Genomic DNA, 72,089 nt, shown 5'->3' with positions numbered 1-72,089 from the left:
TCATAAATATATATATATATACACACGCACGCGTAGACACACACACACACATATATATATATATATGCTTGTGTGTGTGTTATGCCACTGTGTGTGTATATATATGATGATGCAGTGGCCGATCACATTCTTCCGCCTCTACTAGAGCACCTATATGCACATATACGCACATCTTCGCATACACAGATATACATATACATAAATATATATATATATACACGCAATGCTTGCATACACACAAACATATCTATTCATAAATATATATATATATATACACACGCACGCGTAGACACACACACACATATATATATATATATGCTTGTGTGTGTGTGTGTTATGCCACTGTGTGTGTATATATATGATGATGCAGTGGCCGATCACATTCTTCCGCCTCTACTAGAGCACCTGTAATGGAGGTGGGGACTTGCTCCCCCGGTTGACCTCCGATGTTCAAGTCAGATTACCAGATCAAAGAAAAACTTAAGAAGAATCCGATGATTACTCTATTTTCAGAATTAAAGAGTTCGATCCCTACCTCCTTCTGGCCTTCTTCCTTTTATGCCATTGTCAAGATGAGGATTCTTTTGAAATCCCCGGGATCTCTATCCCGTTCTTCACAGAATCTTACCGATATGAGTTCTATAACCACAATCTCCCCTAAAGAGTTCAGGGTAGCTCCTATCTCCATAATCCTCGGCAGGATGGTCGATCTCGAAGAACTCGGAGAATCCTTGTCAAGCAATAAGCCAGCTGGCGTGGTGATATATACCTGCCACGTGTAACAGCTCGCCTTCTCGGGCGTGTTATGCCTTAGGAAATTTGGTCTATTTTTTTTTTTTTTTTAAATTTCCCAAGACCTATCTAGTGTTGGAAATAACACAATCATAAAATAAGCGAAAGCTGAATCGAACCTGCTCATGGCAATACATACATGAATAACTGGACATAATATTTATTACAAGGTTTATTACATAACTTCTGAAATTAAAACAATTGTACAAAATTTCTTGAACATAATATAACATGGCACATTCCCTCGTGTCTCACGTCACTACATATCTCCAGTCTCGGTGTCATCACTGCAAGTCCCAGCTAGAACGTTGAATGTTCCAGGGGCGAACCCAAGTTAGATGATGCATTATCTAAGTAAGGGTACATAATGCTATGTCATGTGTGTATACAATGTCTTACCTCGTAGGTGTCAACTACACCCTCAGGCTACCTACCATTTTAGCGGCCACCTCTATCGAAGCCGTGGTGTATGGGTGCACCCTTGGTAAGGCAGCGGTGCTAGTTCGTACTCCCTACGGCCTCATATGCGAGTGATCAATGACATCGACGTGTATTTATGCATTTCATAATCATGTCATGGATGCAGTCTACGTGTGGGGTACATATCATAGCATGTCAATATGATGTAGGCATTCAAAAGTAGACATCTATAATCGTACTAAGTTTGAAACGGTACACTTACTGTTAAATTGCCTCGAAGATGTGTCAATCTCAAAATTCGTGTCGAGCGACTACTTCTCACCCTTAAGGACTCCTAGACATTAAACTTATATCAATTTGCTATTTTTTCCATAATTTATTTCTAAATCTTATTTCTTCAAGAATTGCATAAAAATTATCTATTATTTCAAAAATCTAATTTATCTTCACCAATATCCCTCATATAATATTTCTATTATTCTGGAATTTTCATGGAATTTTCCAACTTAAATTCCTATTTTTCCTTTATTTCCTTAATAGCTAAATATATAATTATTAAATAATAATTATCTAATCTTTCATTTTATTCATTTTCTCTTCACTAATATTTTCTAAATAATACTTCTAACATTCTGAAATTTCCTTGGAATTTTCTGAATTAAAATCTTATTTTTTCTTTATTTCCATAATAGAAAAATCTACTTAAATAATTAATAAATTTAGCATTTCCAGAAAATTTCTTCACCAATAAATCATAAACAACATTTCAGATTTAATAATTTTTTTCAAAATTTTATTTCTTTTATTTACATTTTTCTTTTATTTCTTTTCTATTTTTTATTTTTTCTTATTTTCTGACGAGCGCGTGGGTTGCACGCGCCTTCTTCCTACTCGCGGGCGCGTGCAGCCCACGCGCCCGTGCTGGTTTCTTCTTTGGTGGCCCCTCCGGGCTTCAAATCTTCAAATGAAGCTTCCCTTCCTCTTCATTTCGACCTCTCGAACCCAAATATAGCATCAAATTTTTGAAAAAATGACCGGACATACCTCAATTTGTCGGTCGAAGCCTCGGCTCCGGCGAGCTATGTGTTTTTCGGCGAAGCTTGATTCGCCTCTTCCTCTGCTCCGTTGGCCACCAAAATGACCAGAAATGATGCCCACGACTCAAAGACCAAGAACCCACTCTCAAATCCCTCAAACCCTTCCCCAAACACTTGATCTAAGCTTCAAGTTTTCGGATGCATTGGCTTGTTTGAACTTGGCTATTTATAGCCAAAAACCCCGTCGAAAAAGTCAAATCAATACCCCCACGTGGCCGGGAAAGCCATACCACCGGTCAGTCGGCCATTAATGCCCCCCCTCCCCCTCTGAAATCCGATCACAGGCGCGGCCATCCTCTGGCCGCGCACTGCTCTGCAAAATCTGGATTTTTTGGATTTTTTTTTTTACATAAATATCTATATATATATGCATATCATATACAGATTTTGTAATGACGTACATACATACATACTTACATATACTATATAATTTCTAGCATAAACATACTTGAGCTAAATAAATTAGTCATATAAACATAATTTAATTTAAACCAAATTAATTACATAAACTTAATTTAATAAATTGTCTACATATCATGAGCATAATTTAACTTATTCAATGTGACTGAGGGTATTACACCATGTGCCCTCATTAGACCCAAGCAAGATGATGTCGATGAAGTATCTCTTTAGCGGACATGTGGCCCTGTTGTCAATGACTATATTTTCGGGGCACTAGGGTAATTATGGACCCAAAGGTATTCCCCTCATCAATATATATGTTGGTAGTGGAAATAGGTTGCAATCTTTTTCCTTATTTTCAGTTTAGTGGTTCCTATTTTTCTTCGAAGATTTGCTGTATTTAAACTATGAAAGTCGTTGAATAAAAGGAGAGAAAAAATTGCATCTTGCTCAAATTGAGTTTGGGAGGAATGTTGGACCCTCGTTTTTCTATTTTTGTGCTGGTTAAGTGTATATATATATATATGTATATACATGTGTATAAAAGAGGATTTGAGGATGTGTTTCAGGGATGGTTATGTGGTGATAGAAGAGGGTATTTTTGAAAAAAATTGGCTATAAAAAGTTATTAACGTGGTTGCAAAGAATAAAAGAAAAAAAAATTTAATGGCTGTGAAAAGCAAAAAAGTGGTAAAAGAAAGAAAATAGGTAAAAGATCTAAAATGGGCTTAAAAGCGCCTGCGGGGGGGGGGGGGGGGGGGGGTGTTGTGTAGAAAGGCAAATTGGGGAAGGCAAGAATGGGGTGGTTGGAGTTGGATGGCAGCCCATTTCCCTCCATTCTTTCTTACTTCCTTAACAATCTTCTTCTTCTCTCCTCTCCCTCTCGTTCATTTTTTCTTCTTCCTCTTCATTTTTTTATGTTTTTTTCTTCATTTTCTACACTGGGGTGAAGCTTCAAGACGAAGGATCACTATAAAAAAAAATTAATTTTAGTGATGGAAAAATCCATCACTAAAAAATTTGAAGTAACTAAAATGGCTAGCAGCTAATGCTTTAAACACCAAACCAAATGCTGGGATTAGCGCAGGTCTTGCAAGCAGGAACAGATGTTTTTCTTATATATATATGATGCTACATGTGTGTGTGTATGTATTCCAAGGAGATCTGGAAGTGGAGAAATGCCATATAGATTAACCAAAGTAATGCTTTTAATTAATAAGTTCAGCACCACATAATTTTCTTTTTGAAAAATATAACACCATACTCAAATAAGTTACTTTTAGGGTAAAATCAACTAAAAGCACGTAACTTGTATCATTTGGTCTGATTTGAAGATATTTTTACTAGTCTTTATGATTTAGTTTTTGGGCGAAACACCCTCCTTGTTACTTACTATATTAAATTAAATTAAGTTATTTTAGTTAAATATTAATTAAGTTAAAATAAGCTTTCATTAAATTAAAATAAAAACAAAAACCAATCAAAAATAAAATAAAATATTTGTCTGCTTGGAACTCATTGCCAAAGACGATTCCAACTGGTGGTGGCTTCTAACAGTGAGAGAGAAGAAGAAGGAGAAATAAGCTCGACGAATATGGCATAGCAGTAAAGCACTAGGAGATTAATAAGAGTACCGGAGGTTTAAATTCTTGTAGAGGCAAGGTCATAGCACATATTGTCGCCCCTCCAGAGGTCCCAACTGCATGTCATAAAGGGAGGGTAGCTGCTTCCTTGAAAGTCTACTCCGAATGTGTATATATTGTGACTGAATATGAATTTATATGGGAGATGCATCAAGGGAAAACATCATCTATCTCTGGGAATTAGTCAGGCATAATCTCAAAAACTCTAGAATAATCAAAAAAAGAAAGGAGAAAGAAGAAGAAGGTGGAGGTTTTGGCAGAAATGGATAAAATATACCTTAATTTATGCCATCTCTACTTAAAATTAACGGAAGAGGTGTCTCGGCCATAAAAGTAAACTATAAAAACTTCCTAAAACATTTAAATTAATGAATTTTGCATTAGTGTCTTTTATCATTACCACAATTCCAACTCTTAAATCATTGACATTCATAAATAATAATTGTGTTGGTGAATTAGTCACATGACATTGTATTAAATTCATTTAATAATTTTTTACAATCATGTTGTGTAGCAAGCACTTTTATATTTTGCTATAATTTGACAACAATTTAGTACTAAAAATATTAAAAAGTTCACTAACTATATATTTGTTTATCATGAACACAATATTAGTTTTTGTTTATATACAAATATGAGAATAAAAGGCTAAATTTTACTAAATAAGCATATCAACGTTGTTGCGAATAAAACACTTAATACATTGCTTTTCATAGTATTCTGGCATTAAAACAACATTAATAAAGAGAATGAGAACTAGAGGAAGGAAACCAAAACAAAATACCTAGTTAATCAAAAGATTCAGGCCTCGTGCAAGGAAAACTGGCCAAGGGGCACTGCGCGCAAGAAGGGGCGAATGGCGGTGCTTGGCGGGCACTCTTGCGCGGACGGGCTTTCTCCTCCTCCTCCTTCTCTCTCTTTGTGCCATTATCCTTTGATTTGCTTTTCTTTTGATTGTCCCTGTCCTTGCTTTTTTCACCTTTACTATTTTTATTTTTGTGTTTATGCTTCTCTTTTAATTTTTTTTTTTTGAATGACGCTCCATTACGGATGTCCCCATCGCTCAAACCCTTGATTCTAACAAAGAAAATAAATCGCTAGAGACCGCACACCCAAAAAATTGAATCCGTGCACAACTAGTTGAGGGTGCTCAGCAAGTACTTAAGTTCCACCCTTAGTCACACGGCTCGGCCCAAGGCGACAACTTCTCTTTCTTATTGCTCTACTTATTTGTCGCCTAAGTACACTTTCTAAAAATAAGATATAATTTCATTACAATCAATAATATTTCAATCTAGATTTATTAATTGACTTGGGTAATTCCTAATCTAGGTAAAATAGAACACTTTTGAGATACTAGATCAGTCTAACTTTTTAAGGCTAGGGTTAATTCTGATCTTTAACACACACAAAATTTCATAATGTCCAACTTAACTAGAAAAAGAAAAGCATATGTAATAGCAGATAAATACAAGAACTTCCACTGCTACATGATACATCAATCTCTACTCTATGTATGAATTAATTAACCGTTTTGCTTCGCAACTTCCTGTCGAAGATGAGAGGGACTTTTAGGAGGAAGAGACTTTTTTAAGAGACAAGGGTGTTTAGGAGGAGGAATTGTAGAATTTTTCTTGATTAATCAAACTCAATACAATGAGGTACTTATAGGTACAACTTGACTCTCCTGAAGAGAAAGATGTATTTAAACTCTTTCAAACTGTTTTACAGGCCAGGGAAGATGTAGTTAAAGGTGGTCATTCTCCTTCAGTCACTTTGCGCTACAAAAGGTAGCATTTTAATCTTTTTTACATAATCTATTCCCTAGGACTCAGTCCTTTACTTTCCTTGGTGCTTTCTCTCCAACCCTCAAAACTAGATTCTTGCACCTACTTCCCTCAGTTTTTGAAGGATTAACGCTACTATTTATATGCTCAACAAATACATCCACAATATCACCATCTACACAGAAATTTATCATATCCTAATCTCCTTCAATTAAAGTATAATGTTGGACATCACCACCTATAACCCACCCATAGTAAATGTCCAATGGTTGGCGTAACTCAACTGTCTGACACATAAATTTGTAATTCAAAAAATGACAACTTATTTGGGTCCACAATGTCTATATTTTGAATGCCCCCAACACAACTTTTCATGCCATAATCAATTACAAAAGTTTTCCCATGATTCCACCTTAACCTCACAACTTTTTCAGTCATGTGCAATCACCTTCCACAATATTTAAATAATACAATAAACAAAATTAAATTTAATGAGATGCCCCCATCAATTAGTTATATGACATTGTATTAAATTCATTTAATAATTTCTTGGCATCATGTTGTGTACAATTTAGTACTAAAAATATTAAAAAGTTCACTAAAATACAGTGTGGCTTTACCTAGCAAAAAAAAAAAAAAAATACTTAATGACTTTTTTAGCTTGGACATTTGTTATTGGCTAATTATATATTTATTTATCATGAATACAGTATTAGTTATTGTTTATAAACGAAGATGAGAATAAAAGGCTAAATTTTACTAAATAAGCATATCAACTTTGTCGTGAATAAAACATTTATACATTGCTTTTTATAACATTCTGGCATTAAAATATTAATAAAAAGAATAAGAAGTAGAGGAAGAAAACCAACACATATGTATTAGATAATTCCAAATTTAGGTGAAAGAGTTCAAGAAACTAGGTAAGCCTAACCTTCCAAGGCTAGGGTTAATTATGATCTTAATTTAAAACACAAAAAATTCCTTAATATCCAACTTAACTAGAAAAAAAACACATATGTATTAGCTAATAAATACAAAAACTTCCACTGCTACATGATACCCTTAATCTCTACTCTATGTATGAATTAATTAACCATTTTGTTTCACAACCTAATTATTGTTAGAGAGGAGATGGATCTTTAGGAGGAAGAGACTTTTTTAAGAGAGAAGAGTGTTTAGGAGGAGGATTAATCAAGCTCAAATACAATGGGGTGCTTATAGGTACAAACATGATTCTTAATATATCTAAGTAATAAAGTGACATTGAACTTGCATACACACAGATAAACCAAGACACATACATGCATCTTGAAAATTCAAATTAATCTTCAACCAATTACTTTAGAGCTTAGATGCAATTCTCGCTGGGATGTGACCGTTCACATCTCTCAAAGCATCCTTGGTCATCTTCTTCAGTTCATCTTCGAACCTCTGCATGGCCGACCCCGGCAAGCATATCGCTGTCAGAATCCCATCTCCTCTTTCATTGTCCCTGAAACTCGAGAAGAAGCTTATTAGAGAGAGGGCCTCAGCCGGCCCGCCGTACACCGGCTTCCCCCACCCAAAGTCGACTTTGTCGAATCCAAGTTGAGCCGCATGAGAAATAATAAAGTTCCCTTTCCTTGTATACAACGGTCTTCCCCTAGTCACCATAAGATCAGCCACTGACATGAAATACTCGCCATCAATCGCTTGGCTCCTCGTCTTCTTCACCAGCTCCACAACATATTCCAGTGGGTATTTTGAAACCGTTTCGGCCTTCGAAACCGATGCTGGATAGACAAAAACGTTGCCGTAGTATCCATCCGGTATATCTAGCCCAGCCTTGCCACGACCATTGATAATGCATGAAATTCGAACGCTCTCATTCGGGCCAATGCCGAGCGCAATTGTGCGGCATTTCCAGATACAAGCTGTAATTATCTCGAACCTAGTGAATCTCGTTCGTTTCTGCGGGGGAAGATGGCTCCGAAGGGCACCTATCTCTTTAGTACCGAAGAAGAACCATCGACTGATCATAGTTTCATTACCATCACCGTTGGATTGGTCTTCGAGGTCGAGCTCTGGCTCGTAATATTCATTGTGCAAGCAAGTAACCCGAGGAGGGTTTCTCGCGAATAAAACCTCCCTTTGCCAAACGGGAGTAACAGAAGGGGAGCCTGATTTGCCTTGAGCAAACCCGGCAATGGCGTTCAGGAATTGGATTAGCCCAGAGCCGTCACTCATGGTGTGGTTCAGGCGAACTGCAAAGGCGAAGCCACCACATTGGAAACGAGTCACCTGTGTTGATCACAATCCAAATTAGAGGCTGTTTGGCTTACCCTTTTTTTTTTTTTTTTATAGCTTTTAAGCTATTTAGCTTTCAAGTTAAAAGTTATGTAGCATTTAAGTTAACAATGTGTTTAGATAAATGTGTTTTTAAGCGATCAATTAATATTTATGTGTTTGATTTGAAAGAGTTGATAAGTTATTAAAACTTGAGATCAAAATAAACATGATGTTGAGTGATGTAAAATTTTATTATTAAATATTAATAAATTATACATAATTATTAAAAATATATTAATACAATAATAATAATAATAATAATAATATATTATTTTGTGTTATATCTATATAGTAAAATAGAACAATTTTTGAATCGTCTCAAATGTATAGACACACTACAAAAAATCAGCGTTTTAGCGACGGAAAATTCCGTCTCTAAAACATCAAAATCTGTCGCTAAATTTTTTAGCGACGGATTTAGTGACGGGTACCTTTTCGTCACTAAAACTGACATCGCTGAAATTTAGTGACGGGATTAGCGACGGGTATTTTTTAGTGACAAAATCAGCAACGGGTGTTGTACCCATTGCTGATTAGCAATGGAATTAGCGATGGGGTTGACCCGTCGCTAAATTTGAATTATTTTTTTATTTTTTTTATTTTTTAGCGAAAGGGTTGAGCCCGTCGCTAAATTTTAATTAATTAATTTATTTATTTTTTATTTTTTAGCTACAGAGTATAGCCCGTCGCTGAATGTTAATTTTTTTATTTAATTTTATTTTTATTTTTTAGCGACGGCTATGACCCCATCGCTAATTTTGTTGCTAAATTCAACCCCAAAATTCAAAAGTCAACGTGCGCCAAGCCCCGACCTCCGATCTGCGCTACGTGGCTGCGCCTCTGCTCGCCACGTGGCAATGCTGGATTTTACTCCCCCGACTATTATTCTCAAGCTTTCTACCAGATTTGAACTCCCAACCTCTCATGATCAAGTTTAACACGTGCGCCACCCGATCTGAAAGCCTTCTTATTTATTGTTATACATAAAATATATTTATAGTATTCTCTTCCAAATATTTTAGAATTATATTTATACTTCAAAATTTCATAAACTTATTTAGTAATATTAATTTTAATATTCAATGTTAGTAAAGGGAAATGAATATTAATTTTAATTTTATTTCATTATTAATTCAAATAAAACTTTATTAACTATTATATTAGCAGTGAAAAATTATGTTTTTATTTTAATTTTAATTTGTAATATATTTAAAAATTATTAATTTAATTTTTACCAATATTAATGTTAGTAAAAATTATTATGATATGTTTAAATGTAAAATTTTTAATTTTTACTTATATTTTTATTTTTTAGAGACAGAATTGGCTCCATCGCTAAATTTTAATTAATTTATTTATTTTTATTTTTTAGCGATGGGGTTGAGCCCATCGCTAAATTTGAATTATTTTTGTTAATTTTTTTTAATTTTTTAGTGACGGGGTTGAGCCCGTCACTAAATTTGAATTATTTTATTTAATTTTATTTTTTTTTATTTTCTATCGACGAAGTTGAGTCGATCGCTAAATTTGAATTATTTTATTTATTTTTATTTTTTTTATTTTTTATTTTTTAGTAAATTTAATTTAGCGAATTTGAATTTTTTTTATTTAATTTTTTTTATTTTTTATTTAATTTTCTTAGTTTTTAGCGACGGGTCAACCCCGTCACTAAATTTTAATTTTTTTTATTTAATTTTTTTTTATTTTTTAACGACGAGATTGAATCCATCGCTAAATTTGAATTATTTTATTTAATTATTTTTATTTTTTAGCGACGGGTTGACCCCGTCGCTGAATTTTAATTTATTTATTTATTTATTTTTATTTTTTAGCAACGGGTGTGGCCCGTCGCTAAATTTTAATTTTTTTATTTAATTTTTTTATTTAATTTTAGCGAATTTAAAATTTTTTATTTAATTTTTTTTTTACTTTTTAGCGATGGGTCAACCCCGTCGCTAAAAAAATAAATAAATAAAAATAAATAAAATTTAGCAACGACTAACTCCCGTCACTAAAAAAATAAAAAAATTCAAATTTGTTAAAAAATAAAAAAAAATTAAATTTAGTGATAGGGTCAACCCCATCGCTAAAAACTAAAAAATAAAAAAAATTAAAATTTAGCGACAGGGCCAACCTCGTCGCTAAAAAATAAAAATAAATATATAAAAAATTTAAATTGGCTAAAAAAAATAAATAAAAAATTTTAAAATTTAGATATAAAAAATAAATAAAAAAATAAAATTTAGCAACGGGTTAGTCCCGTCACTAAAAATAAAAAAAAAAAAAAATTTAGCGACGGGTTACTCCTGTCCCTAAAAGTAAAAAAAATTAAATAAAAAATAAAATTTAGCGCTGGTTTATTCCCGTGGCTAAAAATAAAAAATAAATAAATAAAAAATCTAAATTAGCTAAAGAATATAAAATAAATAAAAAAAAATTAAATTTAGATATAAAAAAATGAAATAAAAAAAATAAAAGTTAGCGACAAGGTCATCCCCATCGCTAAAAAATAAAAAAAATTAAATAAAAAAATAAAATTTAGCGACGGGGTTAACCCCGTCACTAAAAAATAAAAAAAATTAAATTTTGGCGACGGAATTTCCGTCGCTAATTCTGTGGCTAAATTTAGTGACGGGTATTCCTTCTCTAATTCCATCGCTAAATTAAAAAAGAAAAGGAATAATTCCATCTCTAAATTCCGTCGCTAAATATGATTTTTCTTGTAGTGACATTTGATGGTTGAGATTAATTTCTGATACATTGATGGTTGAGATTAAAAGTTTTCCCGCCCAACAATCCCAAGCTCTGCCTTATTTTTACACACCTCTGCCACCCATTTAATACTAGCATATACTCGTGCCGGCTACATAATATGTATAAATTATAACTGTATTTTAATTTTAATATTATTTACACGTCTTTAGGCACGGGTATACGTTGGATTGTATCGCCCCGCTTTCCCAAGCGTGTTATAACTTGAGACAATTCTAGCATACTAATTTTTTTTTCTTTCAAATTTAAAGCTAAATCAGATCATTCCTCATATCTATCCCAAAATTTTTAACTATTTTTCTCGAAAGAGAATCATTATACACATCAAATGCGGAAACAAGGATCAAACCTAACATCTTACTTTAACATTAAATAGAGTTATACATCATCATGCACTTTGCTAAATGTTATTTCATGCCTAATTTATCCTCGTATCTGTTACAATCTCCATCTAGAATGTTTGAATATTTCAGGGACAAAACTCAAGTTAGATGATGAATCATCTAAGTAAGGGTATAGAAAACATATTTTGTGCATGAATGCAATGTCTTACTCATCGCAAGGTTCAACTGCACCCTTCATGCTACTCACCATTTTTGCAGTCACTTCTCTCGAAGCCGGGGTGTATGGGTGTACCCTTGGTAAAGCAGCAGTGCTAATTCGTACTCCCTACAACCACAATGCGCATGATCAATGATATCAACGTGTATTTATGTATTTCATAGTCATGTCATGCATGCAGTCTACGTGATGGATACATATCAGAGCATGTCAATATGATAAAAGCATCCTCGAGGATCGGGATTTAAAACATAAATCACCTACAAACCAAGGATTTTCCATAAAACTAAATTCAATTGGGAATTATCACTTACCTTTTCAAGCTTGTCGGGCTACCTCGATATTCGCGCATGTCTCGAAATTCATGCATCGCCTCGATTTGTGTGCCAGCCTTAAATTTTGCACAAATCAATTCAACTTTAGCCTCAAAGCATCCTAATCACCATATTTATTTAAATAAGTATTAAAACCTATTTTTTCATAATTTCTTGCATTTTCTTGATTTTTCTCTCTATTTCTTCCTATTTTTCCTCAATAAATTCAAACTAAATATTTTCTAAAATATTTTCTCAAATATTTCACTACAAAAATTCATAAAATAATATTTCTGAATTTTTAAATTTTTTTAGAAAATTTTACTCACCTTAACTTAGCATATCTGGCTTCCTTGATATGCGTGTTATATCCTCGAAATGCGTGCCGAAACCGTTTTCTTGCCCAAAATCTCTGAAATATTAATAAATATCCAAATCCTATTTTTTGAGATTTTTTCTAGCATTTTTCTCTATTTTTTCGTATTTCTTTTTCTCTTCTTTTTTTCTTTTATTTATTTTCTCCTTCTCCACCTTCTTCTTTCTCTCACCTGCTCTTCCTACGTGTGCGCGAATTGCCTTCCGCCATGTGCGCACTAGCCGCCGGTTGCCGCCCGCAACGCCCACCACAGGCTTCGTCGATCTTCCATACGCATGCATGCACCGCCACCGCAAGCCACCGTTCCCGCCGTGAGCCACCACCGCACGCTGAAGCTCGACATCGCGTCGGCCATGGCTGGCTGCAACTATACCAGCATGTGCTGCCATGGCCGACTTCAGCCATTCCGCGCCTCCACAACCTCCGACGACCACCGCACCACCACCAGTAGGCCGCCCTTCGTCGTGAACCACCGCGGCCAGCTTCCCCTGCTTCGTCGCCATGGCTACCGCAAGCTATTACAGCCCATTCCGGTCGCCTTCGGTCACCTGCGCTGCTCCCGACTTCTTCCTTGACCTCTCGGCCATTGCTCTCAACCTCTCTCCCTTCCTCTTGCGAACTCTCTCTCTCTCTCTCTCTGCCATTTGATTTGCAGAGAGAAGCCACTGCTTGCTCTCTTCTTCACTTCCATTTACTCTCATCTCCTCCCCCTTTTATAGCCATTTCCAACGCCTCACGCTTGCCTTGTCCATACCTTCTTTGCGTGAAAATTACTTAATTGCTAGCCACACATTTGTTTGCAGAGAATGGAGATTGCAGGCCATGGAGTTGTAGGGAATGGGCAACTATCACTCACACACGCACAGGCAACCTATATATATATAATTATATATTACACTAATATTTAAACTAAAGGAATTTACACATAAATCCCAAATTTCATCCCTATTAGACTTTTGCAATTCCCTAATTACAATTATTCCCTTAAACTTCAAATTAATTTGCATTACAATACCGAAAATCCACAATTAATAATTTCAAAGTTACTTGATAATGACGATTTCGCCCCAGTATCCTCACTGGGCTGTTGTTTCATCCCGAAACCACTGAACGGCTGCTCATTACGAAAAATTGGAGCCTTCTCAGGCTTTCGTTGACTTCCCGGAAGTCTCCTACAAAGATTCGGTTTTGTAGCCTAAATGGCAGTTGCATTTTAACTGTACCAAAAATCATTCTCAATCAGATTTCTTTCAATACCATAAATCTTATCTCGAAATGCTTATCGAGACCATATTATTTTCTTTAGATAATTTCACTTCAAGACACTCCCTATGGTCGATTCGGTACTTATAACTGCTATTAAGCCAATTTTTCAGTATTCTAAACTTATCGAAATTACGTGGCAACCTCACGAAAATATGGGTTCTTACATTCTCCCCTCCTTACAAAAATTTCGTCCTTGAAATTTGCCACATGTCCTAAATCTCAAAATTTCATCCTCGAAATTAACACCTGACTAATCAAATAACTAGAGAATATCCTACACGAAACTTTTGAATACCGATGCGCATATCAAAATATGAAACCTTGGACTGACCCTACTCATCAACCCATAGACAAGTGCATTTGTCAACCATGCATACCTTTCGAATCATAACCACATAACTCGATCCTTGGGCCACAAGTCTTAACTTGAACTCTCATCCAAGCTGGTACCCACATCATTATAATGAGCCCACGGCTCTCATATCCACATCCTGAATTTTCAATTTGCTTTTCACTAAGTCATCCAATCGATATCCTTATTCTTGTCACTTCTCTATTACCGATTTTTCACGACGTCAATTTTCTTGTACTAATCAATTATGCTTCGATAATCTTCCAACCTTAATATAAAAGTCCTTGATCTTAATACATCTTGACTTCTATCAAATGAATCCTCAAGCGTCACATATCTTGTCATCACGAGGTTGTTTCATAGGCTTCCAGATTACCATAACAAGTCAATGGTCCTCCCATATCATCTCGTTTATCACATGTCCTCAAATGATTTTTGTCCTCGAAACTAGCTATGACTCACCTTAAGTCATCACAAACTTAATCATTGTTTGATCTTTACTCGAGCCAACCTATTCGAGGTTTCTTACAAACTATTGTTTCCTTATTCTCGGAGGTATTCATCACTTGATATAATCTCAAGTTTCTGACAATTGACCACAATCATCTTTTAATCATGTCGTATAACTATCTCATCAAGAATTTTTTACAATTAATAGATTCTATCTGTCTCCAAATCTTCCTTTCGTAATCTAACTTTTAATATCAATTTGAAACCTAACGTTATCTTCCAATCTAGCAATACAAATATCTATTCATCCATACCCATAACTCAAATAAGTCTTTGTACTTTTCAAAGTGATCCTCAAATAACGTTTTATATCGTCAGATTAACCATTTAATCCTCAAATTTGCTTGAACTAATCCTCAAGTAATAACATCTCATATCAACTAACTCTAGTCTTGCTCGATCTTTAAGGCACCATCTCATGCCGATCATATTTTATCATACAAAAATCATCTAACTCCTTTCCGCGCATTTGACCATCGGCTCTTTTGACTTCTAGTCAATTGTAGCACAGGTTCACTTACCAACTCGCAATCTCCAAACTTGCTCATCGACTCTATTGTCTACTTGTCTTGGTAATAGTGCTATTAACTTTATTCGTACTATTTTAACCTCTTAGTCCACACAATCTATGACATCATTATCATCCAATCAAAATCTCGAGACCATTTACTCTCAAGCATCACAATGAAAAGTGTCACACATAACCTTAATATTACAAGGGTCTACTTTACTCCTCGATCGTGCATCAATCTTAGAAAATATCATAGACTCTTGCAGCTGTTTAATAACCTCAAGCTAAGAATTTTTAATTTTTATTTAATTTTTTTTTTATTTTTTAGTAATGGGCATGATCTTGTCGCTAAATTTTTAATTTTTATTATTTTTTAGCAACGGGCGTGACCTCGTCCCTGAATTTTTAATTTTTATTTATTTATTTTTATTTTTAGCGACGGGCATGACCCCCTGAATTTTCATATTTTTATTTAATTATTTTTTTATTTGTTAGTGATGGGTGTGACCATCGCTGAATTTTTATTTTTTATTTAATTTTGTTTTTATTTTTTAGCAACGGGTGTGACCCCATCGCTAAATAATTAAAAAATAAATTAATAATTAGAAACTCTAGCAACGGGATAACCTCGTCGCTAAAAAAATAAAATAAAAAATAAATAAAATTTATTAATTATTTACAAACCAAAATATGTAAATTGATATGATATTGTAGAATTTATAATAACAAATAAACTAATTAATTAAACTAATTTTTAATCAAATAAAACATAAATATTTAAAAGATTAATTAATTATAACATTTAAGTGGTGCATTAGTTAAGTTAAAGATTTATAATATTTATTTTTTAAAGTATTAATTTATTAATTTAAAAGATTTAAAATTTAACATTTTAATTTAAAATAAAATTAAAATAGTTGCAACTAAATTTAGTATATAATTAATACATGCAATATATAAAATGAGGAGGCTTGCAGCTTGGATGGTCGCATGTGTCCACGCTAACGCGAGGGACTTGGGATCGAAACTAAGGAGGGGGGAAATGAGGTTGCGCTGGGGGAATTCCAGAGTAAACATGGCGACTTAAAGGGGTGCCGCTTGGCACATAGAGGCGTGCACACGTATCCGCTCGTGGGATTAATTATTTTATTTTTTTTAAAATAAAAGTCAGTGACGAAACTTTTTTCGTTGCTAATTCAAATTTATTTTCATTTTTTACTGTTTAATTTTTTATTATGTATTAGTGACGGAAAACTTTTCGTCGCCGAATAGCGACGGAATTTTTCGTCGCTAAAATAATTTTTAATTTTTTAAATATTTTTTTTGCTTTTTATTTTTTTAATCAGTGACAAAAATTTTCGTCACTGATTCCGTCGCTAATTTGTGCCATCACAAAATTCGTCGCTAAAATTTAGTAACGCCATTTTTAGCAATGGGAAGATGCCCGTCGCTAAATTTTTTAGCGACGGATTTTGATGTTTTAGTGACAGAATATCCGTCGCTACATGTCATTTTTCTTGTAGTGAGTGACAGTAATCTTTGCTTCTAATATAGGAGAAGAGAGCAAGAGAGGAGAAGAAGATGTAACTTTTGAGGGCAGAATAGTATTTTCGTCAGTCAACGACAATAATCTTGTAATGTTTTTTTCCAAAGTTGGGGGGCACTAGCTTTTATAAAAAGATATTACAACCGCTGATAAGCTACATAGTTTTTAAACTGATTGTTATTTCCAAACACTTCATCATAAAACGCCATATAACGTATATGCTGCATAAACAACTTATAAGCGGTTAAATCGCTAAGCCAAAAAGCCTGTTAATTAGTATTGTTTCATTAATTAGTTTGTAACTTCGTGCCATAATGTTTGGTCCGAATTAACCCAACACTCTTAAGATTCTTGGTTCAATTCAGACTAAGAACCATTAATATTCTATTAGTTTTTCAAGCAAATCTTAGGATGCTAATATGGCCGTGAATCCGTTAAAACAACCAATTCAAGCTTCCAATGATTGTTCTAACCAATGTAAGTATTAGAGTTTGTTGTATTTTATTACGTTGATATGTTTTGTCTTGTATTGTTGTTGTATAGTTTAGTTTTGTCTTAGTTGAGAAACCAAATTAGTGGCATTTTTGTAATTAGGCAATGTATTAGTATGTGGTATTTAAAGGAAGGGGCCGAGATCTATTGAATCGATGATGCATTATTTTCAATCTATCTCGTTTGCAAGAAGGTATCAGAGCAATATTAGGGTTTTGTTTCCTGATTCCTTCGTTCGGGTCAATCCATCTCACCATCAATTCTCCAGTATTCTTGGTTCGGTGATTTGTGTCTTGGTTTCGTTTTCTTCTCTGACGATTCTTTTCAACATCATCATATTATCAGGTTTTCTTGTTCTCATCGTGATTTTTGGTTATCTCGATCGTTGATTTTCTCCGATCGTTTTTCTTATTTCTCGTCGATTTCATCTGGCAATTTTGAATAAATCTGTTTTTCCTTGTTGTCTACTAAAATTTCTTTTCTTATGACGTCTATTGCTCTTAATGAATATTCCTATTGATGAGTCATTCCATCATCGATGACTATTCCAACCCTTTATTCATCCAACATTCAGATAGTCCAGGTCTTACCCTTGTATCTCAATTGCTGACTAGAGAGAACTATGCTTCTTGAAGTCGTTCAATGATGATCGTTTTGTCTGTGAAAAACAAGCTAGCGTTCATCAACAGTACAATTTGTTAGAATGGGAGGTGTTATGGCACACACCAAAAGGGGGGTGAATTGGATATTTTAAAAACTTAATTGAAGTTTGAAATCCTTTTAATGAAAAATAAAAATTTAATGCAAGTGATGATTGGATAGGTGCTTGACAATAAAAAGAATTTAGTAAACACAAGCACATAAGAACACCAAGATATATAGTAGTTCGGCTTATCCCAAGCCTAATCCACTACCTTAACTCCTCACTAAGGATTTTCAAAACAATCCACTATCAACCCCCTACTCAACCCGAGTAAGTCCTCTAGTTCTTGACTAGGAAATTTACAAACCTCCCAATCAAATGGGCCCTATAGCTACACAAGCTAGGAAATACAAGAAATGTACAATTGGAGAGAATTTAAAGATGAATCTCTCAGTTACAATGTCTCTCAAAAATGATACAAGGCTTAAAGTAAATCATTACAAGTGAAGATCAAAGCCTTGAAGAGAGAAAATTAAAGCACAGTCAATATAAATACAAATGTGTATACGATGTAAACTCAAATCATTTCCTTTCCATCCATTCGTCTCTTCTTGATCATCCATGAGTTGAATATATAGGCATCCATAAAGATTGAAGAGGAAACTAGCCGTTTGTGACAGTTAGAGATTGAAAAACTAGTCGTTGGAAGCTTTTTGCAAAAGAGATAGTCGACAAAAAATAATGTATAGTCGACTATATTTTCAAATAAAACAAGGCATAGTCCACTATTGTTTAACAAAAACTACTCATAGTCGACTATCACATTCACATAGTCGACAGATTCGAAAATATGAAAAAAAAAATTGAATATCATATACAAACATAGTCGACAAAAGAAATAGCATAGTCGACTATCCTTACACAATAGTCGACAAAATGAAATATAGTCGACAGAAGCCACACATAGTCGACAGATCATTCAAGCATAGTCGACTTGTTAGAACGAGAGAAGCTATGGTACACACCAAGAGGGGGGGTGAATTGGATATTTTAAAAAAATCTTGATAAAACTTGAAAAGCTTTTTGACCCAATTGAGGTTTTAGTGATTTAAAACATAGAACATATGAAATGACAAATGTAAAACAAGAAGAATAAAAGACACAAAGGATTTATAGTGGTTCGGCTTAAATCAAACCTAATCCACTACCTTAGCTCCCACTAAGGATTTTAAACCAATTCACTAAAACCTCCTACTTACACAAATAGGCCCTCTAGCTACACAAGCTAGGAAATACCACCTCCTACTTAAATCAAGTAGACCCTCTAGCTACACAAGCTAGGAAATACAATAAGTATAACAAAGAGAGGATATAAGAGATAAATCTCTTAGTTACAATGTCTCTTAAAAATGATACAAGGCTTGAAGTAAATAATTACAAGTGAAGATCAAAGCCTTGAAGAGAGAAAATTAAAGCACAGTCAATATAAATATAAATACAAATGTGTATACGATGTAAGCTCAAATCATTTCCTTTCCATCCATTAGCTTTCTCTTGATCATCCATGACTTGTATTTATAAGCTTCCCAAGAGATTGAAGAGAAATGTAGCCGTTTGTGACCGTTGGGATTGAAAAACTAGCCGTTGGAAGCTTTCTGTAAAAGATAAAGTCGACAGAAAAAAATGCATAGTTGACTATTTTTACAAGTAAAACAAAACATAGTCAACAGACAAAAAAGCATAGTCGACTATCTTCTAACACAAAAATCCCATAGTCGACAGATACAAATGCATAGTCGACAGATGTAAAAATGTGAAGAGAATTTTGAATTCTATGAACAAAAATAGTCGACAGATGAAAAGCCATAGTCGACTATCCTTACTTGATAGTCGACAGAGTGAAAAATAGTCGACAGAAGCTTTAAATAGTCGACAGATTAAATTAACATAGTCGACTATCCTTATAACATAGTCGACTATTTTCAGGCATAGTCAACAGCATTAAATCACATAGTCGACTATCCATTTTGAAAAAAATGAAAACTAAACAAATCCTCATTTCGATTCTTTTGAAAGCAAGTTGAGATTATTAAAAACATATTTATTTTGAATCTAAATACACTCAACCACACTTCAACATTTCTCCTATATAAATTTTCATAACTTTGCTCAAGGAGATTTAAAGATTGCTTTTCTCATTCATATAGATTGATTAAAAAAACTTTGTCCATATATATTTACTTACTCATAAAGATTTAGAGATTGATTTTCATATAGTCATTATCAAAACCATTATTTTATTTCAAGAGTAAAATATCAAATATGAATTGATTTTCATATTTGTTTTTGTCATCATCAAAACCATTTTATTACTAAGAGTAAAATATCAGACTATCCTTATGCATAGTCGACTATCCTTATAACATAGTCAACTCTTTTTAGGCATAGTTGACAACATTAAACCACATAGTCGACTATCCATTTGAAAAGATTGAAAACTTAACAAATCTTCATTTTGATTCTTTTGAAAGTAAGTTGAGATTATCAAAAATATATTTTGAAACAAACCACACTCAACCATACTCAACATATCTTCTATAGATTTTCATACCTTGCTTTAAACTCATTTATTAAAGATTGATTTTCTCATACATATAATTCATATAGTAGAGATTGATTTTCATATGAATGTAGTTCTTTTTATAATTTTTTTGTTGAACTGCATGGTTTAGTTGAATAACCTCTATGTGCAGCTTGGTTTAAGGGGGAGCCTCAGTGTGTTTTAAAAAGGGAGAGTATTCATCTTTTTGATTTTGACAAAAAGGGGAGATAAAATGAGTGAATTGATTTTCATAATTTTCTTATTTGTTTTGTCATCATCAAAAAGAGGGAGATTGATATTTTACTCTTGGTAATAAAATGGTTTTGATAATGACTATCACTACAAGAAATTTAGGATATTGTGACAAAAATAATTGTGATAGATTAAATTTTGTCACGAAAAATATCCTTTTTGTGACAAAATTGTGACAAAATCGAATTTTCTCATGCAAAATTGAAAAGGTAAGTAAAGTTGTGACAAACAATATTTTGACATAATATTTTGTCATAATATAGTAATGTAGATAATTTATAATGACAAAATAATTTTTATCACAAAATTTTGTCACCTCAAGTTGGCGCCAATTCAACTTACATAATATGACAAAATAATTTTGTCACAATATTTAATTATATAAGAAGTAATTACAAATTTTTTTCGTCATGATAAGTAATAATTTTTATAACAAAAATACTTTGTCACAACATAGTATTATAAAAAAAAAAAAATGACAAAAATATGTACGTTACAAGAAATTCAATTTTTTGTAACAAAAATAATTTTATTAAATTTAATTTTTTCATAAAATTACGTCATATTAGGCATAAAAAATAATAATCTAGTGACAAAACAAATTCAAAATATTTTATCAAAATAAAAAAAAACAAAAGAATGTAGTGACAAAAATATTTTGTTATAATATTTTGTCATAAAATATTTAGCCCCAATATTAATTTTGATGAATTCAATTTTTTTCATAAAAATACGTCCTCTTAGAGATAATAAAATAATAATTTATGATAAAATAAAAAATTTCAAAATATTATCACAATAAAAAAATAAAGACATGAAGTGAAAAAAATATTTTATTATAATATTTTGTCACAATAGGGCCAATATTAATTAAATATCTTGATAAATATATTTTGTCAAATATAGTTTTAGTTACTATATTTTATCATAATATATATATACATATATCAATCCATCTCAACATTTATTAGTTAAAAATGTTCAAAAATTTTGATCAACTCCCCTAAAAAGAAGAAGGATTAATTTAATTAAATATTTTATTTTAAAGTTTTACATATCATGTTTCATTAGTGTAAATGAATTTTAACTAGGCATATGTTATTCTGTTGTTAGATCATTGATTAAAAAATTGCAATCACATACACATTTATCAATTGACAATCCAACCAAATGAGACGAATTAAAATTAATGACGATAAGTCAAATCAATATATATCATGATAAATTAATTTACTCAATTTAATTAATTTCCCGACAAAACTAGTTAGGAAAAAAGATCTTGGATAATGAAATGATAATAGATAAATATTTTATTAATAAATATTGAACATAAATTTATTATTTTCACAGTAAAGTTAAACGATCACAATAAAAATCTATGCTATAAAGTAATGTAGTCTTCTAGAACACCATCTTTTGTAAACCCAATATATGATTAAAGAATAAAATCTTATTATGTTACAACATGATCTATTGACTTCCAAATATGTCTTCCTGCTTTTACAACTATACACTATTTTGTTTCTCATATATTACAACACAAATTGGATAAAATTTAGCAAAGTACATTGAAAATAAATATCACTAAAGAGTCACTTCACTTTTGGCATATCCAAATGATCAAAAATGAACTGGCATATCCAATTTAACTTGCATATCCAAATGATCTATGAAGATCAAAAAGCTATCCAACTCATGAGCAAAAATCCAAACGGACAAAATAACATGCCAAATGAATTAGGCAGGGACAACCCAATTCAAAACCAAACCAACAGAACAGTTTACCAATTGAACATAATAGTAAAAAAATCTCCACTGTAAACCAAAATGCAATTTGCCAAGAAAATAAGCTAACAACTACAGTCAGCATAGCACATCTAAATAATTGGCGACTACGCAATCGAACCGTGCTACTGCTGAAGACCGAAAATCCAACATCCACCTGTGCTTCTGCTTTTGCTTCTTCTTCTAATTAAATTAGAACAGATATAGAACAACTGCCCATTAGCTGTAAAATAGAAAACCCCATGAAGGAAAAGAAACAAACCGAAAGCAGGAACCAAGATTGGAATACCAGTCATCATCAAAACAGAACAACCAATGGTATAGTTTGTAGATTTCCTCCCCAAATCAAAAGATATGTGGTTCCATTGAGGTCAAAGTTGTTAATGGAGAGCCCTTATATAGTATCAAGAAAATTATGTCAGTACTAACAAATGAAAAACACGTATGGCCAGCTTCTCTAAACTATCTAACCAGAGCTTATAGTGAAAGTTTGATCTAATCAGCATTTTAAAAAGTAAAAGAACATGTAACGGTGAGTAATTAATTTGATGAATTGATTTTATAAATCTATATGTCTTAAGATGCTAGGCTTTTAAAATTTTCACCTGAAAGCTTGGCAACTTCGTCATCGGTTAGCCTGGCTACGAATCCATTAAAACTCCTTCAGTAGTTGTAAACTAGCGAATCATGCAATCCACACATTAAACTTAAACAACCTCTTGTGATCATTCGACAATTTTGCAAACTTTTATTCTTCAGTACTAGATATGATCAAAACATAAATTGATCTTATGATCTCTTCTTGAAAAATTATCCTGTAAAAAAAATTAAAAATAAAAATAAGTGAGATTGTACATAATAATTAATAATAAACATCATATATAATTGTGATCTTAATAATTTATGAATTAAAATTTTGTCAAATAATATGTAACACGATATTAAAACTTACCATCATCTTCATCTTTATCATCAACATCATCATCACAAAAATCAATAATAGTATCATCTTCTTCATTGTAATCTTCTTCGTCACTACAACTATCATCAGTTTCATCTCTTGTTTGGACCAATTTCTTATTTGGAACAACAATGCTAGCATCTATTTCATCTGGAAACACATCTTCCCAAAGCAATGATCCTATATTTTCTGCATCTATTTGTTCAACCTCAATAACATCATTTACCTCATATTGTTGATATGGTTCATCATTCAAAATTAACCTTTCACCCTGTTCTACATTTTCTGGAACATTATATACATTTCTAGGACATACTTTCTGCACAATTTTTCAACTGCTTCCATTTTTCATGTCACCAATATAAAAAACTTGTTCTGCTTGTGTGGCTAGTACATAGGGATCATTGACATACCATTTTCGACTCGTATTAACACTCACTAGTTGACCATATGTCTTCATTCCGTTTCTTTTATCTCCTACATTCCACCAATCACATTTAAACAAAAAAACATGATTCCCATAGCAATACTCAAGCTCAATGATATCCACCAAGACACCATAAAAATCAAATTCTTCTGAATTATGTTCTCCTTTTACCACAATACCACTATTTTGTGTACGAAGATACTTATCACGCTCAATCGTGTGAAATCTAATTCCATTAACTATTATACCACTATATTTTGCAACATGAATATCAGGACCCAGTCCTAATGCATATAATTGATCTTGTGATCCAACGGAGCCATTTATATTTAAGTGTGTCACCTATGAAACAAATCAAACAAATTATCCAATGTAAAGTTTTTTTTAATATTAATAGTTAATGCTTAATAAAAAAAAACACAACATACGTACATGTTGCTTAAACCAAGATGGAAATTCATTTTCATGTCTTTCTTGCACATCAATCAAGATTTGCCTTTGAACTTCTTCCTTATGTAAACTGCATGTATAGCAACAAATAAAATACTACAATGAAACAATAATATTGATATAAATGATCTATTAATATTAATCTTATAACAAAAAAAAATAGACTTACTTTAAATAGAATTCTATCTCTTCGCAATTATTAAGTATATAGCACTGAATTTTCTTGAAATCAGATGAGGATAACACATGATACACAGGGGCTCCTAAAGCTCTTGCCTTTTGGTGAAAATTGAAAATCCATTATCTATCTCCAGTTGAGGTCCATCATAATTCCTCTCCAGTTGATTGTGCTTAGTTTCAACTCCACGAAAGTACATTGAACAAAAATGAAGACATTCTTTGTTAATATATGCTTCAGCGATGGAACCTTCTAGATGAGCTTTGTTGTGTACAAATTCTTTCAAAGTACAGAGGTACCTATTTACAACCATAATGTAATAAAAAGAACGAATAATATAACATAGACAACAATACACATATACATGTTTATTGTTGTTCATGAAGTGCATCTAACAATAATAAATTGAAATAATGTTCCAATACCTTTCAATAAAGTACATCCACTTTGAATAAGACTGGGAGTTCATTAATTTCTCCAAATGACACGGAGACAATTGAGTCAACAATTGGTGGAGGTTAGTTATTTATTTATATTTTTTTTTCTTTCCAATTAATTATTTATCCATTGATTGTATTTCTATTTTATTAATTTTACTTTTAGTTTAGTTTGACAAACTTAGCTTATTTGTACAATGTGGTTAAATTACAGTTGGCAATACAAAGAAAAGAGGTCGGGGAATAACTAGAGGATTTGAGGTTAAAAAGCGGATGAAAGAGGGTAAAAAGATTGGAGGAGTTATTATTAAAAATTCAATGCATCCACCAATTGGCCCTGCTGAAAAGATTTTTAAAATGGAGATAGGAGTTGTCACTCGATTATTGGCACCATTAAGGGTGTTTTATTGGAAAAAAATGACAGATGCTCTTAAGAAGCCCCTCTTCTCAAAAATCAAGGTGAGATATATTTATAATTTTTTTATTTTCTTATAAGAACTTTTATGTGTAATTAAGTTTTATAATATAGAAATTACTTATTTTGAACTAAATATTTGTAGAGTGAGTTTGATATAAACTTGAGTGATCCACATACAAAAAAAGTAGTGGATAAGATTATGGCTAGGCGTTTTACAATTTACAAATACCAATGCCACATGCATTATAAGAAATTTGCTACCCTGGAGGAAGCACGTTCAAATCCTGTCAATCACATGGAATCGGATGATTGGAAAGCTTTATGTACACATTTTGAAGAGGAAAAATTTAAGGTATTCTTTTATTTCTGATAAATTTAGATACAATAAATAAATTTTCTAAAATTTTTTCATTTGTGATTTAATTATTCATAGTACTTTCTTCCTTTTATTATTATATATTGTATAAATTTGTAGACTCAAAGTGCATCAAATACAAGTAATCGAGCGAAGATGCAAGTTTCACACACGTCAGGTTCAAAGTCTTTCTGCCAACGCATGTATGAAATGGTATGTTTAATTAGTTATAAGTTGAAGCATAGTTATTTAAACTACTTTATATTTCATATATATATTTTAAATATTTTGATATGTATAATTTTTTTTTTTTACTAATTTTAAATATAGGAACTTATTGTGGAAATTTTGGAAGAGATTTTAGAAGAAAATATAGAAGAAAATCAAGAAGACAAAGTTGATCAACCTATTGAAGTAAAGCTTTATTTTGAGACACATCGTAAAAGTGATGGTACTTGGACCCACCCACAAGCTCAAGAAAATTATGTAAGTTCATTTTATTGATTTTTAATGATATATTATTTTAAATAATAATTTATATAAATTTTTATGCTTGAATTAACTTTTTTTTTTATTTTTATAGGAGCAAATGAATGCTCTTTGGGTCAAAGCAATGGAGGATGGTACTGAAATGACTGGGCGCCAGATTCTTGAAAAAGTTTTGAAGCCAAAATCTGGATATATTCTTGGACTTGGTTATGGGGTGAAACCAAGTAAATCTAGAGAATTGGAACTAGAAGCTCTTTTAGAAACTGAAAAGATTGAATTTGAAAAGTGAAATATTGAATTAAAAAAGCAAATACAAAACCAACAAATCAAAATAAGTAGCTTACAAGAATCTTATAATCAACTTAAATTTTTTATTGATGAGTTAAGGCGTGAACGAAGTGGTGAAGTGAATACATCTACTTCTTTTCATGAAGGTAAATATATAATTTAATTATTGATTCAATGTTTTATTCAATTCAAATTCATTTAATTTTCATTTATTCAAATGATTTTTTTTTTTTTTTGTGGTAGATTGAAATTATGGAACAACAAGAGGAATTATGGAGAAAGTAGATGAAGATTAAGGATGCTTGGTGCCAAGTAATTTTATTTAATTTTTATGTTTCAAGAGTGAAAGTAGTATTTTTTTTAAGCATTGTTTTTATTTTAGAAACGATGACTTTTCATATATGAAGTTTTTTTTATTTGTATTGTTGATTTTATTTATTATATTTAGCATTGTTGATTTTATTATATTTCAAGTCTTTTTTTAATTTTTTATTTGACATAAGGATGAATAAGATTTGTCTTAAAAATAATTCTATCATCATAACTTTTATCACTAAAAATAATCTAAATAAAGAAAAAAATTGTCACCGCTTGTTATTATTATAATTTTGACAAATATAATTTTTTTATCACAATTAGATTATTGAAAAATAGTTTTATATTTTCAAATTTTTGACCAAAAAATCACATTTTTTGAAAAATTCGTAACTTTTACCATTTTTTTGACCCAAAAAAATTACTTTTTATAATTATTGATATAAATAATTTTGTCACCATGGAGAATATAACAAAAATATTTGTCACCCTTTAATAATGTTGATGAAAATATTTTTGTTGCTATTTATGATTTTGGGAAAAAATAATTTCATCAATGTTAATAGTTTATTACAAATTTTTTTTTATCACTTTTACGAATTAATGACATAAATATTTTTCTCACTATTAGGACATTGAGAATATGACCAAAATATTTGTCACCCTTTCATAATTTTGACAAAAATATTTTTGTCATATTTTTTGATTTTGTGACAAAATAATTTCATCAGTATTAATATTTTCTTACTAAAAAAATTCATCACTAATGTGAATTATAGATACAAATATTTTTGTCATTATTGGGACATTGAGAATATGAAAAAAATATTTGTCACCCTTTTATAATTTTGACAAAAATATTTTCTTCACATTTTTTGATTTTATGAAATACAGTTTCATCAATATTAATATTTTCTTACTAAAAAAATTTGTCACCTGAACTAATTACTAACAAAAATATTTTTGTCACTATTGGGACATTGACAAAAATATTTTGTCACTATTGAATAATTTTGAGAAATTTATTTTGTTACTATTTCTATTTTGTCAAAATAATTTTTGTCACTATTTAAATTGTGACAAAATATTTTTCAATTTTATGACAAAATAATTTCATTAATATTAATATTTTCTTACTAACGAAATTCGTCACTTGTGTGAATTATTGACAAAAATATTTTTGTCACTATTGGAACATTGAGAATATGACAAAAATATTTGTCACCCTTTCATAATTTTGAAAAAGAAAATTTGTCACATTTTTTAATTTTATGAAAAATAATTTCATCAATATTAATATTTTCTTACGAAAAAACATTTGTCACCTATACTAATTACTGACACAAATATTTTTGTCACTATTGAGACATTAACAAAAGTATTTTGTCACTATTGAATAATTTTGAGAAATTTATCTTGTCACTATTTCTATTTTATCAAAAAAATATTTGTCACAATATTAAATAATTGACAAAATTAATTTTATCGCATTAAAAATTTTGTCACCATTTAAATTGTGACAAAATACTTTTTGTCATAAGATACATTTTGTCACGATAAAACATATGATTTTTATCTAAAATTTGAATTTATTGTGACTAAATAGTACCTATTGTGACAAAAAAAAAATTATTTTTCAACAAAATAATTTGTCATAATAAGTTGGTTTAAGTGACAAAATCTTTTTTGTCACAATAGAACTGTTGATATTGTGACAAAATTCAGTTTTGTCACAATATACTTATTAAGACAAGCTTGTTGTGACTAACATGATGACAAACATTTTCGTCACAAGAAGTATGTTGTGACAATTTTCATAGTTATTGTGACAAAATATTTTATCACAAGAAACATAATTTCTTGTAGTGTATATGAAAATCAATCTCTACTATATGGATTATATGTATGAGAAAATCAATCTTTAATAAATGAGTTTGAAGCAAGGTATGAAAATCTATATAAGATATGTTGAGTATGGTTGAGTGTGGTTTGTTTCAAAATATATTTTTGATAATCTCAACTTGCTTTCAAAAGAATCAAAATGAAAATTTGTTAAGTTTTCAATCTTTTCAAATGGATAGTCGACTATGTGGTTTAATGCTGTCGATTATGCCTAAAAATAGTCGACTATGTTATAAGGATAGTCGACTATGCTTGAATGATCTGTCGACTATGTGTGGCTTCTGTCGACTATATTTCATTATGTCGACTGTTGTGTAAGGATAGTCGACTATGCTATTTCTTCTTTCGACTATGTTTGTATATGATATTCAAAATTTTCTTCATATTTTCGAATCTGTCAACTATATGAATGTGATAGTCGAGTATGAGTAGTTTTTGTTAAACAATCGTCAACTATGCTTTTTTATCTGTCGGCTATACCTTGTTTTATTTGAAAATATAGTCGACTATACATTATTTTTTGTCAACTATCTCTTTTGCAGAAAGCTTCTAACGACTAGTTTTTCAATCTCTAACGGTCACAAATGGCTAGTTTCTTTTTAAATCTTTATGGATTCCTATATATTCAACTCATGGATGATCAAGAAGAGGCGAGTGGATGGAAAGGAAATGATTTGAGCTTACATCGTATACACATTTGTATTTATATTGACTACGATTTAATTTTCTCTCTTCAAGGCTTTAATCTTCACTTGTAATTATTTACTTCAAGTCTTGTATCATTTTTGAGAGACATTGTAACTAAGAGATTCATCTCTTAGATTCTCTCCAATTGTACATTTCTTATATTTCCTAACTTGTGTAGCTAGAGGGCCCATTTGATTGGGAGGTTTGTAAATTTCCTAATCGATGACTAGAGGACCTACTTGGGTTGAGTAGGGGGTTGATAGTGGATTGTTTTGAAAATCCTTAGTGAGGAGCTAAGGTAGTGGATTAGGCTTGGGATAAGCCGAACCACTATATATCTTAGTATTCTTATGTGATTGTGTTTACTAAATTCTCTTTATTGTCAAGAACCTATCCAATCCTCACTTACATTAAATTTTTATTTTCCATTAAAAGGATTTCAAACTTCAATTAAGTTTTTAAAATATTCAATTCACCCCCCTCTTAGTGTGTGCCATAGCACCTCCCATTCTAACACAATTGTGTGTCCTTTAGGTGATATCACTCTACTTGATGCTTGGATCAGGAGCAATAATATTGTCATTTCATGGATTTTAAACTCTGTTTCTAAAGAAATTTCTACAAGTTTGATATATTCAGAATCTACATTTAATATATGGAATGACCTTAAAGACAGATTTCAACAAAGTAATTGCCCTAGGATATTTCAATTGAGATGTGAGATGATGAACTTAAATCGAGGTCAATTATCTATAAGCGCATATTTCACTAGGCTTAAGACTATCCGAGATGAATTAAGTAAAAAAAAAAAAAAAAGGTCTATGTGTACATGTGGAAAGTGTTCTTGTGGGGGGTACAAAAGCACTTGCGAATCTTTATCATATGCATTACAAAAGAATTGGCATTTAGCGGCGATTAAACCGCTAAGTAATTTAGTGGCGGTTTTCAAAACCGCCCCTAACTCAGCCGTCGCGGAGCGTTTAGCGGCAGTTTTTAGCAATTGCTGGAATAACCACCGCTAATTTTAAATTTTGCGGCGGTTCTAAAAATCGCCGCTAAATAAGTGATTTAGCAGCGGTTTCTATAATATTTAGCGGTGGTTAAAAATTTAAAAAAAAAATAAATTTTTAATTTTAACGGCGGTTTCGAAACCGTCGTGAAAATTAACAAAAAAAATTAAATTTTTAATTTTTTTATTGCTTGCGTAGGCCAACCCGACCCACCCAGCCCTTGCACGCCACGTGGCAATGCTGGAAATTAAATCCCAGCGCACTTTCCCCTCCCTAAGTTTCGAACCTCGAACCCCTTGCGCGCGCGTGCGCGCGAACTGCCTGATCTGTGAAGAACTCCTTAACATATATGCACATATATATATTATATACTAATCTAACAACTACTTTTCAGAATTATATTTTATATTTTTTAATATATAATAAAAATATTTATAAATTTATTATTTTTTAAAAGAATAATAGAATAAATTAAAAATAAATTAATTGAGTTAAATTAAATAAATTAATTGATTAAAAATAAAAAAAAGAAGATTTTATATATTTTTTAAAAATTATTAAAATTTTATATATTAAAATTTTCTAAATTTATTTTTATATTTTTTAAATTAGATTTTTAATGAATTTTGCTGTTAATTTAAATGCAATTTTAAATTTATTTTTATTTTTATTAATATAAATTTTAATTATTTTCTTAAGAAAATTTAATTTTTTTAATGAAAATAATGAATTTTAATATTTAAGATTTTTATTTAATTTTAATTTTAAATTATTTTTTTTTGAATTTAGCGACGGTTTTCAAAAACCGACACTAAATTTAATTTTTTAATTAATTTTGGACAGTTTTTAAAAACTGTCGCAAATGTTAATCTAATTTTAATTTTGAATTATTTAATTTTTTTAAATTTAGCGATAGTTTTTCAAAAACCGCCACTAAATTTAATTTTTTTTTTAAATTTGCGACGATTTTTAAAACCGCCGCAAATGTTAATTTAATTTTAATTTTGAATTATTTAATTTACTTTAAATTTAGCGAGGATTTTTGAAAAATCGTCGCTAAATTTAATTTATTTTTGAATTTAGCGATGATTTTTTTGCAAATTGCCGCAAAAAAACATGTTTTACTGAATTTTGCGACGGTTTTATGAAATCGCCGCAAAATTTTAAAAAAACTGTCGCAAAAATCATTTTTTGTGACGGTTTCGAAATCGTCGTAAAATACCATATTTTGCGGCGGTTTTAAAAACCGCCGCCAAAAAATCGTAGCAAAAAATCAATTTTTTTGTAGTGATTAAATATATAATGTCCTTTTTAATGGGCTTGAACAATTCATAAATCTGTGGTCAATTGCTTCTTATGGATCTTCTACCTCCTATAAATAAGGTTTTTGCTTTAATATCTTAAGTAGAAAATCAAAGAGTAGTGATGAATGCTAAAGGAACTAATTTAGCCTTATTTTCAGTTAAACATGAATCAACTAGGTCTAGCTTTAGTAAATCTCAAAGGAAATAAATAGCTATATGTACTCATTATGGTTATAGTGGGCACACAATTGAGAAATGTTATAAATTTCATGGATATCCTCCAAGATACAAAGCTAGGCAAAGGAATAATATGAATCAGTTAAAGCCTAATCGAATCAATTATGCCATTATTAATCAAGTAAATGATGATTGTACTAATCAAGTCAAAAGTCAAGACATGAGAGGTTTTATGCCGTCCATGACAACACAATATCAACATTTGCTAAGTATGTTGAGTATATACCTGTCTAATGTTAAGATTGATACGGATGTTTCAAAACCCCCTAATCAAGCATCAGGTATATGTTTTTCAACAAATATTGATTCCAACCTAAGTTGTCTTAGGTTTTGGACACTAGACTTAGGGGCTACAAGTCATATATGTTATGATCAGTCATCTTTTCATCAATTGAGGCCTATTCACAATGCATTTGTGACCTTACCTGATCATCAATGGTTTTCTGTCTCTTTTATTAGAAATGTGAAGTTGTCTTGTCTTCTTACATATTGTTAGAGAATGTTCTCTACATTCCTCAATTTAAGTTTAAAATAATATCAGTGAGTGCTTTAGCAGCACAATCATTTTTATACTTCAGGTTTTTATCTGATTCTTTTATTATCCAAGATCTTTGTCATTCAAGGATGATTGGCAAGGCTGAACTCATGAATGGTTTGTATGTGCTTGATTCTAATTCACTTGCCTTTGATAAACAATCTGTTGATAGGATGTGTAATTTTGATGTTGTAGTGGCACATGTTATCAGTAGAGACATTTGGCATAACAAGCTAGGTCATCTAGCTTTTGAAAAACTAGAAACATTAATTGGATTGTTGAATTTTTCAAATAATAAAAGGGACAGGGTACATACTCCTTGTTTAGTATGTCTATTGGCAAAATAGAGGAGGATGTCTTTTGTTTCAAATAATAACATGTCTAAAAAGGCTTTTGATCTTATTCATTATGATACATGGAGACCTTATCACATCCAAATGCATCCTAGATTTTACCTGGGTGTTCCTCATGAAATAGAAATCTGATGTTAAGGCGATTATGCCTAGATTTTTTTTCTATGGTGGATACTCAATTTAATATGGTTATCAAGACTTTTAGGTTTGATAATGCACCCGAATTATCCTTTACGAATTTTTTTTCATCTAAAGGAGGTGTTTCACCAATTCTCTTGTGTTGAAAGGTCTGAACATAACTTTGCTGTAGAATGTAAACATCAGCATTTAATTAATCATGTGGTTAGGGTTCTATTTTTTAGTCTCTGGTCCTATAAAATTTTGGGGGGAATGTGTCCTAACTGCAGCTGTCTTAATAAATCGAACACCAGCAGCTGTTTTAAATTTCCAAATATCTTATCAAATGTTATACCATGTTCCTGTGGATTATACTCCTTTAAGGACGTTTGAATGTTTGTTTTTTGCGTCAACTTTACCTTCACATAGGAATAAGTTTTCTCCTAGAGCCATTCTTTTGTTTTCATTGGCTATCCATTAAACATGAAATGATATAAATTGCATTGTTTTAAAAATCGGACCGAACCGGTCGGTTGGACTGGTTTAATCGAGAATCAATGGTCTATCCGGTCCGATTTGACTTAAAGAATTAAATCTCTTTCAACCCAGTCAAACTCGGTCAAAATCCGATCGGACCGGTGAACTGGGAATCGGGTTGACCCTGATTTTTTTTCACCCTCACTTATTTTTAAATTTGTAATTGTTAATTAATTAATAACATATATAACAACTATATATAAAATATTAGTTGTATATTAGTTAATAATAACATTTCTCATAATAATATATAGAATATTAGTATTTCAAATATATATTAAACTATATATTTAATATATTTTATTTAATTATAAAATATATATATGACATCATTCGGTCATACCACTCTGATTTAACCGGTCGAACCAACTGTCCCGTGACCCAATTAATAGGCCGGTTGCTTTCCAGTCTGATTTTTAAAAGATTGATAAATTGTATGATATTAGCAGCAAATCTATATTAGTTTCTGGGGATGTAAGGGTTATTGACATTGTTTTGACCAAGCCCTTTTATTAAACGGAGAATTTCGACAAATATATTATTGCTCTTTTATCTCAATGTCGCTAATCTTTATAAATAGGCTATTAGTCTTTATATTCAAAAAATACCTGAATGAGAATGAGAGGGCAACCGACGATTCCATCGGAGCCGAGTACATCTTGCAGAAGCTTCGCCAAGTACGGAAACCCCAGCTGAAGCGGGTCGCTGCTGACCTGCTCAAGCTCGATATCGGCGTCCGCCTCTACGAACAAAACCCCTTCGCCGGTGCAGGCCACCATGAGTTTCCGGTTGCTGGCTTCAATAGGCCTGCCGGCGAACGGGTAATAGAAAACCAGGGTCTCGGCGAGTGCTGCTTCGATGATCTTGGCGGGATCCTCTCCATCCCTGGAAGGATTTTTTCTATAAAACATTATCACAGAAACTTGAAACCGGAGGCCCTGCTTGTCGTCAATGTCGGAGAGTGGTTTGAGTTCACATGGCGTCAGCTTTGCCGGCGCAACCAGTCGTGGCTCTTGCCTTCTCACGGCGAAAGTAAGAGACGATGAAGACGACATGAATTCTCTGCTAGTTTGGAGTTGTGAATTGGAATTGCATATTCCCCATAATATATAGGGAAATTCTATGCCGCCCACGGCTCCGGCCAATAGAAGGGCACCTAGCATGCCCCGCCTTCTTTTTCTTATTACAAAAAGAAGACAAACCATTCAAAAAACTACAACTTTTAATAATGACAGTCTAGCAAGGAGTATTATATATGAACCATAAATCTTTTTACGGCTGCAAACCTTAACGATGTAGGCGCTGTTTACATGTAAAAAATATTTTTTATTTTTTGTTTTTGTTTCTGTTTCTTTCTTTTTTATTAAAAGTTAAAAAATAAAAATAACTTATTTTTGTTAAATATGAAACCAGTTTTAATTTTCAAAAAAAGAGAAAACATGTTCAAAATCAAGAAAAAAATTTACTTATTGGAGACATTAACTAAAAATAAACTAACATTGATTTATTCTTAATTAATTTTTATTTTTTGTCCATTTTTCAGAACCAATTTTTGTATTTTTATTAAGCGAATAATATTTCTAATTGTTCTAAATTGAGTGTCTAAAAAAAATATGACAAGGTTTGATTGTCGCTCTTCATGAATTAGATAAACAAACACATTTATTTAATCATATTTTTGCATAACTATGAATAATCGTGATAGGTTCTAACATTTATTGACCATATCTCGCAATCGAAAAAGCTTAAAGTAGTTCGTTGAAATTAATGTGTGGAACTCATGCATATGAACTGATCAATAGGTGAGAACAGAGAAAGAAAGTAAGGGTGCGTTTGATATGAGTGAAAAATGAGAGTGGAATTTATTTTTCACCCAAATTTTAAAAAATTCTATCAAATAATTTTTTTTTTCATAGAATTTGAATTCTATTTTAGTTAAAAAAGGGGAGAATTTTCTTGAAATTTAGGAATTAGAATTCCTAAGAAATAGAGTGTGAATTGAAATTTTATGGAATTAAAATTCCATCTAGCTTCCCTTCCTCTAATCATTCGCGGCTGCATGCAGTGCCTCGATATCCCCCATTCACGTCTCTATCATATTATCTTAAACATAAATCAATATCTATTTTTTTACCTAAATTATTCTTTTTAGTTATTAAATGCTAAAATAGTTACACTTTTTGGAAACATATGTTTCTTCCTCAACAAATTTTCATTTACAAACTCTTTTTTCTTTTCTTTTTTTTTTAACTTGATCAGGCATCATCATCAATCACTCAATCTCCACATCCTCATTTTTTAAACTTTGTAATAATTCTTATTTGTAGATAAAAAAAATTAAACCAAAGTTGAAAACAAAACTCTTTAGTGAAAATACCATATAAAAAGTGTCTTATAAAATACTATTTTAAGACGTAATTTAAAAAATATTCTAATAAAATAATTCTAATAAAACACAACAATAAAATATCCTAATAAAAAAATCTAATAGGACATAATTTTTTAAGTACTCCAATAAAGTAATTTTAATGAGACACAATAATAAAGTGTCATAATAGAAATATCTAATAGGGTAGAATTTTTGAGGTGTCCTGTAATGGTTCGCCTCTCGGAGCCCTCATGCACTAAGAGGATTCGTGAGAAGGTCATTACTAAAATGATATTGAACAATAATATGACTACAACTTATATACAACCCTTATTAAAATCATATTCTTTTTTTTTTATATAACATCTTATAATCGTCCTTAGCTAATCACCATGTGCCCATTTAACTTACATAATACACATATATCTCAAATATAAAACATTAACCTTCTCATTCACAGAAAACCATCTCAACATACATAATAGACTCTTAACATATTATCATAATTCTGACCATAACCAATTTTCTAGGAACCTAATCCCAACGAGTTCGGCATTACTCTCAAGGAAAGCGGAGCGATACGAAGCTTCGTGACGGTCGAAATGAAAGACACCATGACATTATCGCTTAGCTTATTCCATTAACAGTAAACCTATTAATAAACTACAAGTCATAGGGTGGTTATCACGCGGATTATTATTATTAATGCATGGAACCGAGTCACAGTGAGGGAGTGAATAAAATACTAGAAACCACGGAGACTCTTACGGGAATTAAGGAACATGAGGAGAGGGTTAGGAGTTTGCTTTTATTTGGCTGATTCTTGCCCTTTTTGCACTCCCGATGCAAAGTAAAATGTTTCCTAACAATTAATACAACCGTAAATTAAATTAATTAATTCTAACCGCGTAAACTGTATAATCTAACTGTATAAAATTTATAATTTAGACATATAATATTTATACTAATTTTACTCACTCACCTGAACACTCGCGAATTAATTCCAAAAAACTTCAAATTTCCTCTTGTCCTCGCTGTTATGCCCCTCTCCCATCTTTCTCCCATTTCTCTCATCTCCTTGCTGGCTCAAAGAAGCCAAAATTGGCCCTTTTATACTCAATTCAAGTGGCTTAAAAAAGAGATGGCCAAGACAAGGCCACACATACATACAAATATATATTAACTAATTAGTTTAATTTAATTTAATTTGATTAATTCTTTTATTATTATTATTATTATTATTATTATTATTATTATTATATTTTATTTTATTATTTTTATAAATACTTTCAATTAATTTAATTAATCACCTTAATTTCTTATTTCTTCAAAATATCATAGATAAGTATTTTTTCAAAAATCTTCAAATATTCTAAAATATCCTCAAACACCGAAATTAATTATTTTTACTTATCTCCAAATTTTTGAGATGTTACATATCCCAATAAAATAATTCTAATGAGACACAATAATGAAGTGTTCTAATAGAAAAATCTAATATGGTAGAATTTTTTAAATGCTCTGTTAGCTTTGGACTCAATAATAATTTTCTTAAATAAATATTAATTTAATGCAATAATTTAAATTATTTTATTATCATAATTTATGTTATTACCATTAATTATTATTTTAATTATTTATAATTATCATAATTTAAATTATTTTATCAGTTATGATAATCTTAAATTATTTTATTTTTATTAATCAAATAATTATTAATATTATTTTTATAAATTATTTTAATTTTTTATTTAACAAATAAATATTTCTACGAAAAAATAAAAAAAACCAAAATTAATGACAGAAGATGCCCCACCTCTTTCCCTTGATCAAATCCCCAAACCCCCATTGTTTTTGTCTCCCTCTCACATACTTTCGCCTTCGTCATTAGCCCATCGCTACTATTCGCCAGTCACTGTTAATAGAAATCCTATTCTATTCAGGTATGTTTTGCTTTCCAGTCTATTGTTCGGGCCATTCTTTTATTTGGCTTTTCTTTATTCTAATTCTAAATTTTATAGTTAAAAAAAAGAAAAAATGGATATTAAAAAAATATTTTTAATGAGAAAACAAGTAGGCATTAAGTTTTCAAAAAATTTGGTAGTGGTGGGGTCTGGGTGTTGGTCTGTGGGTGCTAGGATGTTCTGGAAAATGGTGTATATAGGTTTTCTCTCTCTCTCTCTCTTTCTCATAGTTAGGTCCAATTGGCTTGCATTCGGGTATTAAGTGGCTGTAAACTTGGGTTAGGATTCCTTCAAAACACTTTATCTTCATATTCATATATAACACACACACACACACACATATATATATATATAGATAGATATCAAAGATCTTGGTTTGTGTATGTTAACAGGTCATGGACATTTGGATAACATGTTTTAACATTCTAGTGTAAGATATTACTTTTACGGATATGGATACTGATGAGGGGATATTTTACTAAGGGCAAAATTACTATACTACCCTCGGAGTATACCAACTCGGTGCCGCCATGTGGCACTCTCAAGAAGCGCCACGTGTCATCTAGATCGTCAGCCCATATTTGATTTTGAACGAGACTGACTCGGTCAACCGAGATTATCTCCATTATTCAGAGGTTATCTTATCTCTTCAGAGTATGCTCTACGCCATCTTTAAATAGCGGTCAACTTCTACAGGTATGGATCATCTGACTACTGTGTGATTTTTCATTTCGGATATTCTTTTTCTATTGACTTGAGCGTCGGAGTTCTCTCGGGGGATTAAAGGCCCCGCCCTTGCAGGTACTTGCTTCGAGGCAGATCTCGGTGATCGGTCCAGTATCATCAGATACCTTGCCTCTGAAAGAGAAGACATGTGGGAATAGCTGATTACATCTAATCGTTCTTGAAATTGTGGGAGCCTTATGCAGTGTCACTACATTTTAGGGATGTATTTGTTATTAAATAAAAAATTTCATGGAAATGAGATTTACTTTGGGTGTTGGGGTGCTGCTTTGAGGGTTGGGTGGTGCTCCTGGGTTATAGGGTGGGGAGGGGGGCGGGGCGTTGTGGTATACTGATGGGGAAAGGGTGGGGTGTTATGGGTGATGTTGGTATTTGGTTGCGTTGTAATTGTTTTGGTATTTAGAATAATCATAATGTGTGCGTGTGTATATAAATATTGGTTGTTTTAGTTTTCATAATGTTCTTATGGATGTTGTAACATCCTGTGTTTGACTATGCACCTAACAGAGAAGAAAAAACAATTTGAGAACTGTGAAGATAATATCAAATTCGAGGGCTCAAATGAAAGGGAATTTACACCATTTTAAGAAATGTTGCTGGTCAAACTAAGGAGATTATATGAAGTTAACTTTTATAAATTTTGGACATAATTTGCTCAAGGAATTTTAGATTCAACATAAAATGTTCCAGAAAGAGTTCATGACGGCCAATGGAAAGAGTTGGTAACTTTTTGCAATTCTGATGCATAGAAGGTGTGTGTAAAGTTAAACTTTAACTTGTGGGTTTTTTTTCACCAACTTCAACTCGGGAGTCAATTTAGGTAATTCTTCTTACTATTTCTTCTTCATTGTGGTAGTTATGCACATATGTGTTATTTGGATTACCAATTTGTTGGGTTCATGTATGGTTTACTTTAGTTTTATTAAGATGTTAAACTTGCATTACCCATTGTAATTTTGTTGATATGTTCAAAATAGAATTTGCTTGAAAAGTATAAACGACTGGACTCATAGCAAAGGAAATTGTCCAAAGTATTGATCCATATCCTCACAGGTTGGTGCAGGGGCGGATGTAGGGGGGCTGGCACTGGCTGAAGCCCGTGCCAGCCCCAAGTAAACAATAATATATTATATATATATGTAAAAGCTCATACAAAATCCCAACTAAATATTAATATAGCCCAATCCTAGGACTCTCCTTACATCCACCCCTGAGTTGGTGGATCACGATTATGACCTGATTGGTGTGACGTACACATTCAAGTGGCATTGGGGTGGGATGAAAAATTGATAAAAAGATATGGAATGTTTGAAATCATTGGAGACGCCCTTGGAGCACATGTTGCTTGGTCATTGTTATTGGTACAATTATACTTTTATATTGTTGATTTTATCTTTCTTGGCAAAACTTTCTTTTTATTTTACTAAGATATTTTTACTTTCTTTGTGTAGGTTGAACATGATGAAAGTGATTAGAGTTTAATAGACCATGGAGATTAGTTTTTTTTTTTGTTATAATGGATGACAAATGATGGTAATTATTACATTTATGGACTTTTGGAGTAATTCTTTTTTCTGACAAATCAATCTTGAATACATTATTGCATGTTTAATGGCTATTGACTTTGATTAGATTATGTACCAACTAATACTTTATGGTTTATTTTGATTATGTATATATTATGATATAGTTCACTATTTTAATGTAAAGTTATTTTGGACGATGTTTGAATTCATGAAATGTCTTGGGTTTGTAGTTCGAGTAACTGGAAAATGTGGAGAATTTTGTGGTTATGGATTGTTTGATTTGTCATTAAGATGTATGGGATATAATTACAAAATTACAGGTTTTATCATATTTTCAAAATGCATTTTGATTCATGAAGTGTATTGGTTTTGTATATGTATATGTGAAGTGATTTTATTATAGGGTTTGGATTACTAAATTAGTTGAAGAGATTTGTGATATGTTAGTTGATATTAGGTTTTAGTATTCAAAAATTTGTTCATCACCTCTACCTCTCTTGAAAAAAAAAAGTTAAAACTTTGGGGCATTTTTAAATGTCATTTAATTATATACTTAAATTTATAATTGTTTTCAAAATATTTTTAAACGTCATTACATGTAAATTAAGAGAAATATCTTGGTGGATATTTCTCTTTTGTTAGCGCCTTAATAGCTAAAATGCCCTAATAAATTATATATTTGGGCGTTTTTAAATGCCTCTTAATTACAAAATTGTTGTAATATGTCAATGACACCACATATGAATGATAGAGTTGAGAAACTTTTATAAATTGTATTATATTTAATTATTTTTTTAAATTTTATTATTTATTTTTTTTAGTAAATGATGATCCATAAATAATAAATCATACGTTTAAATTTTTTTGAATGCATTATGAAATTTATGTTTTTTTATATTAAATAATTATTTTTTATATTAAATATTATATTTACAAAATGATCTCTATATTTTTTTTTTATTTTCACAATTTCTTGCATTTTCATTTTTTACTTTTTTTAAAAATGTCATATACCTGATTTCCGTTTCATACCTTATTCATTTTAAAATGTCCTATCATGAAGTATTGCACCAGAAATTTACACTTATTCTTTCGTATTATCAAATTTTGAATTGTTTCTTCTTCTAAAGGCAACATTGTCCTTAAACAAGAATTTTAAAATTTTGTTAACATTGTGTCAAGTGCTTGAGTTCTTAAAATTTCTACAATGGCAATGTCAACAAGAGAATTGAACAGAATAAATATTAGAAGTTTCATCATACTGTTAAATGAAAATACCTAATTAATAAACTAACACTGAACTTGCACGCAGATAAAGAAAGACACATGCATCTAGAAAATTCAAATTAATATTCAACAATTACTTTAGAGCATGGATGCAATTCTTGCTGGGATGTGATCGTTCACATCTCTCAAAGCATCCTTGGTCATCTTCTTCAGCTCATCTTCGAACCTCTGCATGGCCGACCCCGGCAAGCATATCGCCGTTAGAATCCCATCCCCTCTTTCACTGTCCCTGAAACTCGAGAAGAAGCTTATTAGAGAGACGGCCTCAGCCGGCCCGCCGTACACCGGCTTCCCCCACCCAAAGTCGACTTTGTCGAATCCCAGTTGAGCCGTATTAGAAATAATAAAGTTCCCTTTCCTTGTATACAACGGTCTTCCCCTAGTCACCATAAGATCAGCCACTGACATGAAATACTCGCCATCAATCGCTTGGCTCCTCGTCTTCTTCACCAGCTCCACAACATATTCCAGTGGGTATTTTGAAACCGTTTCGGCCTTCGAAACCGACGCTGGATAGACAAAAACGTTGCCGTAGCATCCATCTGGTATATCTAGCCCAGCCTTGCCACGACCATTAATAATGGATGAAATTCGAACGCTCTCATTCGGGCCAATGCCGAGCGCAATTGTGCGGCATTTCCAGATACAAGCTGTAATTATCTCGAACCTAGTGCATCTCGTTCGTTTCTGCGGGGGAAGATGGCTCCGAAGGGCTCCTATCTCTTTAGTACCAAAGAAGAAACATCGACTGATCATAGTTTCACTCCCATCGCCGTTGGATTGGTCTTTGAGGTCGAGCTCTGGCCCGTATTCGTTGTGCAAGCAAGTGACCCGAGGAGGGTTTCTCGAACATAAAACCTCCCTTTGCCAAACGGGAGTAACAGAAGGGGAGCCTGCTTTGCCTTGAGCAAACTCGGCAATGGCGTTCAGGAACTGGACTATCCCAGAGCCGTCACTCATGGTGTGGTTCAGGCCAACTGCAAAGGCGAAGCCACCGCATTGGAAACGAGTCACCTATGTGTTGATCACAATCCAAATTAATTAGTATTGTTTCATTAATTAGTTTGAAACTTTGTGCCAATATATTTGGTCCGAATTAACCCAACACTCATAAGATTCTTGGTTCAATTCAGACTAAGAACCATTAATATTCTATTAGTTTATCAAGCAAATCTTAGGATGCTAATATGGCCGTGAATCCGTTAAAACGACCAATTCAAGCTTCCATTGATTGTTCCAACCAATGTAAGGTTTATTGGCATCGTTTTGACCAAGCCCTTTTATTAAACGCAGAATTTCAACGAATATATTATTGCTCTTTTATCTCAATGTCACTAATCTTTATAAATAGGCTATCAGTCGTCATATTCAAAAATACCTGAATGAGAAGGAGAGGCCAACCGATGATTCCATCGGAGCCGGGAACATCTTGCAGAAGCTTCTCCAAGTACGGAAACCCCAGCTGAAGCGGGTCGCTGACCTGCTCGAGCTCGATATCGGCGTCCGCCTCTGCCGGTGCAGGCCACCATGAGTTTCCGGTTGCTGGCTTCGATAAGCCTGCCGGCGAACGGGTAGTAGAAAACCAGGGTCTCGGCGAGTGCTGCTTCGATGATGTTGGTCTTCTTGGTTTCATCCAATAAGAAGGCATCACATAACTAATAATATCGTCATCAATAATAACTCATAGTATTATTTTTAGAATATGGACAAATTGTTCACGAGCTAGAGTTTAATTTAAAAATTATATTTTAAATTATCTAAATCAACCATAGGGCTGAATTGCATTTATGGAGGCTAATTGGTCACGTGGTCGATGGGTTAATTTAAGTCCCTAAATTGTCATTTGCTAGCGTTCCCATTTTTAAGGTTCAATAGTTCTTTGCTTAAGCCCTTAAAGCATGCATAGTAACTGCTTATAGGCTAATCAGCTTGTGTAATATGTCATATATATATATATGTATATATATGCACGTTTTTTCTATCCCCACATTGTTGCTTTCAGCAGCCCACACCAATCCAATTTGCATTTTTATTCTCAACTCTTAAATTGGAGGACCACACTTGACACTTGCCATGTCGGGCTCCCCAAGGAAAATGACTAAAATTAATTAAAAGCTCCTATCATTAATATATTTGATGCTTTTATTTATGAAAAATGTGTTTCTATGAAACAAGAGAATATTCTCAGCGAATCAATTTTTCTTTTTCTTTTTTTTTTTTTTATCAGTGACTCTAAAGTCTCATTGCAAAAAGACAATTTTGTTTTGCAGGCGGTTTAATTAGAGCATGGATTGATTGGACAATCTTTCTTCAAGATAGAAATTAAGATGATGTCTTGTTATTATTCTTCAAATTATGAATCATTAATTAACGATTGCATTTAGATTATCTTTTGATTTATGATTGCATTTATCTTTTGAATTCGTTTAGATTATATTACATCTTAATTAAACCTGGTTTATCTTTGTTTTAGATTTAAGATTAATTTATTTAAGTTTATATTTACTATGTGTATTGTGTATTATTATACACAATTCAATACAATAATTTCTTTCCATATTTTTTCTAACAATGTAAGTAACATCTTCTAAATAAGGTCTTCAGACAGTACAACTTATTATTGTTTTAACTATTTCAATTGTATTTTCATTTTAATGAAAGACTAACTAATTAAGATTCATGTAGGAGATGCAAATTGGCTATTTCAAATTTATCAAAACTATCACATATTACAAGATTATAACTTCGACTATAATTATTTTAATTATTGTCCACTCCTACATGAGAAAGTCATTGAAATTTGAAACATTGTGCTTAGGACCCATTGCAAGAGGCCCTGCTCAAGAAGAAATTTAGGATTACGGCATCTAGTTCTACCAAAGAAAAAAGAAGTATATGTTGTGAAAAATCTCTACAAAACATACGAGTTAGTGCAATAACATCGAATCAAAATTAATCGAACATAACGACAATACACAAAATATCGATAACAGCAACAAGAAGATGAACACGAAGTACAAAATCCCTGTTTAAATAATGTTCAAACCTCATATCTAAAGAGTCTGTTCACCACTTTGGTAATGCCAACGAATAGGAACCACAAGCCACAACGAAGCCCTCAAACTAAAAGCCCAAAAAGCCCCCAACACCTCTACGTCGAACTCAATCGGAGCAGTCTCTCACCCAAATGATCAAAGCCACAAACAGTAGGTTACCACAAAAGGTATATCGATCACAAGGACAGATGGTAGAAAAGCACAAAGCAAAGAGAAAAGCTTACCAAGAATGGATGATCGAAACCCCCTAAATAGGGCATGCGCATCGACAACAAATTAGCTAAGATCAACAAAGAATGATGCGGCCTCTCAACATGGAAAGAGGCATCGGACCGAGATGGAAATGAAGTCATGGAAGATCAGTCACAAAGGAAACCACGAATGAAGCAATCGGCCAAGCAAGGAACGAGAGAGAGAGAGGCTAGGGTTCGGCCAAGGAAGGAAACACCAAGAGAATGGGCCGCACAAGGGCCTTTTATATGTGGGCTTAGGGCTTAGGCATAAGAGGACTTTTGGGCTCAAAACAGTGGGCTTCTTCCACTTGAGCAAATGGGCTAAGGCCCATTTCTCATCCAAAGTGGGAATAGGGCTTGTGGCCCAGCTTCTAAAATGGGTTGCTTAAAAGTTGTGACAAATTTGGGTTCTTCAATCCTGGGCCGAAGCTTATGAAGATAAAACCCACCCGAAAAATCATCATCGCCTTGGGTCTTATTAGAAAACACAAAACCCACAGTATAAATATAAGAAGTGTTTTTGTTCTTTTTCTTATTACAAAAAGATGCATGACAATGATACCCCAAGTACAAAACCTAAAAATAGAAGGATTGGATTTGAGATAGGGTGGGATTGTATTTTTTGCTCTAAACCCAAAAATACAAGGATTGGGTAGGGTTGGAGGGTGTTTGACGCTCTTGTTTTGACCCTTTATAAACTCTTTCCTCAGCTTATAAGTTGCCAAACTTATTTAGTTATACGTTTGTTAAAACTCCAAGAGTTTAAACATTATTGAGCTTATAACTTATTTTAGCAGCATTTTCAATAAGTTGCTCCCTTAGCTTTTCCGAATAAGCTCTTCGTAACTTATTTCGTTAACCAAGTAAAAGACAAATTTGTCCTCAAACAACTTCCTAATGTCCAACCTCTACCCATCTCCTTTGTCTCTTTGCATTTTCTGTTGTTGCCTCCCTTTAGCTTCGATCGTCACCACCTCCATTTCTTCTATGGCGACCGATGCCTCCAACCCCATCCCCATCGATCGCTGCCTCCAGCCCCATCCCCATCAGCCACCGCCTTTAGCTTTCATCATCTGTCGTCGTCGTCCGCTGCCTCTTCCATCACTACCTCCTGTTCCATCAGCCCATGCCTGCGTCTTCTTTATCTCTCTGTGTATATATATATATATATATATAAAACATATATCTATTTAACGTATATTTATTGTATTATTATATTTTTTAATAATTGTGTATAATTTATCAACATATAATTGTAACAATTTTATTAGTGAAATATCAATTTATAATTTATTTTTATTAAAAATTAGTATTTTTATTAATTTTATTTGTATTATTCAGCAAAATATCTATTTTAGTTTTTTTATTAAGTTTTGATAGGTTATCATATTTTTTAAACCAAACATATAACTATATAAATAACAATTTAAAGTATATTTATCCAAACATATTATCAAGTCAAACACTAAAGAGCTTTTAAACTTTACACAACTTATAAGTGGAAAGGTTTATAAGTCCTTAAAAAAGGGGTAAGCCAAAAGCCTCTTAATGATGTAACGACCCGTTAATGGGTTTAGGAGTTATTAATGTTTTATTTATGAGAATTAAAAATTTTGCCCCTATTAAATTAAATGTTGGTAAATATTTTAAGTGACAAAATTTATGTAAGTAAATTATGTGGATAAATTATAAATGTTATTATCATACGTGGAAAGATAAAATAAACCCATTTCTAATGGATTGGGTTAAGCCCAAGTGCAAATTGTGTTGTATTTTATTTAAGTTAAATGAAATTTGGGTTGAGGCCATTGGGCTTAAAATAAATTAAATATGTTGGTGTTATTTTATTTGGGGCCTTAAGTGAGTTGGGCCAATTAAAAATGAGTTGGATTGATGGGTGAGGCTTGAGCCCATTTATAAAAATTGTGTTTTAAATTAAAATGAAATGGAATGGATTGTAAAATGATCATTGTGGGTTTAATGAATGCATTGGAGGAGAGAAAAAGTTAAGGATAATTGTGGAAATCAATAAATGAGGATATAAAGAAAGGAAATTATATTCGGGATTTTACTTTTTACAGCCACTTTTCAATATATTTAAAATAGCCTCAAGCAAAAATTCAATTTTACCCTTCATCTTCAATGCTCAACCACTCACATTACGCAATCACTTGACATCGCACTTTCTTTCATCAGTGAACTTTGTAATTTCTTCTCACTAGCTGTCGCAATTACTTATGCCAAACTTTGTATTTTTTTCTCACCAGTCGTCGCAATTACTTATTATTTCACACCCGCCATCGAAAAGCTATTTTTTCCTTAAGTCACTCATTCCTCTTGTTTCACATCCACACCCAGCCATTTTCTCTCATAATATCAACGAAGAAGAACATCGGATGCGATGTGAAAACAAAAACTGAATGAAAATAGAAGAATAGAAGAACACATACACACACATATATAGATACACAATCACACAGACACATATATGCACATATACGTATATCTTCGCATACACAGATATATACATATACATAAATATATATATATATACATGCAATGCCTGCATACACACACACATATATATACGCACACATACATATATATATACACACACAGTGGCATAACACATATATACACATACATATATATGTATGTGTATATATGTGTTATGCCACTGTGTGTGTGTATATATATATATTGGTAGTGAAAATAGGTTGCAATCTTTTTCCTTATTTTCAGTTTAGTGGTTCCTATTTTTCTTCGAAGATTTGCTATATTTAAACTATGAAAGTCGTAGAATAAAAGGAGAGGAAAAATTGCATCTTGCTCAACTTGAGTTTGGGAGGAATGCTGGACCCTTATTTTTCTATTTTTGTAGAATTTTTGTGCTGCTATAGTGTATATATATATATGTATATACGTGTGTATAAAGGAGGATTTGAAGATGTGTTTCAGGGATGGTTATATGGTGATAGAAGAGGGTATTTTTTAAAAAATTTGACTATAAAAAGTTATTAACGTGGTTGCAAAGAATAAAAGAGAAAAATAAATTTTTAATGACTGCGAAAAGCAAAAAAGTGGCTACAAATAGAATTTTTCCATAAAAAAAAGGGAAAAGAAAGAAAATAGGTAAAAGATCTAAAATGGGCTTAAAAGCAAGGGGGGTGTGTGTTGTGTAGGAAGGCAAAAATGGGGGTGGTTGGAGTTGGATGGCGCCCATCTCCCTTCGTTCCTTCTTGCTTTCTTAACAATCTTCTTCCTTTTCTCTCCAACTCTCTTGCTCTCCTTCTCCAACTCTCTTGCTCTCCTTCTCGTTCATCTCTTCTTCTTCCTCTTCATTTTTTTATGATATTTTCTCCATTTTCTACACTGGGGTGAAGCTTCAAGACTAAGGATCACTATAAAAAAAATTAATTTTAGTAATGAAAAAATTCGTCACTAAAAAATTTGAAGTAACTAAAATGGCTAGCAGCTAATGCTTTAAACACCAAACCAAATGCTGGGATTAGCGCAGGTCTTGCAAGCAGGAACAAATGTTATTCTTATATATATATATATATATATATGATGATACATGTGTGTGTGTATGTATTCCAAGGGGATCTGGAAGTGGAGAAATGCCATATAGATTAACCAAAGTAATGCTTTTAATTAATAAGTTCAGCACCACATAATTTTCTTTTTGAAAAATATAACACCATACTTAAATAAGTTACTTTTAGGGTAAAATCAACTAAAAGCACGTGATTTGTATCATTTGGTCTGATTTGAAGATATTTTTACTAGTCTTTATGATTTAGTTTTTGGGCGAAACACCCTTCTTGTTACTTACTATATTAAATTAAATTAAGTTATTTTAGTTAAATATTAATTAAGTTAAAATAAGCTTTCGTTAAATTAAAATAAAAACAAAAACCAATCAAAAATAAAATAAAATATTTGTCTGCCTAGAATTCATTGCCAAAGACGATTCCAACTAGTGGTGGCTTCTAACAATGAAAGAGTGAAGAAGAAGAAGAAAGAAGCTGGACGAACATGGCATAGCGATAAAGCATTAGGAGATTAATAAGAGTATCGGAGATTTGAATTCTTGTAGAGGCAAGGTCATGGCACATATTGTCCCCCCTCCAGAGGTCACAACCGCATGTCGTAAAGGGAGGGTAGTTGCTTCCTTGAAAATCTACTCCAAATGTGTATATACTGTGACTGAATCTAGATTTACGTGAAATATGCATCAAGGGAGAAGATCATCCATCTCTCGGAATTAGTCACGCATAATCTCAAAACCTCCAGGATGATAAAAAAAAAAAAAAGAGAAAGAAGAAGAAGATGGAGGTTCTGGCAGAAATGGATAAAATATACCTTAATTTATGCCATCTCTATTTAAAATTAACGGAAGAGGTGTCTCGGTCATAAAAGTAAACTACAAAGCTTCCTAAAATATTTAAATTAATGAATTTTGCGTTAGTGTCTTTTATCATTACCACAATTCCAACTCTTAAATTATTGACATTCATAAATAATAATTGTGTCGGTGAATTAGTCCCATGACATTGTATTAAATTCATTTAATAATTTTTTAGCATCATGTTGTGTAGCAAGCACTTTTATATTTTGCTATAATTTGACTAAAATTTAGTACTTAAAATATTAAAAAGTTCACTAACTATATATTAGTTATTGTTCGTATACAAATATGAGAATAAAAGGCTAAATTTTACTAAATAAGCATAACAACGTTGTTGCGAATAGAACACTTATACATTGCTTTTCATAGTATTCTGGCATTAAAAAACATTAATAAAAAGAATGAGAACTAGAGGAAGGAAACCAAAACAAAATATCTAGTTAATCAAAAGATTCAGCCCTCGTGCAAGGAAAACTGGCCAAGGGGCACTGCGCGCAAGAAGGGGCGAATGGCGGTACTTGGCCGGCCCTCTTGCGCGGAGGGGTTTTCTCCTCCTTATTCTTCTCTCTCTTTGTGCCATTATCCTTTGATTTACTTTTCTTTTGATTGTCCCTGTCCTTGCTTTTTTCACCTTTACTATATGTATTCTTGTGTTTATGCTTCTCTTTCTTTCTTTTTTTCTTTTAAATGACACTCCATTGCTGTCGCCCCCATTACTCAACTTCTTGATTTTAACAAAAAAAATAAATCGCGGGAGGCCGCGCATCCAAGTAATCAAACCCGTGCACAACCAGTTGGAGGGTGCCTAGCAAATACTTAAGTTTCACCCTTGGAGGTGCAACTTCTCTTTCTTATTCCTCTGCTTATTTGTCACCTAAGAACACTTTCTAAAAATAAGATATAATTTCATTATAATCAAAAATATTTCAATGTAGACTTATTTGACTTCTGTAATTCCAAATCTAGGTAAAATAGAACACTTTTGAGATACTAGATCAGTCTAACTTTTTAAGGCTAGGGTTAATTTTGATCTTTTAACACACAAAAAATTCTCCAACTTAACTAGAAAAAGAAACACAAATGTATTAGCTGATAAATACAGAAACTTCAAGTGCTACATGATACATCAATCTCTACTCTATGTATGAATTAATTAACCATTTTGCTTCACAACCTGATTCCTGTCAAAGGTGAGAGGGACATTTAAGAGGAAGAGACTTTGTTAAGTGACAAGGGTGTTTAGGAGGAGGAATTGTAGAATTTTTCTTGATTAATCAAACTCAATACAATGAGGTACTTATAGGCACAAACTTGACTCTTCTAAAGGGAAAGATGCAATTAGACTCTTTCGAACTGTTTTGTAGGGGAAGGTGTTGCTAAAAGGCGATCATTCACCTTCAGTGACTTTGCGCTACAAAAGGTAATATTTTAATCTTTCTCTATAATATATTCCTTAGGTGTCAGTCCTTTACTTTCCTCCGTGCTTTCCCTCAAACTCTCAAAATTAGATTCTTGCACCTTACTTTCCTCAATTTTTGAAGAATTAACGTCAGTATTTATAAGCTCAATAAATACATCCACAGTATCACCATTTACAGTTATCTCAGAAATTTATCACATCTCGATCTCTTTCAATTAAAGTATAATGTTGGACATCACCACCTATAACACACCCATAGTAAATGTCCAAGTGGTTGGTGTAACTCAACTCTTTGACACGTATTTGTAATTCAAAAAATGACAACTTATATGGGTCCACAATGTCTATATTTTGAATGCCCCCAACATAACTTTTCATGCCATAATCAGTTACAAAAGTTTCCCATTGTTCCACCTTAACCTCACAACCTTTTCAACCACCTTCCACGATACTTAAATAATACAATAAATAAAAAATAAATTCAATTAGGGACCAACAACACATTCAACAGCTTGAAGTGAGACTAATTAGTATATTTTAAATTATCTAAATCGACCATAGGGTCGGATTGTGTTAGAGACTAATTAGTCACGTCTTTGATGGTTTAACTCAATTAGATAATTTAAATATTTTTTAAATTATCTAAGTGGACCCTAAAATTTTATGCGATAGAGATCCCATTTTTAAGGTTCAAGCACAGCTTGAAGTGAGTACCTAGCCATATTCTTGTTGAAGAACTTACAAAAGGAAAGAAAAAAAAAGGAAAAACCATCATTATATCTCTCATCCTGCTTTTCCCTTGCCGCGTTCGTTAGGGTGGCCCTTCTTGCCACCAACGTTGCATCTTCTTCCTTATTTCATCTTTTATTTTTTATGATTTTCGATAAATTAGTATAAAATTTAATAAAATATACTTTAATTTATGTTATCTCTACTTAAAATTAACTGAAGAGGTGTTCGTGTCTTGGACATGTATAAAAGTAAACCCCAAAAATTTCATGAAACATTTAGTTTAATGAATTGCGAGTTAGCGTATGTATTATTGATGTTCATAAATAATAATTGTGTCGGTAAAGTTGAATTCTTACATCGAAGACTATTGATGTTCATAAATAATATTTATGTGGGTGAAGTTGAATCCTTACATTGAAAACTTTTGAATTTTAAAGCGTATCCTTAGGTCTTGCATGATTTCCTATATATTATTGTATATGTATTAATTAAATTTAAAGACAAAAGAACTAAAGACATTATATATAAGCCATTGGGCTTGGCAAACCCAATGAGATGCCCCCATCAATTAGTTATGTGACATTGTATTAAATTCATTTAATAATTTCTTGGCATCATGTTGTATTAAAAAGTTCACTAAAATACAGTGTGGCCTTACCTAGCAAAAAACAAATACTTAATGACTTTTTTAAGAGAGATCAGAGTGTTTAGGAGGAGGATTAATCAAGCTCAAATACAATGGGGTGCTTAGAGGTACCCCATTGTATTTACGTATATGAATCTATTCATCACAGTACGTAATGACATGAACCAAAATAACTAATACATGACCCATAATTAATAAAGTGACATTGAACTTGCATACACAGATAAACCAAGACACATACATGCATCTTGAAAATTCAAATTAATCTTCAACCAATTACTTTAGAGCTTAGATGCAATTCTCGCTGGGATGTGATCGTTCACATCTCTCAAAGCATCCTTGGTCATCTTCTTCAGCTCATCTTCGAACCTCTGCATGGCCGACCCCGGCAAGCATATCGCCGTTAGAATCCCATCCCCTCTTTCTTGTCCCTGAAACTCGAGAAGAAGCTTATTAGAGAGACGGCCTCAGCCGGCCCGCCGTACACCGGCTTCCCCCACCCAAAGTCGACTTTGTCGAATCCCAGTTGAGCCGTATTAGAAATAATAAAGTTCCCTTTCCTTGTATACAACGGTCTTCCCCTAGTCACCATAAGATCAGCCACTGACATGAAATACTCGCCATCAATCGCTTGGCTCCTCGTCTTCTTCACCAGCTCCACAACATATTCCAGTGGGTATTTTGAAACCGTTTCGGCCTTCGAAACCGACGCTGGATAGACAAAAACGTTGCCGTAGCATCCATCTGGTATATCTAGCCCAGCCTTGCCACGACCATTGATAATGGATGAAATTCGAACGCTCTCATTCGGGCCAATGCCGAGCGCAATTGTGCGGCATTTCCAGATACAAGCTGTAATTATCTCGAACCTAGTGCATCTCGTTCGTTTCTGCGGGGGAAGATGGCTCCGAAGGGCTCCTATCTCTTTAGTACCAAAGAAGAAACATCGACTGATCATAGTTTCACTCCCATCACCGTTGGATTGGTCTTCGAGGTCGAGCTCTGGCTCGTATTCGTTGTGCAAGCAAGTGACCCGAGGAGGGTTTCTCGAACATAAAACCTGTTGGTATTTTATGAAAAAAAAAGAAAAGGGAATAAAAAAATATCAAAGCGAAAGTCGTATATTTTATTCAATCGTAAACTCCAATTTATACAACTAAAATGTAAATTGAAATGAGCATAAATAGGAGAATAATATGGCATAATATCTATCCAAAACAACTAACAAACAATATCAGATATTTGCTAATTTATTTGTTATGGATAATCCTATTTTATTTTGACTTTTTCAAACTATATCAGCAGCTACTAAGTCAAAATTCAACACTCCTCATTGACTTTGAGGCTGCAAATGCAAAGCATTTTAATTTTAGCTTGACTTGGATATAGCATATGGGGATTTTATGATTTTATAGTTATGAGGCATAGGTATGACTATGGGTTTTGGGGCATAGGCATTTTTTTTTTTTTTTTTTGGGTATAGGCATTTTTTTTTAGCATAGGCATGGATATGGTTTTTTTGAGTAGAGTTAAAATAACTCCTCCTCCTCATGTTGGTCAGCAGCAGCTCTAGCTTCGCCTTCTTGTTGTTATAATTTGCACACAATTGTGATGTGACCTAATTGACCACATTTGTTGCACTTTACATCGGGCCTCCACCAACACTTGTATTGTGGATGATTGGTTTTTTTGCAGTAAGGGTAAGGTGGATAATTTCCACTATTGTTGTTTCTAGCATTTGCAAGCTTCTTGTTGTGATTCCAAACCTTTTTTTCACCGGTGGGCCTTGTTTGTGTCTGGAAAGCTCCTTCAACGACTCCTCCTATTCTCACAAACCTTCTTTGTTCTTGAGCCTGTAAAGCATTAAGTAACTCTGCCAAGAAAATGCTTGACAGATCTTTTGCATTTTCTAAAGAAGAGATAGTGACTTCATACCTTTCTAGAAGTGTAACAAGTATTTTTTCAATGATTCTTTGATCAGGAAAATCCTTACCTAACAACCTCACTTTGTTAGCAAGGCTAAGCAACATGTCAGTGTACTCCTTCACAGTTTCTGACTCCTTCATTCTTTGCATTTCAAACTCTCTGATCAAGTTTAACACTTGCATATTCTTCACTCGTTCATTGCCTTGGTATTCTTCTTTGAGATGATCCCAAATGGCTTTTGCTGAAGACAGGTTCATGATTTTTGTGAAAATATTGGAAGAAACTGCAGCATACAAGTAGGCCATGGCTTTAGCCTTCCTTGCCTTTCTCTCCTTGTGAATCTTTATTTGGTTCACAGTTGGATTGGCCAGCAAATCAGCGACTACGTAATCTTCCTCAACTGCTTCCCAAAGATCTAGTGCCTTGAGATGGACTTTCATTTTAATAACCCATACTTGATAGTTGTCGCCACCAAATATCGGTGTTGCCGGCATTCCGTGACTTGATTCTGCTTCCATCTTTGCAGATTGTTGGCTTGAGTTTGAGTGTTTGTGTATATGATTTTTTTTTGTTTCTCTCAACTCACAGGTCCCTCAAGAAAAATGGCTCTAATACCATTTGTTGGTATTTTATGAAGAAAAAAGAAAAGGGAATGAAAAAATATCAAAGCGAAAGTCGTATATTTTATTCAATCGTAGACTCCAATTTATATAACTAAAATGTAAATTGAAATGAGCATAAAGAGGAGAATAATATGGCATAATATCTATCCAAAACAACTAACAAACAATATCAGATATTTGCTAATTTATTTGTTATGGATAATCCTATTTTATTTTGACTTTTTCAAACTACATCAACAACTATTAAGTCAAAATTCAACACCTCTCTTTGCCAAACGGGAGTAACAGAAGGGGAGCCTGCTTTGCCTTGAGCAAACTCGGCAATGGCGTTCAGGAACTGGACTATCCCAGAGCCGTCACTCATGGTGTGGTTCAGGCCAACTGCAAAGGCGAAGCCACCGCATTGGAAACGAGTCACCTATGTGTTGATCACAATCCAAATTAATTAGTATTGTTTCATTAATTAGTTTGTAACTTTGTGCCAATATATTTGGTCCGAATTAACCCAACACTCATAAGATTCTTGGTTCAATTCAGACTAAGAACCATTAATATTCTATTAGTTTATCAAGCAAATCTTAGGATGCTAATATGGCCGTGAATCCGTTAAAACGACCAATTCAAGCTTCCATTGATTGTTCCAACCAATGTAAGGCGTTTATTGGCATCGTTTTGACCAAGCCCTTTTATTAAACGCAGAATTTCAACGAAAATATTATTGCTCTTTTATCTCAATGTACCTAATCTTTATAAATACGCTATTAGTCTTCATATTCAAAAAATACCTGAATGAGAAGGAGAGGGCAACCGATGATTCCATCGGAGCCGGGAACATCTTGCAGAAGCTTCGCGACGTACGGAAACCCCAGCTGAAGCGGGTCGCTGACCTGCTCGAGCTCGATATCGGCGTCCGCCTCTACGAACAAAGCCCCTTCGCCGGTGCAGGCCACCATGAGTTTCCGGTTGCTGGCTTCAATAGGCCTGCCGGCGAACGGGTAGTAGAAAACCAGGGTCTCGGCGAGTGCTGCTTCGATGATCTTGGCGGGATCCTCTCCATCCTTGGAAGGATTTTTTCTATAAAACATTATCGCAGGAACTTGAAACCGGAGGCCCTGCTGGTCGTCAATGTCAGAGAGTGGTTTGAGTTCACAAGGCGTCTGCTTTGCCGGCGCAACCAGTCGTGGCTCTTGCCTTCTCACGGTGAAAGTAAGAGACGATGAAGAAGACATTTTCCAGGAAAATGCTTCTTAATTAAACTTGCATGGGAGAAAAAAACAGATTACATGAATCCTATACTACTTTGGGGTTGTCAATTGCATATTCCCCATAATATATATATATATATATACATATAGAGAGAGAGAGAGAGAGAAGTTCAACTAAAATAAATAAACTAAAAATTAGCAGGACTTGAGTTGTTGGGTCACTTGGTCGCATCCTTTTCATGTGTGAGTGAGGTTAGTTATACACATAATAATAATCTATTGCCTTCCCCTATGTAATTTAATAGTTGATGTGATTGGACATGCCACCTTGCTTGGAATTTAGTGACTTGAGTGGCGGTGTAAAAATTTAATAGTTGATGTGATTGAACATCCCATAATTCAATTAGACAAACGACAAATCTATTTAGATAGAATTTATTTGGATAAAAAATATTTAATGTTTATTTTATGATATTTGAATTATATTAAATAAAATAAAAAGATAATTTTAATTTTATAAAAAATATAAGCCTTCACTCGTATGCGGCTCCTAAAACTCTCTCCTAAAACTACTGCCCAACACATTAAAGCTGCATATTTTCAAAGTAAAATAATTATTAGTAATGAAAATAACTGCAATCAATTATTATCTTTGCATTCTCTTCATATTCTATTTCATTCATCAACACATGTTTTTTTCGAAAGTGTGGCCCGCCTGAAATGCTTCATCGATGATGAAGCCCACCCAGCAGTGCAGTTGAAGTCCGCCTAAGATTACTGACCAACACATTGAAGCTGCTCATTTCCAAAGCAAAACAATTATTTGTAATGTAAATAGATGTGATCAATGTAATCTCTCTTTCCTCCTATTCTATTTCATTCATCGACACATGGTTTTTCCGAAAGTGTGGCCCGCCTGAAATGCTGGGCGGGCTTCATCACTTATGAAGCCCACCAAGCAGTGCAGTTGAAGTTCGCCTAATTACTGACCAACACATTAAAGCTGCACATTTCCAAAGCAAAACCTACTGCCCAACACATTAAAGTTGCACATTTCCAACGAAAAACAATTATTAGTAATGAAAATATCTGTAATCAATGTAATCACTTTGCATTCTCCTCCACCGACGCATGGTTTTTCCCAAAGTGTGGCCCGCCAGAAATGCTGGGTGGGATTCATCACTTATGAAGCCCGCCCAGTAGTGCAGTTGAAGTCCGCCATACGATTCAGCGGACTTTATCGACCCACCGGCGAACTTAAACACAATTGAAGTCCGCCACATCAGTCCGGGCGGACTTCTCCTGTGTGTCAACTAATTCGGGCAAAGTAGCATTTTTCATTTCATTCCACGAGTTGGCTGGACAAGAGCTCTTCTTTTATTTTTCATTTCATTCCACGAGTTGGCTGGACAAGAGCTTCTTAACCAGAAAATGGAGAATGATAATGAGAGAAATGATAATGAGCATAGACGTAAATTATTGGAAGAGATATTTGGTTTCGAAGAAGATGATAGTTTGATTGGCGAAGAATCAGAAGGTGAAGAACAATCTGATTGTGCGACAGCTGATTATATTAACAACAATTTAGAAGAATCCAATAACGTCAATGCTGAAGAAGGACCTCTACCAGGTATGATATTTAATAGTATTGAGAGTATGATGAATGCTTATCAAGAACATGCAAGAGTTTTAGGTTTCGCTGTTGCCAAGAGATCAGCTCATAAAAAGAGTGGTGAAAGTTATAAGTATGTTACAATTTGCTGTGACAGAGGAAGAAAACAACAATTTGAGAAGTTTACAAAGAGGATAAATTGTCCTGCAAGAGTAAATGCAATTAGGAGAGACAATGGAGTTTGGCAGGTTTCAAAAACAATATCAGAACACAACCATGAATTACAACCTGATATGTCTATTTTGATGCCTGCCCATAGGAATCTGACAATTAACATGAAGAGACAATTGGAAGCCAATGATATTGCAGGCATAAGGCCATGTAAGAATGCTAGAATGCTAGAAGTTCAAGCTGGTGGGCCACAAAATTTAGGATGCTTGCCTAAAGACTGCAGAAATTTCATTGAGAGTAGGAGAAGGCTAAGACTAGGTGATGGAGATGCAGAGGCCATTCGGAAGTTGTTTGTAAGGATGCAACAAAAAGACGGGGACTTTTTTCATTTGATGGACGTCAACGACGAAGGCATGCTAACTAATGTGTTGTGGGTCCATCCTCGTGCAAAAGCCGCATATGAAGAATTTCATGATGTTGTCAGTTTTGACACAACATACCTTGTGAACACACTACAAGAAAACAGTCAATTTGAGACGGATTTAGAGACGGATTTAGAGACGGATTTCTAGTTTGAGACGGATTTAGAGACGGATTTTGACCGTCGCAAAAACTCCCGTCGGTAAATTTCAGACGGATTTAAGACGGATTTTGAGACGGAAATTTTCCGTCTCCATTTGAGACGGATTTACAAACGGATTTAAAGACGGTTATAGAGACGGATTTTGAGACGGAAATATTCCGTCTCTGTTTGAGACGGAATTAAAGACGGATTTAGAGACAGATTCTATCTATATTAGAGACGGATTTAGAGACGGATTAGAGACGGATTTACAGAGGGATTTAGAGACGGATTTAGAGACGGAATTTGAGACTGATTGGGCGATGATTTGAGATGGATTAGGGACGGATTTAGAGACGGATTAGGGACGGATTTAGAGACGGATTAGGGACGGATTTAGAGACGGATTTAGAGACAGATTCTATCTATATTATAGACGGATTTAGAGACGGATTAGAGACGGATTTATAGAGGGATTTAGAGACGGATTTACAGAGGGATTTAGAGACGGATTTAGAGACGGAATTTGAGACTGATTGGGCGATGATTTGAGACGGATTAGGGACGGATTTAGAGACGGTTATAGAGACGGATTTTGAGACGGAAATCTTCCGTCTCTGTTTGAGACGGAATTTCAGACGGAGTTAGAGACGGAATTTGAGACGGATAAAAGGCGATGATTTGAGACGGATTAGAGACGGATTTTTATCCGTCTCTAAATCCGTCTCTAATTTTAATTTTAATTAAAAAAAATTATTATTCCTACAAAAATATAAAAAAACCTGATATACAAAATATAAATCATGCATAAATATATAAACCTGATATGCACAATATAAACCTGATATGCACAATATAAACCTGATATACATAAACCTAATATACACAATATTAAATCCATATAATATTAAATTCATACAATATTAAATCCATATAATATTAAATTCATACAAGAAATTCATACAATATTAGTCAAACACATCGTCCATGAACATTAAAAATAATACAATGTAATATATATCCATGGCAATGATAGATCCTCCTAATGATCCGAGGGCGGCGACGATGAAGAAGGGTTATGAAACCTTTCTTCTATAGCTGACAAACGATGATTAAATGGTTCTATAGCTGCATTAATAGCGCAACTAACAGCTTGTTGAATTTGATCAGCCAGTGAAATTGATGATTGTGGAGGCGGTGGCGGTGGCGACAACACATGATAAGAACCAGGGATGACATGTGCTTCAGATCCCATGCCATACACACGACCCTTCTTTTTCCCGCCTGCAACCTCCAACCATAATGATGTCTCATCTAAAGCTGCCTGCGAGGGCTGTCCAGCAGCGTCACTATCTTCTGTCGGGCCAACTGCTGATGATTGTGATGATGCTTGCCGCATCTGAAAGTCAGCCTTCAAGTATATATATAATGGTATATAAGTTGTACTATCAAAATGTCAATTAAGTATAATAAAACACAAGTATTGTTATATACTTACATAAGTTTCCTCGGACCTGCTGTCAACAAATCCTGAATTATCTTTTCTTTGATGTGTTGCAATGAATAACTCGGCCTGCGTAGGTGGACGACCTAATAGCTTAGACTGCAAAGGCAAAAAAATAAAATGTTAATGCAACCATACTTAACTAATTAAGTAAAATGAAAATAATAAAAAAGTTAAAAAATTACCAGTCGCTTCTTATGTTCAGACATAGGAATGGAACCACAAGTGTGCTTACTACCACCAATATCTGAGGACCGATTTTTCTTTGCCTTTTCTGATTTGCTCTTAAATTCTGGAGTATTCCAATACTCCTTGAGTGCTTCAAATACAACAGGACACATCCAAGATGGTTTTTTTGTCAAATCCCTCCTCACACGGAACAAAAGGTCAGTCAAACGATCAGAGGCTGTCTTTTCAAAATTTATCCTTATTTGATTTTCCAATTCACTCTCCCAAGACCACCTCTTCTGTAATGTAAAGCAAAGCAAAATTTAAACAAAATAATTAATTAAATTAATCTATCCTAATCCATACTCCTACAATCTCTCCAGTCTATGTAGTTTCACTAGTAATGAGCAATCCACACAAGTAATAAGCAATCCACAGCAAGGACGTGAAAAGGAAAACATTATAATCACAAAACAAAAAACAAACCAAAGTAGTGGATTTGAAGTTACATGAAGATAAAAATGCTGGGTATTGAGTCTGTATATTTAAAAACTTACAAGAAGTCAATACAGAGCTTATCCTCATCTTCATGTAATTTCAATAGTCATATGCAATCTGGTTTATGTTCAAAAACAAGCTTCAGGAAACTTAATTCTGCACCATACCAATGTAGCTCTACTCCTATTTGCTACTTTTTCATCTAGATATGGGTGTAAAATATAGCAATTGATATTAGCATAATAAAGCAACGAACTAAGAGTTCAATATCCACATAAGCTGTACACACTTGTAAAAACCCTCCTAATCAATCTTATTACTTTTAACATATTTAATTTATTTTAAACAAACTGCTATTTTATACTTTCAAAACTTTTTGCACTCTTTTGTGTTAATCCCTATAAATATAAATATTGGAGCCATGTTTACATTAGGGCTGGGGCATTGACATTAATTAGAATAATATTATGAGTCATTAGTTATGAATTTCACTTACTAGTAATATGCATGGAAGGAATAAGGAAGATGTGGACGTGGACAAAGAGGGGAGGGAAGGCATGCCATTAACATTTATCATTGAATAGAATATTCTTTGGAGAACTTTGAGAAATCTGATTTGAAATGTATGCTAATGACATAACTAATGAGATCACAGATTTTAGCTCAGTCAAATAGCACAAAGCATAATACATCAATGTATGAGGGTTGCTAAAAGTGTCCTAACTGATTATCCAAACAGCATTTCCATTTCCCTTAGTTTCAAGGTTTAACTCCTACTACTGATTATCCAAATTTAATTGCATGATTCAAGTTCTCAGCATGCAATGATTCTCATGGAGATACTGTTGGACTGAGCATAACAATGATTCTCATGCATTGCTTGCATTAACCTATGAAATAACTAGGGGTCTTGCTGTCCTCATGGCTTGTTCTGGTTTATTGTGCAGATTATTTTGGTGGTGGAGAGTGTGGGTACCATGCTAAATCATGACAGGAAGATAAGGAAGTTATCAGCCACGAGTACTTGAGATTATGGATTGTCTAGAACATGCAAAGGAGCTTTTTATGATGGTTTGCTTTGGCTTGCTGTGATGGAGGCTGCTACAGCAGAAAAAACTTGGAGGCAGCCACTTGAAATATGGTCCTCCTGACCTTACCAAATATTGAAATAGATTCTTGATTATCTTTTGTACGTGTTCTTGATATAAAATATAAAGGGTTATTGGCAATGCAAGGCAAGATTTTTATGGTTTTTCTGTCTAATAGTTGAGTGTCCTGATGGATTTAGTGCAGAAAATAGAATATCAGTTTTGCTTTTAGTATCTATCCCTTATTTTCCGGGATGTGCTTGTATTTCTCTGCGATTATCTTTCTCAAAAATGTTATACGTTACCCAACTGATCTAGGTATTTGGCTGAATCATTGATTGTGATTGATGTTTCATTGCCGAGTAAATCCACATGCACATCTTTTACTACGCTACTCTCATACTGTACTTTGGTAAAATCACTCTTGGAACTCCCTCTGATGGTTTTGGGTCTTGTGTAGGTAGAATCTGCTTGCTGCTTAATGAAGATGCATACAAAGCACTACAGAACTGGGCCATGACTTGCTAGTTCCAGGCTTGGCTTAGTTGTAAGATTCTTCTCATTATCCCATTTCTATCAAGTTGTAGAGATCTTTATTTTGACATTGTGGCCGTCATTTGAGTCCGTCTGGGAACTTTGTTATGATAATAATAAACCAGACTGCTTTGTTCAAGTCAAACTAGTAGAGTTAGCTGAAACCTTTGGAATCATCTGTTGAGGGTTGAACTGTTGAACAATCCATCTTGTTCAGAGTGTATTTGCCAGTTCCTTATTAAGCTAGTCCTAGTTTTGTGTGTGTGTGTGTGTATATATATATATCGAGAGAGAGAGAGAGGAGAGAGATTGGGGTTTGGCTGCCATTGGGAACAAAGTCATCTGCAGTTACTTGCCAACTGGGATAAGGATTCTATGTAGTGTGCATTAAGTTAGGAGATGGCTTGTTTCAACAAGGCTCAATCAGTGTTTTGTTTATTGGCATTTTACAACCTAAGCTACTAGGTTCATGGTTCCTAAGCCATATTTGCAACATCCCTAGATCATGGTTGACCTAACCATATCAAGCTAATTGCTTTACATTAATCCCCTACTTGTTTACTTGTCACACAAAATTAAATGCGAGAATTTATGTTTAAGCCAACTAAGCTACAATATGCATGCAAAAACTAAATTATTTTTCTTCAAGCACTTAAAGCTAGCTAGTTTTTTTTTTCTTTTACTTAAATATATAGATAAATTCATCATGAATTGAAGTTTGGGGCCTGACCCTTCATATAGAAGTCTTAATAGGCTATTCAGCATTTTCTGGTTATTAAAATCTCAATTTTTGTGCTCTTAAATAGTCTCCCTCGATACTGTTTAACTATTTCATGTTGCAAAATGTATGATCTTTCACCAAATTCTTTGGCAACTAATTAATGATGAAACAGTTTATAGAGAATGGATGATGCAAGAAAAGAAACTTGGAAATGAAGAAGATGAATGTGTATCTGACACAACATGATACTAACTGGTAGAATGTAACTATAACAGCTATCTTCTTTATGAAAAAAACGTAATTATAGCAGCTGCCTAATTGAAAGTTCTTCACATAGACTACTTATAGAAAGTAAGGCCTGTGATGGAATTGGAACACTTCAAAGAGACCAATAGAGAAATAAAAGGGGAGAATAGGAGAGCAATGAACCGCATGAAATTAGTTTTCTTCAGGTATAAATAATAGAAACAAAAACATATCTGAAAGTACGTTAGGGAGCTTCACACATGTGAATGCAGTTCATTTATTTACTAATAAAGAGAAGCACAAAAGTCTTATTTAATTTGGAAAAAGCTGCAATATTCAATTTTTACTATAAAACCAAAGCCTAAGATCCAAATTACCTAAGCCAGATAGATGCTCAATTCAGCTTATATAGAAAACCCTTGTTCCCTTCCTCTTTCTTTAGGGCTCAGCAAGGAGAACCGTTGTTCTCCTTTACTGGAGAGGAATATGAGGTTTCTAAATAATCAAATGCAAGAATTACAGCAATATATTTGGAAATCTTGCATTTCTTATGCATAAGATGATGGGGCAAAAAGTCAATAAAGAGAAGACTAAAACCCTATAAATAAGACCTGATTAATCATTTTTGAGTTATGGGTTTTTATCCAATCACATAGGCTAATGTTGCATCAGATTTTGTAAACCCTAGGCATGGATGATATTAATCAAAAAGCTTGTGATTCGAAGTAAATTTGTAACACATTATCAACCAAAGTGAGTTTCAGTAAAGAGTTTGTATGGAGCAATCTGCAATCCAAGATATATAACATTTCAAATAAAGGGTACAAATTTAAATAAATCAGATCAAACACACCAGTTTTTTTTTTTTCTGTAAATAGATCAAACACACCAGTTATAGATCAATTTCCAGGAAGAAAGGGGAAGTACGACAGCAATTGGTTAGACAAGAGAGAGAGAGAGAGTGGTGGTGGAGAGAAAATAAAATCATCGTACATCAAATGTATCTTATTTTGATCTAGAAAAGCGTAAATAAAATCTCTGCAGTGCACTGCACTACACCATGCCCAGTGTGATTAAAGCCTTCGAAAATTTTGACAAAAAAGGGAAAAAATGGAATTGAGAAACTTGAAGAAACGTACTTGGAGCTTGAGAACTCGTTTAATCTCCCTTTGGGAGAGAAAATGATCAAAGCCACTTCAGCATCGCAAAGAACAGAGAACTTTTACTCAAAAACTGGTAGAACATTGTTTCATGGCCCCTTATTTCACACTTTCAATAGCAAACCAATGGGAACCAATGTTCATAAACACAACAAGAGTAATATTTTGTTAATATTTTACATATGTTTGGTGCTTAAATGTTAAACTACTAGGGCATAAATATAGTAAAAAGTTATCCATTGGGTTAAAACAGGTTAAAAGCAAAAAACAAGTATGGCTTCTAAAACTTTAAACAGTTTAGACATACTGAAATAACACATTACCTTAAATTCGCCAAACCACATATCCCTAACAGCAGGGTCTGTCTTTTTCCAGCTTGTGTATGGCTTCTCAAACTTACTTTGAATTATTCGTGTTATATCTCGTTTGCACCAAATGTTATCAAACCTGTTGGAACACACATTAGTTGGTGAAAACATGTATTAAAACTTTGTGCAAATAAAAATTGATTAATAAAATCAAGAATGCTTACGAGGAACCCAAGGGACGTATCATGATACAGTTTTGACGGGGAGCAGGGGGCGTTGATGAACCCCCAACCTCAACAGGCGTGGAAGAAGGCCCATCAGCGTAGGAGTGAGGTGTATGTGGGCTAGGGGAATCAAATCTCACATCAGAAGGAGATGAATGTCCCCCTACAAAAATAAATAATTGTTAGGGGTTCAACATGTAAGTAATGAATAATTTAAAGATGGAGTGTAGAGTGTACCAATGTAGTCGTCGCCAGCACTCTCTCTAAACTGACGTCGTCGCATACCTTGACCATATGGTGTTCTCTGTGACATATCCTGTCATATAAAGAAAATAGTTAGTAGGCATGTGATGACAACTTTTAAATACTTTCACAATAAAATATGATTTATCATGTACAAAATGGTTTATGTTATATTCATGAACCCGTTTTAAAATTGTGTTTTTGAACCAATAACTTAAATGTAAGCATAACATTATAGTTAGTTAGCGTATGTTTAGTTGGCTATGTGATTTATGAATTATTATAAATATTTTTAAATTTACAAAATATACATTGAAGAACTAGTGACCGCAAATTATTATAAGAAAGTATTATGTATAAATACATATATATATATTTCAATGTAAGTACCTAATCAACCTCGGGAGTTCACAAATAACATTATTGATATCTTAGATATTAATAGTTTGAAATTGAAACTCACAACATCAAACTTTCTGATCTATAAAATGATCATACCGATTGTGATAACAACTTTTAAATACTTTCGAAATAAAATATGATTTATCATATAAATCAATGGTTTGTGTTATATTCATGAACTCGTGTTTCAAATTGTGTTTTTGAACTAACAGATTAAATGTAAGGATAAGATTGCAGTTGTTCACTATCACCTATGTAGCTATTCTGTGTCGTCTGATTGCTCATCTTCATCCTCATCTTCGTCCTCATCTTCATCCTCATCTTCGTCCTCATCTTCGTCCTCTTCAGCATCTACCTCCTCATCACCCGCAACAAGGTTCTGATCAAATGAGTGCTCATCCACCCATTCGAATTCACCAACTTCATCTCTAAGGGTGTTGAGTTGTTCACTTCCAACTGGCTGCACTGACGTTTCCTCATCTGCCTGATATGCATCCCTTGGTCTCTCGATAGTTGGGGCGTGAACTGTGCTCCTAGCCTTAGCTCGAATAACCACCCACCAGTCTACCAAATTTCGTTGTCGAGATGGATACGGAGCATAATAAACCTGATGCGCTTGAGAGGCAAGTATAAAAGGATCATACCGATTGTACCTTCTGTTAGCTCGAACCTCAACTATTCCATATTGATCATGTATTCGAGTCCCACGTCTAGGAGTCGGGTCGAACCATGTGCAATTAAATAGCACCACTTGTTTGATTGGTAATCCCGGGTATTCTAATTGGATTACCTCTTGAAGTATACCATAATAGTCATCTTCGGGTTGCCCGTATACTGACCCTCTAGTGCAAACGCCGCTGTTTCTTGTTGACTTGCCTTGACTCCATGAATCTGTGTGAAACTTATACCCATTTATGATGTACATAGGCCATGTGCGCACCATTCTCAAGGGCCCCCATGACATGTCACGTATTTGTTGATCATTAATCTCATTCGTTGGATCATGCACCTGTGCACATGAAATACATGGCATAATTCGTATATTTGTCACAATAATAATTTCTGTAATTTAAGATAGACTTACGTATTCCTTAAACCATTTCGGGAAATCAACCTCTATCCTCTTATCTACATCGATTTCAGTAATGTGTGGTGCATCCGCTTTAATATAATCCACAAATAAACTGCGTTTATATAGGCCATGTTAATCATATATGCAAATAAGAAACCTAAAGTTGATAATACCAAAGATATGAGTGATTACTTACTTAATGTATGGTTGGACCTCATCACAATTCAAAAGAACATACAACGTGGCACGGTCTATTTCTCGATCATCCAATAATCGATCTTTATATGCACCTGATGGTCGACCAGATTGATTGAAGATGGAAAAAGTTGATTGATCTGGCGATAAGTCAACACCATAATCATTCCGTGGACCTCGTCTGATTCTTGATTGTACATCAGGTCCAAAATAATGCGAACAAAAAGTGGAGGTTTCCTCTGTGATGTATGCCTCGCAAATGGAGCCCTCCACACGTGCCTTATTTTTAACTTTACGCTTCAATGTGTGCAAAAACCTATTGGGTAACAAAAATATATTAACTCAAGTTTCTAAGTTACATAACAAAGGATATTGTGTAATGTTTCAATTATAATTACCTCTCAAATGGATACATCCAACGATAGTGCACTGGGCCGCCAACACGTGCCTCATAAGCTAAATGTATAGGCAAGTGCTCCATTGAGTTAAAGAACCCAGGTGGAAAAATTTGCTCCATCTTGCAAATGATTACCTTAATATTTTCCTCCATTATTTCTAGCTTATCTACTCTGAGACTTGAAGAACACAATTCCCTAAAGAATTGACTCAACTCTGCTAGAGGCTTCCATATAGGGTCTGGAAGTGCTCTTAGTGCAATTGGGAGGAGGCGTTCCATGAAAACATGACAATCATGGCTTTTCATGCCATGCAACTTTGCTTCTCGCATGTCTACACAACGACCCAAATCAGATGCATATCCATCAGGAAGTTTTAATTCACATACCCATTCGCACACTGCTCTCCTTTGTTCCACATTGAGTGCATACCGAGCCTTTGGCTTTAAGTACTTGCCATTACCTTGTGCCACTAACTCAAGTTCTCTACGTCGACAATACTCTTTTATGTCCATCCTAGCCTTAATGTTGTCCTTTGTTTTTCCCTTCACATCCATCACAGTGTGAAAAACATTATCAAATACGTTCTTTTCAATATGCATTACATCCAAATTATGGCGAATGAGATTTGTTTTCCAATATGGCAACTCCCAAAAAATACTTTTCCTTGTCCAATTGTGGTCTACCCCGTAGCCTTGCGTGCGAATTGGACCTGTTTCAATTATTTCTGGCAATGCCCAAACTCGACCCCATATTCCATCACCGCTCAATCGTGGTGGGGGCCCACCCTTCTCAATCTTATTCTTAACAAAAGCATCTCGGTTCCTTCGAAATGGGTGATTCATGGGTAAAAACATTCGATGACAATCAAAAAAGGATGTCTTTCGACCATGCTTCAGCGTGAATGCTTTTGAATTCTCCATGCAATACGGACATGCTAACTTGCCTGCAGTCATCCAACCTGATAGCATACCATAGGCTGGGAAGTCATTAATAGTCCACATCAGTGCAACCCTCATTTGAAAGTTTTGTTTTAATGAAATATCATATGTTGGCACGCCAATATCCCATAACATTTTCAACTCATCTATGAGAGGTTGTAGGAACACATCTATTTTGGATTTCGGATTGTGAGGACCAGGGATGATTATTGTAAGAAACAAATACTCTTGTCGCATGCACATCCATGGAGGAAGATTATAAGGAGTGACAATCACAGGCCAACATGAATAGGTTTTCCCAGATTGACCATATGGTGTGAAGCCATCAGCACATAGCCCAAGCCTGATATTGCGCGGTTCACAAGCAAAATCAGGATGCACATTATCGAAGTGCTTCCATGCTTCTCCATCAGATGGGTGGGATAACACACCAGGCTCCCGTGGGTTTTCATAGTGCCATCTCATCTCCCCAGCTGTTGTCTTCGACGCGTAAAGCCTCTGGAGCCTAGGTGTTATAGGTAAATACCACATCCGTTTAATTGGAACATCCTTTCGCCTCCCAGGACCTACCTTGCGGCTTGTATATCGTGGGGCATGACAAAACTTGCACTCGGTTGCATTTGTATCATCTTTAAAATAAAGCATACACATATTAACACAACAATCAATCTTTTGGAACCCAAGGCCCAGCTTAGAAACCATCTTCTTTGTCCTGTAAAAGTCGTTGGGCATCCGGTTGCCTTCGGGCATCAACTCATTTATTAGTTGCACCCAAGCATTATAGCATTGCTTAGGTAAGTTGAAATCAGCCTTAATACTAAGCATCCTCATCGCTGTAGAAAGTTCGGTGTGAGTAGTGCAACCATCATATATTGGTGTTCTTGCATTATCCAACATTTCATAGAAGTCTTGCGCATCTACATTGGGCTCTTCTTCTTCGTTTTCCAACGTATGTGCCCTAACAGAAGGACCTGCACCATCCATCACCATTGCATCATATGGATTTGGATTATCCTCGTAAACCCCTTGTGCTTCATTATATGCACCAGCATTCGTTCGGACCTGGGATTCCATGGGAGGCTCGTCTTCCCCATGGCATGTCCAGTAATAGTAATGGGCCATGAATCCCTTCTGATAAAGATGCAACTTCACATCATCCACACTTAGAAATTTTCTACATTGACACTTAACACACGGACACCTTAAGGTCTCATCGTCCTGTGTGAACTGTGGTCGAGCACATACATAATGTATGAAGCTCTCAACTCCGCATATGAACTCATTTGTTATCCCTCGACGATTAGGTGCCACTCTATTATACATCCATGCTCGCTGCTCACGTACGTCCATGATCTGCAATAGATTCACATCAATTCTTAGCGCACATCAAAACTCTCAACCCCTATGACTAATATATATAATATTCCCCTAGCCATATATGTACAAAGACAATTATAAAAGTTTTTTTATTTGAGTTTTTTTTTAATCTTTATCCACTGAACCACTCCTTATAACTCCTTAAAATTTGAAGGTTGGGACCTATCCCATCTGGAAATGAGTCGTGATATGACCACTAGCGGACGCATTTACTCACGGTACGAAATTTCGGCAGCATCCCAACGCAATTCTCCAAATGCACGATAAGGATTATGTGTTGATTCATACGAGTTACACTCAATTTGAGTCAATCGCATAAATCAAAACATATTCCTATATGCAACTGGAGAACAACATGAGATGCTACCGAATTTTCGTATCATGCATCAGTAAATTAATGCGTATCCACCGGGCACACAACATGACATCAAATTTTCAGACTGTCCAACTGGACAATTCAGTGACCTCCTCGCTCCATCGAGGAGGTCACCGAATGGGAACCTAAGGCTAATTTCTAACAAATTTAACTAAATTGATGAAAATTATTTAATTAATTATATTCTTTATTTAATATAATTTCCTTTTTAAATCTAGCAGAGTCTCCCCTCTAACCGGACTATACCCCCTATAAGATTGTTTAAAATCACAAAAAATTCATCTTACAGATAATTACCAACATGTTCATAATGATAGATCATTCGCACAAATAGCAATTGAAAATGCAAGATCATAATATATCATATTATGACAAATTAAATACAAGTTCTATATAATTTTTATATGATCTCGATGCAATTAAATTATAATCAAATTTTTAATTTTAGAGTTAGAACTCAACCAATTTAGCCATCAAAATCAAGTATGGTTGGTCTAAATCAAGGCTTCAAGACTTATACAGTGATACCAATATTATGCAACTTCCAAGAACAAAAAACAAAATTATGCAATTGTATTAATAACAATCATAATAGAATTGTCAAATGCTTCAATTCCAGAATTTTCTTTCAAGCATACAAAAATAAAGGTCCCACTTGTTTCTTTTTTATGTATTTGTTTATTGTTGTTTCAAAATTAAAATAAAAAGAAAAGCCTTAGAAATACCTTTGTTTACCAACAAAATCAAAGCACAGACATGTCTCAAATCACCACATCTACACACCAAACCCAGCAAATGGAAGTTCAACACCTCATTTTTTGGCAACAAAATCAATCAGACGCACATAAAAATTAAATGCAGAGACATCACAATGCAAGAACCCGCAATAATCACATGGGTTTCAAATCATAAAAATAAAAAATCCATCAATGCATGAAATCGGCGACATTGGTAAATTTCAATTAAGTAAAAGAAAAGAGAAAAGAATTACTCACTTGCTCTGACCTTGGATTTACTGATTTTCCGCCTTTGGTAGAACTTCAGAATAGAGATTTGGAAGAGCCTCTCCGAAATGACAGTGGTCGCCTCGACTGAAGTAGCTGGTGGAGGTTTTAACAGTGTCGATGGAGAGAATGGGGGCGGGCTGGTGATGGTTATGACTTCAGTAGCTTGGGAATGAGGGCGACAGCGACTGAGATGCGAGCGAGCGAGGGCGAGGGCGGGAGCGACTGAGATGCGAGCGAGGACGAGAGCGACTGAGAGTGAGCGAGCGAGGGCGAGGGCGAGGGCGAGGGTGAGGGCGAGGGCGAGCGAGAGAGACACAGCGAGGCGCGAGCGCTAGGGCTAGGGCGAGCCGCGAGATCGAGGACGAGGGGGAGGGCGAGTGCGAGCCAGTGAGCGAGGGCGAGGGAGAGATGCGAGAGCTAGAGCGAGGGCGAGAGCTAGGGCTATGGCGAGCCGCTAGATCGAGGACTAGGAGGAGGGCGAGGGCGAGCCAGTGACCGAAGGCGAGGGCGAGCTGCGAGAGCTAGAGCGAGGGCGAGAGCTAGGGCTAGGGCGAGCCGCGAGATCAAGGACGAGGGGGAGGGCTAGGGCGAGGGAGAGCTGCGAGGGCGAGAGCTAGGGCTAGGGCTAGGGCGAGCCGCGAGATCGGGGACGAGGGAGAGCTGCGAGAGGTGAGGGCGAGAGATCCAGAGATGAGGGAGAACCAGAGAGAGGCGCCGATTGACTTAGGTTTTTCGGGAGCGAAAGAGAGGGGGGAAGAGAAGGGATTTTGGGGAAGAGGGAAATATATTTAAAATTTTATATTAAAATTAAAATTAAAAAATAATAATTAATATTAATTATTTTTTAATATGTAATATTAAATAAAAAATATAATTTATTAAAATATAAACAATTATTATTTAATTAATAAAAATAATATAATTTAAAATTATAATAGAGGATAAAATTATTTAAATTATGAAAAATAATATTATTGCATCAAATTAATATTTATTTAAAATTATAATTATATTATAAATCTAATAATTCTAATAAATAAGTTTGATATATTATAAATCTAAAATTAACTTTTCATTTTTATATTTTTTGGTATTTAAACAAATATTAAATAAAAATATCAAAAAAATAATTTAATACATAACAAATAAAAAAAATAAGAAAAATAATATTAGGGACTCAAATTGTTTAATGAAGTTTAATTTATATGTATTTAATATCGATTCAAAATATATAAAAAAAAATATCAATTTTATTTTTCAAATCCTAATTAAGTTTATTATTGAATGAATATATTAAACATAGTGTGCACTTATTGAATGAATTGTTTTCAAATTAGTCAATATACTTTATAATAGTTCAATAATAAATTATTTTACTTTTAGAATTAACTAAGAATCTAATTTTGAGTTAGTATTTAAATTACGACTTAAATTTCATAGTGTGTTGCAAGAGCTATTATTTCTATAAAAACGCTCGTATTTTGAGTTTTAACACCAATCATTCTTCTACCAATATACTCACAAAAATAAAAATGATAAAATAATTAAATAAATCATACATAAGCCCGCAAACTTCTAAAGAAAGAGTTTGCACTGTCAATTGTCATCGGCCACCGTAGCCGACCATTTTTTACGATCAGGGGCAAGCACTCGGCACCCTTACCCCCATCGACCAATATACCAATAAATC

General features: G+C 33.5%; 4 protein-coding genes and 2 pseudogenes across 4 annotated transcripts; 1 reads left to right on the top strand and 5 right to left on the bottom strand.

Annotated features, from left to right (window-relative positions):
• Window positions 1-7,485: 7,485 nt before the first annotated feature.
• Window positions 7,486-12,998, bottom strand: LOC127812816 (alcohol acyltransferase 16-like). The gene is made up of 3 exons (XM_052353344.1): window positions 12,696-12,998; window positions 11,836-11,913; window positions 7,486-8,424 (listed from the first exon to the last, which is right to left on the bottom strand). The coding sequence occupies exons 1-3, from the start codon at window positions 12,996-12,998 to the stop codon at window positions 7,486-7,488; spliced, it is 1,320 nt and encodes a 439-aa protein (XP_052209304.1).
• Window positions 12,999-22,425: 9,427 nt separating this feature from the next.
• Window positions 22,426-34,607, bottom strand: LOC127813289 (alcohol acyltransferase 16-like). The gene is made up of 2 exons (XM_052354190.1): window positions 34,063-34,607; window positions 22,426-22,637 (listed from the first exon to the last, which is right to left on the bottom strand). Exons 1-2 carry the CDS (start codon window positions 34,507-34,509, stop codon window positions 22,533-22,535), a joined length of 552 nt encoding a protein of 183 aa, XP_052210150.1. The 5' UTR covers window positions 34,510-34,607; the 3' UTR covers window positions 22,426-22,532.
• A 6,626-nt stretch (window positions 34,608-41,233) lies between these two features.
• Window positions 41,234-45,651, bottom strand: LOC127812815 (alcohol acyltransferase 16-like; annotated as a pseudogene).
• Window positions 45,652-51,829: 6,178 nt separating this feature from the next.
• Window positions 51,830-55,813, bottom strand: LOC127813287 (alcohol acyltransferase 16-like; annotated as a pseudogene).
• Window positions 55,814-57,026: 1,213 nt separating this feature from the next.
• On the top strand, window positions 57,027-58,620 carry LOC127812814 (protein FAR1-RELATED SEQUENCE 4-like). Its single transcript, XM_052353343.1, has 2 exons — window positions 57,027-57,857; window positions 58,579-58,620. The coding sequence occupies exons 1-2, from the start codon at window positions 57,027-57,029 to the stop codon at window positions 58,618-58,620; spliced, it is 873 nt and encodes a 290-aa protein (XP_052209303.1).
• A 6,675-nt stretch (window positions 58,621-65,295) lies between these two features.
• LOC127812813 (uncharacterized) lies at window positions 65,296-68,989 on the bottom strand. The gene is made up of 4 exons (XM_052353342.1): window positions 66,702-68,989; window positions 66,305-66,619; window positions 66,121-66,220; window positions 65,296-66,045 (listed from the first exon to the last, which is right to left on the bottom strand). The coding sequence occupies exons 1-4, from the start codon at window positions 68,987-68,989 to the stop codon at window positions 65,296-65,298; spliced, it is 3,453 nt and encodes a 1,150-aa protein (XP_052209302.1).
• Window positions 68,990-72,089: the final 3,100 nt, after the last annotated feature.

The sequence above is a fragment of the Diospyros lotus genome, chromosome 11 (genome assembly GCF_014633365.1).
Source record: "Diospyros lotus cultivar Yz01 chromosome 11, ASM1463336v1, whole genome shotgun sequence".
In the NCBI taxonomy this organism is placed as follows: Eukaryota; Viridiplantae; Streptophyta; class Magnoliopsida; order Ericales; family Ebenaceae; genus Diospyros; species Diospyros lotus.
This window is presented reverse-complemented; position numbering and strand designations above follow the sequence as displayed.

Excerpts from the sequence above, each read along its gene's own strand:
- LOC127813289 (XM_052354190.1), bottom strand. The coding sequence starts at position 34,509 with ATGTCGTCTTCATCGTCTCTTACTTTCGCCGTGAGAAGGCAAGAGCCA. Across the intron at positions 22,638-34,062 it reads GCCCTCTCATTCTCATTCAG|AAGAAGAAGCAAAAGCAGAA; the intron begins GTATTTTTTGAA and ends TAATTTAATTAG.
- LOC127812814 (XM_052353343.1), top strand. The coding sequence starts at position 57,027 with ATGGAGAATGATAATGAGAGAAATGATAATGAGCATAGACGTAAATTA. Across the intron at positions 57,858-58,578 it reads ATGAAGAATTTCATGATGTT|ACGGAGTTAGAGACGGAATT; the intron begins GTCAGTTTTGAC and ends ACGGAATTTCAG.
- LOC127812816 (XM_052353344.1), bottom strand. The coding sequence starts at position 12,998 with ATGGCGACGAAGCAGGGGAAGCTGGCCGCGGTGGTTCACGACGAAGGG. Across the intron at positions 11,914-12,695 it reads TAGTGCGCACATGGCGGAAG|GGAGTACGAATTAGCACTGC; the intron begins GCAATTCGCGCA and ends TTGTGGTTGTAG. Across the intron at positions 8,425-11,835 it reads GAGAAGTGACTGCAAAAATG|GTGACTCGTTTCCAATGTGG; the intron begins GTGAGTAGCATG and ends TGATCAACACAG.
- LOC127812813 (XM_052353342.1), bottom strand. The coding sequence starts at position 68,989 with ATGGACGTACGTGAGCAGCGAGCATGGATGTATAATAGAGTGGCACCT. Across the intron at positions 66,620-66,701 it reads TGGATGTATCCATTTGAGAG|GTTTTTGCACACATTGAAGC; the intron begins GTAATTATAATT and ends GTTACCCAATAG. Across the intron at positions 66,046-66,120 it reads CGAAATGGTTTAAGGAATAC|GTGCATGATCCAACGAATGA; the intron begins GTAAGTCTATCT and ends TCATGTGCACAG.